Consider the following 71,758-nt stretch of genomic DNA (forward strand, 5'->3'; position numbering starts at 1 on the left):
TAAGTTTGCACAAATAAAGGAGAAGCATAAAATGAAGTTGGCGGCACTCCATTTGTTTGTACTTTCTCAAATCAGAAATCTCCATTCAGTGTTAAGGATAATTTTCAATTAAAACAAAATAAGTGGTCGACTTTAACAATCATATTACACGGAAAGTTCCTTCACTAACTACGGTTTCATTTAGAATTAATCGTGTACGGTAGTTGAAGAATACTATGACACTTGCCACTTACAAAATTAGAAAAACTTTAACTGAAACTGACTTATGAACAACCACGATCTGATCGAAAAAACTATATTATATATATATATAATATATATATATATATATATATATATATATATATGTTGTTTGAAGATTTTCAAGATTATAAGGTATAAGGCTATCAGCAAGCAACTATCAACACAGCGGATACCATGGCGTAACGTATGTTGGGTGTGTTACGTGAGAGAACAGCCAACAATGATTTTGTATAAAACGAACTTTAATGATGAAAACTTGTGTGTGTTGATGTAGTGGTATTATTACGCAAACGTGGCCGTCCTGAAACAACGTTGATGAAACCAGAATTTGCTTATGACTCACAAGAGGAAATCAGTGTTCCAAAATTTAACAACCTAATAGTAATGTGCAAGGATGGAACTATTCCTAAAGCCTACCATAATTTTTACAAGAACCTGAAGCCTGGAGAAGATGTTGAAGATAGACTACCTAAACCAGCTGCAGACGAAGACTCGGAAAGCGATGAAGATTAGTAGTTATACTGTCTCACCTTTGTAATACACAAAATTGTACTAATAAATCATTGATAAAAATCGAACGTGATTTTTTAATAAGGATTATTATGTGCCATATTTCACCAAACATACAACAGCAAAACAACCAATATTGGCCGTATATTTTGATTTTTTACAAAAATGCTTATTTGGTATTCCAAGAACTTTTAATGGAAGAACGTAACCCAAAGATTACGACTGTTAAGCATAACCTCTATTTATAGTGCGACAGCAAAAACATATTTGTTGGTTTTCTCAAAATGTACTTTTTGCACATAGGGGAGCACGTTGTACCTTGGACCAGTCTACCTATCTAGTATGTGCTGCAACCTGGCGGACTCCGAGTGAACATAGATCACCACTGTAGTCAAGCCAGTGCACATGTTGAGTTCTGCAGCTGTCAGTTTGTGTTTTTGGTTTTGCTTAGCAAAAGTGGTTTTTTGGTAGTGAAAGTAAAGCTTTCGTCTTTTGTTTGAGTGTCCGTACTTCCGGCTAGCAGTTCTAATAACTGGCTACGTTGGTAACCCATTGTTTGGTGAGTAAAATGCCCACTTTGTTTTGAAAATTGTTTAGGTATTTACTCGTAGGCGGCCATTTTTGTTTAAAACGAGACCATCGTGTACCTTGGATACAAACGTCATCCTGTACCTGACGTTGTAACACATGTGTTTTACTTGTGTTACAGGAGTATGGAGGGAAATGCCGCGAAGCAAAGAAGGAAAGAAAAGAGCTCCAATAGATGAAGTTTCATTGAAAAAGGCCATTGAGGCTGTAACCTCAAATGATCCACTTAAGAAAATGTCCTATAGAGAGGCAACAAAAGTGTTTGGTTATAAGTAAAACTACCCTACTAAGACATGTAAATAAATTTAAAAATGCCGATAATGCCGATGAATACCACTATTCACCTAACGTTGCAGTAAAGCAGGTATTTACAGAAGAAGAAGAAAAAGGCCTAGTAACCTATATTAAAAATGTTGCCCACATGCAGTACGGATTGACCAAAAAAGGTGTGAGGCTCCTAGCTTTCAAGTATGCCAGGGACAATGAGAAAAAAATGCCTACCACTTGGAATGAGGAAGAAATTGCTAGGGAAGAATGGATGCGAGGGTTTTTAAAGAGGCACAGCGATTTGTCAGTTCGTAAACCGGAGGCGACAAGCTTGAGTCGCATGACTAGTTTCAACAGGAGCAATGTTGGGCTTTTCTTTAATCATATTAAAGAAGTTCACAGAAAATATGGTCCTATCGCACCTGATAAAATTTGGAACTTAGACGAAACGGGTCTCAGCACAGTCCAAGGCCAATCTAAAATAATTGCCCCAAAGGGGGTAAAACAGATAGGAAGTGCTACGTCGGCTGAAAGAGGGTCTTTAGTAACAATGATCGCTGCTGTAAATGCAGTTGGCAATTCGTTGCCCCCTATGTTGATATTTCCCCGTGTACATTTCAAAGATAGGATGCTCTTTGGGGGACCAGCAGGATCTATTGGGGCCGCCAATCCTTCTGGATGGTCCAATGAAGCGACATTCATTAAATTTTTGGACCACTCTTTGAACACTGTCAAGAGCTCAAAGGATGATCGTGTCTTGCTCATTCTAGACAACCACGAAACCCACCTTTCTCCGGAGGTCCTTGACAAGGCATCTAATGCAGGCATTGTGGTGGTTACTTTCCCCCCGCATACTTCACACAGCTAGGCTACAGCCTTTAGACCTTTCTGTTTACGGACCACTTAAGACTTACTACAATCAAGCTGTTGAGGCCTGGCTGCTTAATAACAAGGGTAAGACCTTTGATATATATAGCGGAAGGCCTAGGCACAGATCCAAGAGCATTCACTCCAAGTAATGTGATGTCTGGATTCAAGAAATCTGGAATATATCCATTTGATGAAGCAGTTTTTACTGACGAAGATTTCCTGTGCTCTTATGTCACTGACAGACCTATGGATACTTCAAGCTCAGTCCCTGCGCTCTTTTTAAACGTTGAACCGTCAAACTCAGGAACTGCTTCTTGTTCAATCTTAGATCCTGGACCATCTACTTCATCAGCAATCGTTTCTTATCCTCCGCTATCAAGCACATCTTCAGTTACCGAGCCCTTTGATCCTAAGTCTTCATCTGAATCTGTAATTACAACACCAAATACGCCACGTAACACAGCACCAAAACCATGCTTTACCCCTGAAGAGGTTCAACCTTATCCCAAGGCTGAGCACCGTAAGAAGAAGAGACAAGGTAGACAACCAGGAAGAACCATGATTGCTACTGACACGCCTGAGAAGAACATAATTAAAGAACAAAAGACCAAAAGAGATAAGAAAAAAGGAACTGTGACCGAAAGAAAACCCTCTTCAAAAGACCTGGGAACTTTATTTGAGATAACAGAAAAAAATAAAACTGACAAACATAACAAGAAAAATCAAGGTAAGAAGATGAAGCTAATCAAACAGGATTCAAGTTCTTCCTCTGATTCAATATATATATATTATTATTATGGCCCTTAATACTTTTATCTTTATTTTCGGGTCTAAATTAACCTTGGGTCTCTTTGGGTTTTGTATCTGTGCACCTGTATCAGGGTCTATGTGCTTCGTGCTGACTTTCCTTTTCTGCGATGTTGAGGGTTGTTCTGTGTCCATGACGATGAGATTTAATAAGAGGTTTACAATTGTAACTTTGTGACCAAGAAATCTTTCTGAATCAAGGACTGGTTGATACTTGAATATACTTGATACCTTGTTTCCACTGATAATGAGGACAGCGATGAAGAAGAATGCCTGTATTGTTGTTCATCTAAGTTGAGCGATAGAGGTGGAGAGAAGTGGTGTGAATGCACTTCATGTGGCCGTTGGGTGCACTATTTGTGCGCCGGAATTGAAGGGAAAGAATGGAAAATGTATTTATGCGACTTTTGTGGAAAAAGGAAAAAATAGACTTTTATGTATCTGATTAATAAGCGATAAAACCATGTTTTCTGTATAATTACATAAATTTATTTTCTAGGAAATAAACAGGGTTACAGTTAAAAAGTTCATTTATTTACCCTTAGACTAAGAGTTTTGTATTAACCCCTTTATTTTACCTGGTCCAAGGTACAAAAGTTATACAAAATATATAGTTTAACGATATCTTATGTTGTTCTGGAAGGTTTAAAGTGTAGCTGGATACTGTTTAAGTATTATGATTTCTAAAAACTTTGGCGTATATATATATATATATTATATATATATATATATATATATATATATATATAATTTTCACTAGCGAGCTCAGACCGGTTTAATTTAAAGCAAAGAATTACGCAAACTTTCAGTTGTACAAAACTAACATTATAAACTTGACAATAAGAAAAAGAAACAAGACACAGACAAACTAAACAACTACTTACAGATACAAGGGTATTGTTGTTTTCGACATATGTTGATTTCTCATTTTTGTTTAACCGGTTCTGTCACAAAGCTTAAAGGTATCTGCCCACTACACCGTACCGTATCATGACCGTAATAGGAACGTATCAGGCACGGAAAATATACGGTCTAGGACATTTTGGCGCCGAGACACTTCGGCACAGGAACATCTTGGCGCCGAGCCGCTTTGTGAGGGAGACATTTAGGCGGCGTGAATGTTTAGCACTCGGTATTGCCCAGTGTGCACATGAAGATTATTCCTACGCTACTGGTTGAAAATGTACAAAACATTTTCCATTTGGACTTTCTTTTACTTTCATAATCATAGAACTAAAGGTACGGACACACATGCTCGAAAAAAGCATGCTTGTTAGCATGCCTGAAACAAGCGTGCTCTTCTGCTATTCACATTTGCTAGCAACAAACATGCTTGCTTTAAGCATACTTCCAAAAAGCGTGTTGAAAAGTAAACCACTAGCCACACCACACCTGCTAGTTGAAGCTGCTGAAGTTGACAATGCCCATTTCACCAAACTTAAAATTGTTGTAACCATATTTTTGTGCTATTTATTGCTGATAAACAAAAATTTTGTGCTTTTGAATTTACCGAGTTATTCGAAAAAACAGATGGGTACGGCCAACTTCACTAAGCGATACCCACGTAATAATTTCGAAAAACTTATACTAATTAATTTTGTGCTATTTATTGCCGATAAACAAAAATTTTGTGCTTTTGTTTACTGAGTTATTCGAAAAAACAGATAGGTACGGCCAACTTTACTTAGCGTTACCCAAGTAATGATTTGGTTATTTATTGGCGATTATTACATAATGTTCTGCTATAATCTTGGTTACAATACTGAGTGAGCAACTATTACTTGTATAATCAAGAAAGTACGAACGACTAGCCGCATGCTGCCATAACCAACGATTTGTTTTGGTTTGTGGTACCACATCATTTAGTAGTAGAGTACTTACATCTTCGTTAAAAAAAGATTTTTGGTTCCAAAAAAGTGGTGATAACGGATACAGATCTATGCGACGACAGAAAAAAATGCACAAAGAAACTGTAGTAAACGTTCAGGTGACAGCATATCCTAATCGAAAGTGTTTGTTGACAAGCTCATACAGATTAGATCTTTTATATGTGTACTACATCGTCATAGCTGTTTTTTCAACAACTTTACTATTCAACACTACGTCGATGTCATCGTCACGTCTTTATGTAGCACACATATTATCGGAAAGGGTTGAAGTTCGGAATTTGGTACAATGCTACAGGCCGTGTGCCGTTGAAGATTTTTCGTAATCCCATTGAAAATTTTTAATAGAGCTGGAAAAACGAGGAAACTATTACGAAATATCATATTCGTATATAAAATATTTATTCATAGGAAATAATTTCTCTTATAGATGATACCACAATTTATTAACTAAATTCCAGGTAAGTGAAGTTTTCTGTGACTAGTGGTTTTAGTTGATTACCATTTGTGGTTTAGTTGCTATACTTACTTCACAGTGTTAATTTGTCGTTTTCGGTTATATCATTATTCATCATTACTACTTGGATTCGCGTAATCCATATCGCTCTTTTCTAATTGTTTTTTAGAATGTTCGCGTAGTGCTATAGTATATAAAGATTTGGTTGAGCACTCCAACCCATACTCTTTTATTAGACGAACCCATTCCTTAGAAGATGGTGGCAATATTTTTCCAGATTTAAGAAGCAGGTTCATATTGCACTTCAGTGCTTCAAATATCTTCAACGTTTGTTGTTTTTGTGGTCGACCAGCCATTGTGAAACTCCCACTGAAATTGCAATATGTTTATTAAAGGAAGTATAGCACCGTGCAAAGAGCGGAGAGAAAATAGGGCGTTGTCATTCAAAAAAAATTAAGTTTCTGAATATTTGAGATAACGAATTTCACTGCCAATTTCTGAACACTCCGTAATAAGAGTTTTAACAAGTTCTTTAATATTTGATAAGCTATAGGTCTTTTAAATCCTCAATACAATTGGTCTTTTTCTTTGAAGAGTTGCTACTACTAAAAAACAAAAGCGCAGGATAATAGTATATTATATTATGAGGAGCTAAAGTGTTACTTTTTATGGCGAGTCAGTGTTTGATGGCCGAGCGAAGCGAGCCATAAGAAGTTACTTTAGCTCCGCATAATATATGCTATTTTTTCTTCAAACGTGAGAACAACGCCCAAATAATGATTTTCAAATCGGAAGAAATATTAACACGATCGTTATAGGTAGCCATGAGCGCGTCGGCCGTGGTGGCTATAACAATTGCAATAGTTAGCCATTATTAGTTTTGACGTTTTAATTGTGGACGAGTTTTTTTGTGGGTAAGTATCTTCAATTTTTAGAAAATTACGACCTTAGTAATTTCTGTAATTCCTTTAGAGATTATGGATTCATATTGCACGCCACCTGACGTGGAGGAAGTTGCTTTAGCGGCGGTCGAAAATTTACTTCCGACAAAGTCAAAGGACATCTACGATAAAGCTTGTAGGAAATTTATTGATTGGTGTAAGCAAAAAAACGCAAAAACCTACTCGGAACATGTGCTTCTGGCTTATTTCTCGGAACTGAAATCGAAAGAAAACAAGAAGTGCTCCACCCTATGGTCTACTTATTCGATGATTAAGAGTATACTCAATGTCAAACATGGGGTGGATATTAGCAAGTATTTAAAACTAAGAGCTTTCCTAAAGAGGCAAAATGAAGGACACATACCAAAAAAGTCAAAAGTTTTTACCAAAAATGAGTTCGATGTTTTTATTAACAATGCTCCCGATAACGACTACTTAGGAATGAAGGTGTGCAATGTGTTATAAGTTATGAATAATAGATGTTAATTTCGCTACATATTTTACAGATTGCATTGATAATAGGCATTGCTGGCGCGTGTAGGTGCGATGAAATAGTAAAAATGAAGACTGAAGACATCGAAGATTTGGGATCTCTTCTTCATATACAAATTCCGGATAGTAAAACTAACAAAACCCGGTCCTTTACAGTGATAGGAGCACACTATATCGGCATTTATAGAAAATATGTCAACGTTCGGCCAGCAAACATGAATAACTCGAGATTTTTTTTGAAATTTGCAAAGGGAAAATGTCATCGAGCTGTGATGGGAATTCACTTTATTGGAGAAATATGCAGAAAAGTGGCGTCGTACTTGAATTTGAAAAACCCCAAAGAATACACTGGGCATTGTATGAGAAGGACTTCAGCTACACTGCTGGTCGACGCAGGAGCCGATATTACTTGTTTAAAGAGACACGGTGGCTGGAAGTCTAATTGTGTAGCTGAAGGTTACATAGAAGACTCGATTTAAAATAAAAATGAAATTGCACAAAAAATACTTTCGACAACTTTAGAAAATCCAGGTTTATCAGATGAAATGACTTCAACTACTCCTCCATTTGAAGTGGAGACCAATCCAGTTCTTGAAAATACTTGTAGTTCATTGGAAATAAGACGAGCTAAACAAAACTTGACTCTTCAAAACTTGGATGCTGCAGGAACGAGCTCAGGGTTTAATTTCAATAATGGTAATATGACTAACTGCACTTTCAACATTAACTATTATTTAAATAAATAAATAGTTTCTTTGATTGACTATATTTTTATTTCTGTTAAAATCAGAAGGAAAGATCAACGCACTTGCTAGGTGAACGAAGAACCTAATGTAAATAACACCAAATTGTCAAAGCAAAACAATGTGACACTGGCACTGAAGCGTTTTAATGCCTAGGCACTAAAATACTTCACTGCCGCTTGTTCGATTGTTCTACAAAGTCAAACTTTAACTCAGAGTGCTGAGCTACGTAATGTCAATATTATATGACGTTTGAAGAAAAACATATTTTATGCTGTATCTATAGTTTCATTGGGCGTAAATTCCAAAGATTTGAATTTCCTAAGTATACCAATTTTCATAAAATCTTCTTTCTCATATACAGGGTGATTTATACCAGAATTTGTTGTTGCTGCTCGAAGGGGACGTTTCTGATACCCGATGACACCATCAGTGATAGAGAAGAATTTGATTTAGAACACACGACACAAGAGGAGGAGGTAACCAACGACTACAACGTTTTTGAGCAGAATAATTTATCTACTGAAATTGACAATCCTACTGATGACTCAGACAGTGAAGATAACGTACCACTGGCCCAACTTTTACCACAAGCTACATCACTACAGAAAAAGAAAAAACCCACCATCCTACTGAAATGGACAAGAACTGTGACGAAGCAAATTGATTCAACATGTAATGTATCTTTTTCTGAACCTGAAAAACATAGAAATTCTTCGACCAGAAATCATTAAAACTTATAATACGTATATGGGAGGAGTCGGCCCCCAATGATATGCTCGTTGCTTTATATAGGACAAAAATTGGTACATAACGTTTTTATTTTCGCAAATTTTATCATCTGTTGGACATCTGCATCGTGAACGCTTTATCGGCATCATTGTAACATAAAGAAATTAAAAATTTTAAGAAATTAATTGTGTTTAGGAGTGAAATTGGTCATGCATTTTTACAGTTTTGTATAGTTGAAAGAAAACGAGGAAGGCCCTCTTCAAGAGAAGGGACACCGCCCCAAAATTAGCAACCGCAGTTTAAAAAACGAGCTACAGTTGCCAGACCTATAGATGATGTCAGATATGATCAAAAACACCAATGGCCGGTACACATAGAACCGAAGGTAATGTGCGCCAGTGCACAATGTACACCAGGGTTGCGTGTGATAAGTGTAAAATGTCATTATGAATTACCAAAGACACAAATTGTTTTGTAAAATTTCATAAATCTGTTTGATGTAAGTTTGTAATGTATAAAAAACTGTATACCTCTGTTCACAACGACGCCAAATGGCATCATTTCAGGTATAAATAACTTCTTAGGTTTTTTATTTTTGCCTCGGTAAGGAGTCCATTTCATTTACAATTTCATTTCATAAAAAAATTGAACGATACTGCATCGGTAGAAAATAAAGAGAAAATAGTTGAAAGGGACGAAGGGAGACACAACATCGTTTATTAGTTATCGTTTATTATTCAAGTTGTTATTTCGTTGGAAATAAAAAAAAACTGATGCAAAATTTTAGTACCACAAAGTAGTCGCCGGAGATTTAAAAAGAAGTGTCGTTTAACCCTCCATTGTTACTATTCAAAACTTAGGGGTTGTTTTGACAATCTCTAGAGGCTGGAATCTATGGGGAAGGAAAAAGGAACAAAATTCTTTCCCGTCAATTTAAAAATTGAAATTTTTTTAGGGTTTGTTGTAAAACCGAAATTAATATTTTCGTTGGCCAACCCTGTAGTTGTAAACGTTCTAATGCATACAAATAAATATATTAAAGTATATCACCTTTTACTGTATGGAGTAGTTATCATAAATTATTAGCACTGTTGATAATCACGATCAGTAGATGTACGGCAGCTGCAGCGTAATAAAGGGTGTGGGTAAATCTCAGACCCGGACCCGGACTTGATGGGTAAAAACCGAACCCGCACCCGCAGAAAATTAATTGGTATACGTTTTTCAAAATTATTACTTGGGTATCGCTTAGTGAAGTTGGCCGTACCCATCTATTTTTTCGAATATCCCTGCAAATTCAAAAGCACAAAATTTGTATTTATCACCAATAAATTGCACAAAATTAATTAGTATTGGTTTTTCAAAATCATTACTTGGGTAAAGCTAAGTAAAGTTGGCCGTACCCATCTGTTTTTTCGAATAACTCGGTAAATTGAAAAGCACAAAATTTTTGTTTATCGGCAATAAATAGCACAAAATTAGCACAAAATTAATTGGTATAAGTTTTTCGAAATTACTACATGGGTTGGCCGTACCCATCTCTTTTTTCGAATAACTCGGTAAATTCCAAAGCACAAAATTTTTGGTTATCGGCAATAAATAGCACAAAATTATCACAAAATTGGTATAAGTTTTTCGAAATTACTACATGGGTATCGCTTAGTGAAGTTGGCCGTACCCATCTCTTTTTTCGAATAACTCTGTAAATTCCAAAGCATAAAATTTTTGTTTATCGGCAATAAATAGCACAAAATTAGCACAAAAATATGGTTACTACAATTTTAAGTTTGGTGAAATGGGCATTGCCAACTTCACGGACCTCCTTACAGTCTGAATTTTTCTTAATGCAACAATGAATTTCCAAATGCTCGGATGCTCCATTCCCAATTCGATTGTAAGTCTACGGTGCGCTGCTTCGGCGTAACACTCTTTGATACAGATTCCATGTATGTGGTCCGAAGAGTGCTGGACGCCTGTCAAGACCTCTACGATTTCTGCGACCGATGTAAGTGTCATCAAACCAATCTACTAAGGGTTGCAAATCATCGGGAAGATCTTCCGAAATAGCATCAAGCGCGTTTTCCAGAGCATTTATCGGAATGAAGGCCAACGCGGGTATCATTTTTGCTCGCAAGGAAAAATTAGCATCATTATTGTAATTTTGAATATATCCTAATTCGCAATTTTTTTTCTTTACGTTATGAGTTAGGTGGTAATAGCAACCGAATATATTTGCATCGGGAAAGCATCCTTGAAATACAGTAATGGCAGCTGCTTCAAAATCGCAGAAATACGATCGAGGTTGAAAAGTTGAACTCTAATTGCATTAATGCTTGAAACAATCTCAAGTACGTAGTGCCCTGTTTATTCGGCAAAAGCGCATATATGATGGGATGCTCTCCACCATGAAGTCGACCAAGTATCGTATAAATTTGCGAAAAAAAATGTGGAGCTGTTTTGAAGGTGGCATCGCCATAGAAGGTATCTCTACTACGTAAAATATGTAAATTCTGTCGACGACCAAATCAATATTCTCATTTCATCCGGTCCACTGTCATACACTCTTAAAAATGACATGGTATATGCAACAAACAATTATTGGTTAAAGAGATTTAGTTGCATCATGCAAAATGTTTAGTTACAATAACTCCAATCTGATTTCTTGGAATACATGATGTTGTTACTCCAGCTAAAAGGTTTTAGTTAATGGTGATTAGTTATACTAACAATTAATTAAGTTTCGTTTACGATAGAGTAGTACAAATAACAAATTGTTTTAGTTACACGATACATTCAAGTGCATACACAAATTTTAGTTACCATTACAAAACAAATTTGTTATTACAATTAAAGAGTTGGTAATGAATACTAAAATCTGAGTGGTTATTACAAACCCAAACAGTAAGCAGAAGCAGATTGGTTAGTAACAAAAACTAAAAAGTCAGCTATCATTACGTACACATATAGTTTTGCGGCGTACTGCATTTGCAGGTAATGGCCGTCGAAGACCCGCGAGTGCAGTTGTGTTGTGTTGCGTAGATATAGTGTGAATGCCTAACATTGCGCAATTTTGAATCATTTATAATATTAGTCCAGGCATTTATGTTTGTGCCCCTTGTCATTTGTGGTAAGTATGTTTTATTCCACCGTAACGAAAATTACTAATTCCACAGTGTAATTCTTTACATTACCTACATATAGACACGTTTTCTCTTTCATTCAGATTTTAGGTATTTTAAACGTATGAAATTTCGTACTTGGCGCACTGACCAGCATAGAGGGCATACGAAATCATAATTTCGTTTCCTAAGAGAAAAAAAACTGCAATTCTGCAGTATGTTACAGGTAAACATACTCGTACCTACATTTCTACGTATCTCTGTGGTGTCCACCCACACTTTCCTGGTTTTCAATAGCATGACACATATTTTTCTAAAAAATTAACTGTTGTTTGTCTTTGGTGTTCTGGATAATTAGATTACGTGGTGTAAAATATAGATCTAAAATATAAAAATTGACAACACAAATTAGAAAATTTGACCAAATCAAATTCGGCTTAAATTATTAGTGAGATTTTATACACCTCCCCCAACAAAAAGATAATTTACCTAACAATCCCATCTTGATGTTATTGCAGTTGATTGTAGTTTATTGTTTTACTTTAACTTTATAGATGGGGTCGCCACGTAATGTGAACGAACCATCGCCTGTTGAAAACATTTTGCAGGAATGGAATTTAGCCGAGTTAATCCCTGTTTTTAATGGTAAGCCAAAAATATATTTACATTTCTGGCACCCCGGGGAACATCTTAAGTATCTTTTTTGGTTATCAATATTATACAGGATGAGTTTCTGTTTACTTCCACTTTGGGGATCTCGTAAACCTCTTACGAGATACATCGGTTAAATTAAAAAAAAATTTAACTGCCAGAAAAAGGGCATGTGCAGGTGGATAGCCTAGTTTATAAAAACGTCAAGTTACAGTACCTAATTACTTTTCGATGGTTTGTATATAATTGTATACATTGTATATAATTATTGGTTCATGTGCACATTAATAGAAAATACCCCCTCCCCTCATACCTAAGAAAAAAAATTGTATATTCTCAATGCACACCTCGGTTTTATACTTACGCGTTAGAAACGTAAACTTTATCATTTTCAGAAAATTTTGTGGACTATGACGTGTTCTCCAAATTGAGCGAAGACCATATTAAGGAACTTGTGCCGAAAATTGGTCCCAGAATTCGCTTTTTGGCAAAGTATAAACATTGGTTTGACAACAAATCACAGCCCATTTTAATTGATGAAGATACGCCATGGACACTACACGATACATCACATACCCAAGTTCCGGTTATTGAAAGTCCGACAACTTCTGAACCATCATCTATTGCCGATTGTCAAACAATTGCAGGTAACTGGTCTGACGCAATTGTGGGACTTAATGATGTTGAAATTGTTAACACCCCGACTTACCAATATAAGGTTACATGTGCAAAAAACACGGGATTAGAAGATTTATTAAATTCAAGCACAAAAGGCCGGTTAATTCTTTATTCGTATAATAAAAATGGTAAATTGACGTCAGATGACAGAAATAAATTAGTAGAATTTATAATCGAATCGGAACTTGAGAATGATTTGAATAGATCAATAAGCTGTGTCAGGTTTGAAGAACTAGCGCATGCTATCGTTGGAATTTTCACAAAGGAGTGTAAAGTAAGTACCTAATAAGGAATAAGGTTTATTTTAATTTTTCTGTACCTATTATTTATTCTAGGAAGTTTATTTTATGAAAACAACTCACTTCAAAAACGGGAAAACTACTCAATCAGGAAGAGGAAAATTATTTTTCAAATACTATAACTTTAGAAAGCAGTTGAAATCAGCAGGTCTTATAAAGACAAACAATGCTACTATATTACAAAGTTCAGATGAAGAAGGTAGGTTTCATACAACTTGCTTTTGTTTGTAATAGCAACGACCATCATTAATAGGCACAGAAAATGACGAAGAAAAATTGAACCAACTTGAGTGGTTAAAGCAGTATAAGGAACCATTCCATAAGGTGCAAGATTACTGGGGTAATACCTTTAAAGCTCGACAGGCTTTACTTAAGGAAAAAAACATCTATGAGTATTGCAACACTTTCCCTATTTTACGGTCAAGTTGCGGATACATTTTGGTAAATTGTACATTGGTTCCATGTGTAAACATTTAATTTTTTTCTTTTAGTTAAATAACGATTTTAATCTGTTGTACCCCAAAGTAGATGACTTGTTTTATGTAAATTTTGCAAAGTTTTCTGAAAAAATATTATTATATACCGAAGGACAGAAGGACAAGATCCTTAGAAGAAAATTAAAGGAAATTGAAGATTGCAACACTGAGGGTAATCTAACATGTTATTATTTCCTTTGTGTTACCTTGTACCATTATTGTTGTAGATGGTAAAATTATAAGGATATTAAAACTACTGCCATATCTAGTAACGCCTGTAGCAGTGAATAAGAAATGGAAACCTTCAAAAACTGAAATTGATGAAGGATTTTTGATTCACATTAAGGTAATATTTGTGTATGATGTAACCCACAATAACAGATTTTTTTTAGAATTTGCAAGACTTAGATGAATCTATCAAAGCTCGTGAAGCAAAGCTGTTGAAATTCAAATTAACACTTCAACCAACACCGATTATTGTTGGAAACGATTTGGACCACATTGATGCTTGTTATGTTCGAGTAGATACAGTTTTATATCAAGTAGAATCTCCTCTAAAAGCAATAGAAGTGGCATTCAAGGCAATTCATTCTTTACATGCATTGTACCCAGTAGAAGCAGAGCAGGTGTGGTTACTTATTCAAAAGTGCATTTTCAATTTGACAACAAAGTTTGATAAACCTTATACGTCTGTTACAAGTTTGGTTCCTCAGTTAAAATGATTTATTGTATTTGATTTATCTTGCAATATTGTATGGCATTCGAGATGGCATTTCTTTTTCGTTTCGTTCTTGTATGTTTTAAGTAGGTTAGAATTGAAAATTGATACTTGTGTTGCTTAGATACATTTTATACTTTAGTTTAAAGATTTCCCATTGCTTAAAATAACGATGGATTGCGCTGAATGTGGAAATCAGTTTAAGTCTTTAAAAACTTTAATTCTTCATTTAAAAATTACACATAAATTTGAGGACGGTGTCAGTACGTATTGTTGCGTACAAAATGGTTGTAACAGAAATTTTAATACACTACATTCCTTTCGTGCCCATGTTAATAAATGTCATAAAAGTACTTTTGGGAGTGTTAACCATGTTCACGTTGAATCACAGAATGGTACCTCATTTTTAGTCGTTAATAACTCTGTCAACGCAGCTTCAGATGAATTAGTAGAAACTATTTGCAACATTCAAGAAACAACATCTAACTCTGACATTGATTTTTTCAATAAGCAAATATTAATTTTTATTTCTAAATTATATAATTCATCTTTATTACCCAGATCTTATGTTCAGTTGATTATCGATGATTTGTCTGAACTCTTTAGTTGTGGATTCATTAACATTCTGAAAGATATTGTTTTTGATAACTTGAAAGATAGTGCTCCAAAAAATCACATACACTCCTTATTCAAGATACTAGAAAATCCTTTTCAAGGTTTACATACAGAATATTTGCGATTCAAACAATTTGAAGCTAAAGAATTTTTAATTTTGCCAAAAGAATATACCATCGGAGAAACCATGACTGCAGTACAAAGCAAGAATATAACGACATACAAATCTGTCAAATCAATAGGACAATTTATTCCTCTTAGATTACAATTGAAAAAATTTTTAGAAAATGGAAACGTGCTAACCATTATTCAGGCGTATATAGAAACACTGAAGTTGGGTATTAATGAAAATTCCGTCTCCAATATTATGCAAAGTCCACTGTGGTGCAAGATTAAGCAAAACTTTCTGCCTGATCAATTTGTGCTTCCTCTATTTGTTTACTATGACGACTATGAAACTGGTAATCCCTTAGGATCACATGCAGGCATCCATAAATTGGGCGGAGTTTATGTTCATTTAGCATGTATCCCACAATCCTATTCATCCCGTTTAAATAATATATTTTTAGGCTGTTTGTTCCATTCAGATGACCGTAAAGCTTTTGGTAATTTGGCAACCTTTAAAATTTTAATTGATGAATTGCAATTTTTAGAACAAAATGGAATTGAAGTAAGTATTGGCAATCAAATACATAAAATCTACTTTGCAATGACCCTTATGTTAGGAGATAACTTAGGATTAAATGCCATATTGGGCTTTGGAGAATGTTTTAATGCAAACTTTTACTGTAGACTTTGTAAATGTGCTAAGAGGGACGCTGAAAAATTATGTGTTGAAGATACAAGTAAATTAAGAACAATACAAAATTATTCTAGTGATCTAAATTTATATAGTTTTGCTGCCAGTGGAATTAAAGAGGCATGTATCTTCCATTGTTTAGCTTCCTTTCATGTCACACAGAATCCATCTGTTGATTTAATGCATGACTTGTTGGAAGGTATTTGTCATTATGATTTTATTTTAATATTAAAAAATCTAATTTGTGATAAAAAACTTTTAACTCTAGACTCGTTCAACTTTAAACTTAGATCTATACAGTTAGATTCTAATGATTCCGACAACAGGCCTCTTCAATTGCAGCCAGATTTTTACAAAAAAAAAAAATTGAATATGTCTGCGTCAGAAATGCTCACATTTACCCGAATTTTTAATTTCTTACTTTGCGATTCGGTTCCAATAGAAGATGAATATTGGCACCTTTATTTACACTTACGCACTATTGTTGACATTTGCTTGAAAACTAGTATATCAATTCAGGATATAAATTTATTATCTTTTCACATAAATGAGCATAACAGCTTATATTTACATTTATCTAGGCAAACTTTAAAACCAAAATTCCATTTCCTTACCCATTACCCCATGATTATGCGAGAAATAGGTCCTATTGTTAATATTTGGTCAATGAGATTTGAATCAAAGCACCGAGAAGCTAAAATGACTGCCAATGTAGTATGCAACCGAAAAAACTTGTCCTATTCTCTTGCTCTAAAACATCAATTGAAAGTATGTTTCCGGCTCATGTCACAACGTGGATTTGAAGATATTATATTATATAATACAATAGATTTAATACCTAACGTTAACAAGTTTCTAAATTTTGTTGGACCCATTGATGAATTTTTATCAACTGATGAATGGTTTCATTGCAAATGGATAAAGATTAATGATACAAGGTATTATTTAAACACAAAGCTATTGGTAGATCATTTAAATTTAATGCCAATATTTGGTAATTTACTTTTTGTGTTAGTTAATAACTCCAATAAAATATACTTTGTGCTTGATCTTTATGAAACAGTTGCCTACAGTGAACATATTTATGCATATGAACTAGGCACTACAAATTCTAGTATATGTCTTGTTAGTTATGATCAGCTTCCAAATATTAGACCATGTTTATATAATTATTTTTCTGATGGGAGACAGTATATCGTTTGTAAGAGCTGAAATTATATTAGGTATGTGATTGTGATCTCCAGAATTCATTAATCTCCATTAATAAGTATTGAAATGTGCGCCATGTCCCGTTAAACCGTCGTCTAACGCTCTTCTACGTCACGCTATGTAAAATGTATCTAGGTATCTTAGCATTGTATTTTGTGTTATAGAAACTTATTCTTTTCTAATAAACAGGTTATTCTACATTTTTTTTTTATTTAAAATGTGTGGTGACCTAAATTATTGGAATGGACTAATATAATGTGTTTGTGCCAACCAACTTTATACTTTGTTGTGACAGTTGAAAAGTGTTACCTGGGAGGTGTGATTCATCTAAAAATCTAACTAAGATTAGTATTTCTTACAAATATGTGCCTGTAACCACAATGGAAACAATTTGTCGTCGTTACTAAAATAACCTGCTATAACAAATAAATATTATTGTAGCAATACAAATTTACATTCTTAGTTGCAACTTATCTGACAGTTGTAAGAACTAAGATATTTAGTGGCTAGTACAAATACACGTTTTAGTCATAACTAGAACAATATGTTGAATAAACTAAGGTGTTGGTGGCCACGACAACTTTGGGCCAGTAGTCTTAACCAAAAAAGACTGTTTTAAGTACCAAAAGCAACTAACCATTATTAAACAGTTTGGGGAACTAAATAATTAGTTATGCCTAATTTAACTATAAATTTAAGTTGTGGGAACTCAAATTTAGTTACCACTACCAAGTCATTTTTAAGAGTGTACATTGGCGCTAACAGGTTCATCATTATTTTATCTTTTTTTTGTTAATTTACGTCGATATATTGACAACGTTAAAAGTTCACGTTGGAAATCGTGACACCAATTATTTAACAAATCTATGACCTTTTTTGGTTCCCTTTCAGAATGTCACTGCACTCCAGGGCAACCAAAATTCTTAGTATGGTTGGCGTAGCCCGTCCAGACATCGCAAAAGAATCTCCAAAGTTTACCATTAATCCAATCGATGATGTAACAGCTAGTAAAGAAAATAATATACAGAATAACAGTTTCGACGCTTTGTTAGTGAACGCAGCTGATGATCAAATTAAAAAGCTAGAAAATATTATTCTCCACTGCCAAACTAATGTGCCTGATGTCACCCTTGATATAGACATAAATTTGAATAATACTGACGTGCGTGAAGAAAATACCTTTGAAGTTCAAGAGGAAGTGGATCAAGCTGGTTTTTTAGATGATCAAGCATTAATAAATACTTCAAATTTACAACATTTTGATTTGGAACAAAACGAAACTGTTGATCTTGAAATTGCACAATCTGATAGTGAAAATACTGAAAATCTTGTTATAAGGAGAAGAAGAAAAAGGAGACACGTAGATGAATCTTCATGGAAAAAGAATGACAATAAAAAAAACCGAGAGTTGGGCCATGAATACAATGGAAAACGACAAAAGGAAAAGAAGTGGGATTACTGCGTTACTAAAGCTGCGAGAAGAATAAAAGTAAGGTGCAACTGTAAGGCCAAAACTGCAACCAAGTGTTCCAAGGCGTCAGACGAAGCAAGGAACCAATTGTTTGAACAATTTTGGAAACTTACTTGGGGAGAAAAGAAAATTTATTTAACTACATTAATAGAAACATGTTCGACTAGAAGAGCAAGAAACAGAAAAGAAGAAGGTATATCCAAGAGCAAAGTCTTACACTTTTTACTTAGATTTACCTGCAGAAAAAATAAGGGTTTGCAACACGTTTTCCATATCTCCAAGAACGCTGGGACATTGGCTAAGTGAAAAAGGTGTCTTAGTGTCTAATGAATCTAACAGTAACAATATTCAAGCCACTAAAAAGAAGCAGACATTAGATTCCCGAAGAGATAAACTTTCTAAACAAAAAGAACTCTTGAGAAACTTCTTTGATGCTCTCCCCAAGCTTGAATCTCACTATTGCAGAAAATCGAGCACAAAACTTTACCTTAAACCAATTTGGATTTCCAAATCAGCACTTTTCAAATTATACAAAGATGATTGGTGCAAGAAAAATAATGCTTTGCCTTTGTCTATGGCGTCATTTGACAACATTTTTGACGATCTTAACTTGTCACTTTTTCTACCTAAAAAAGATGAGTGTGATGTGTGCGTAGCATACAAAACTAAAAATATAGATGAAGAGATTTACAGAGAACATCTGCAGAAGAAAGAAGAAGCACGTATGGAAAAGAACTCGGATAAATCTGCAGAAAATAAAAGAGTGTTTACAATGGATCTCCAATCTGTGCTGTTGTCTCCAAAATCAAATGTGTCCAGCCTATATTACAAGACCAAACTAATTGTCCACAACTTTACATTATTTGATTTAAAATCCAAGGACGGTTTCTGCTTCCTTTGGCATGAAGGTGATGGTGGACTGACTTCAAATGTTTTTGCTTCCATTATTTATAATTTTTTGCTCACTCATTGTTTTCAAGATGAAAATACTAGAGATACTGTAATACTCTACAGCGATGGATTTGGTTATCAAAATAGAAACACCGCCCTATCAAATGCACTATTAAACTGAAAAAGGACATACGCAGATGGAATGCGATGCAATGCATTCTACTATAGAAAGAAAATTAAAAAAGAAGATTATTAATGTCCCAGCAGACTATGTTGAAGTATGCCTAACAGCTCGCCAAAACCCTAGACCGTATTACGTAAAATACCTAGACTTTACCTTTTTTAAGAATTTTGACAAAGTGCAATTTGTTTCTTCCATTAGACCTGGACGCATGGCAGGAGATGCAACCGTAAGTGATATACGAGCCCTTCAATACAAGCCCGATGGAACTATTTCCTTTAAACTTCGTCATAATGAGGAGTGGAAACCATTACCAGTAAGACAGAAAAAAATGAAGTGTTCTGTCTCTACTTACACGGCTTTGCCAAATTTATATTTTGACCAGATTCCAATAAAACGCGAAAAATACGAACATCTAATGATTCTTAAGCGTTCATTAATAAAAGACTATCATGGATTCTATGATAATCTTAAACATTTGTAAGTGCATTAACCAAAACCGTTAGTCCATACCTACTCAATCAACATACCTAATTATAAGTTTAAATTTTAATTTTGTAAGAATTCTGATGAATAAAATTTCGTTATTTTCGTTTGGTATAATTCTGGTTTTATTAGTAAAAATAGTCCACAAAATAAAAATGTTTGAATGTTAGAAACTAGCCTAAGTCCGCTAGTTTTCCAAAAAACTTAATTTGAATACATTTTTTTAACTTTACTATATTGTGTATTCTTTCAAACTATACAGTTAAAATTAAGATCATTCAACAACGAAATTAGTCTGGTTATGCAGTTTTTTGAGTTTCCTGTAAAATTTCTTCAAAGTGACTTTGGCCATTTGCATATTAGGGCGACGATAAGCTAATGATGGAATGCCTTGAAATGGACGACGAGAATGCAACAGAAGAGGAACTCGACGGCTATGATGACGACGGCGAAGAGGATATATTGGAAACGCAAGAGCTAGATTCTGATACGGAACAAGAAATATCCGATACTGAAGAGGAGGCGTCAGATTTACCATTTTTCATAGGAAAAGATAAATTGACCAAGTGGTCAAAGATTGCTCCACCGTCATCTAGAACTAGAGCAGAAAACATAATGACACATCTACCAGGACCCAAAACGGCTGTAAAAGAATTAAAAGGCGCTTTGGAGATTTGGAAACATTTTTTTACCCCACAATATGTCGGACGGCCGTAACCACGTTATCAAAATTTTCGGGGTGTAATAAATCTTTAAAGGAAGTTTCTGCCCCCTTATTAAGAATTCTTCGATAAGAAATCAATAATCGTGCAAGTTCTCGCATTCTGTTACTACATGAAATCGCCATCCTCTCTCTTTTGTGTTTCATAAGGTAAGAGTTTCCAAAATGCACGATAAGGAGGTCTCTTTTCGCTTCGAAAGCGATGTCATCTCCTTTCATAAGATTGAAGACCTATCAAATAGGGTAATTACTTAAAGTATTATTAATTAATTAAATTTAACATTAATAATAATCTAAAAGTATTAATTATTCCAGTATTGATCATAATTAATTTTTCAAAAATGTAAAAATATAGTACCGTGCATTAAGATAGAAACACCAAAATAAAAAACTTAAAGAAACGGTACGCGCTTCGATAGCAAAGTTCTCATCAGCAGCGACCAACTGCTGATGATAACACCGTTGCTGTCGAAACGTGTACCTACTTTTTATAAAAGTTCTTTTTTTGTAGTTTTTAGATATGGGTCAGATTGTGTCACATAATAAAATATTATTATTTTTTACTTACTTGCTCCTTCACATTTAACCGGGAAATAACGTTAGTTGGCTCCATTGCACATGCAGTAATAGTCATCGAATGAGATATGTGGTTTATTCTCCTTTCACTCGAACCAGTAGCAATATCCTGGGATTTATATGACTTTGCGTGCCATTTTAAGTAGCTTTTCAAAAATAACCCCTTACAATATACGCATGGATAATATTGTGCTTTTCCTGTTGACCTTTTGGGATCAGTACGGTTAGGGCGAGTGGTTCCATTTACAAATAACTCAAGTTCGTATTGTTTCTAAGTAAATGAAGAGCAATGCGCCTTTGTTTACTTTTTGTAGGTAACGCTAACATATCTCTAACATCTTTTTCTGAATAATGATGTCTCTCTAAATGACGGACAAAATGTTTTATTAATACGTCATTATCGCAATAGTTGCAACGATTAATTTTTCGATGTGGCAAGCGGTTTTTCTGAAATAAATGTATAGTTTGTAATTGTAGATAAGTACGTTGTGTTCGTTAAAATGTCACCCCGAGTGACAATGCATAGCGTCTGTAGTAGTTTAGATGCATCTTTCAAGATTTTGTGCTGTTCGGTAATGTAAATAATTAATTATTATATACGTTCTATTCACAAAACCGGACGAGATGCATAAACAATAAACATAATTATACTATACAGGGTGGACGACCCAAATGGAATAAATTCATTATTTCGGTTGCTTATAGAAAATTCTTCAACGTGAAAATGTTATCCCTACATTTAACTTCCTTCGAGGGATAGCTAAAACCCCAAGCTTTTTAATTGCTCTGAACTACTCTTCATCCTCTATCCATAAATGAAATTGCTTTCAAATTTATTGCAAAAATTCACATAAAAGAATAAAATCATCCGATACCGGAATTCAGTAATATATATTTTTTACGTGAGCAATACGTTAGAAAAAACTAACATTTTTTGATAGAGAATGAAGTGAGCTTTCAAACGGTATATAACAAGCCCATACTTCACCTTTATACAATTGGGGTTTGTATCTGTCATTCGAAGGGGGTTGAAGGTAGGGATAATATTTTCACGCTGAAGAAAGTCAATTTATAATTTAAATTAGACGTGTTTTGAGATTTTCTTGAATTAACCGAAATAATGAATTTATTGCATTTGGCTTGTCGACCCTGTATACTATAATTATGTCCATTGATTTGAAATCTCGGTCGGTTTTATGTATAGAACGTATGTATTAATTAATTATTTACATTACCGAACAGCACAAAATCTTGAAAAATGCAACCGACCTACTGCAGACGTTACATTACGCATTTCCACTTCGGGTGCAAAATTTGTGTGTATGTAATTAAAGGAATGAGAGTTGCAAGTATTCTAAATAAAAGTAACTTGAGTAGGAAATTAGAGATACCTTGATGATTATTAATATGTACCTACCTTTACAAATACCGTTTCTGATAATGGCTGGTCAATGTTTTTGTTACTAGATGTGGTTTTGGGTTTACGAACTTCAGTTTTGATATCGATGGCATCAGATGATACAGTAGATGTAGAAGTAGTGTCTGAGGCTGGGTCACTGATTTGGTAATCTCTGTCTCTGCTGTCATCATTATCAGAACTTTCTGCCTCTATTCTATTTTGGCTAAACTCATTACAGGAATTATGTGGACCACCCGTAAAACTTTCACTGGTCGATGGCTTTGGGTCAAGAATCTCAATGTTTTCTTCTAAAACACCTTTTTCTTCATGTGATATCTAAAATTTAGTGATGTTATACAATTACATATCTATTAATTTGAAAGAAGTGCGAGTGTGACCCCCGAAGTTCCCATCTTAGGTTTTTTATTAATACATTTTTTGATCTTTGATTTTGGCATCAATTTTTGCTTTGATTTTTTAAAAATACCCTGTGTTTGTTTGGAATGTTATTCACGACAAGAGTTTGCATAATTTTGTTTTTTTAATTTCAATTATGTTTGTTTTTCCATTGTTTCTTAACATGTAAAACTGCTTACAAGGTCTAATAAATATATTCTTTTGATTATAATTGTTCATATTGCCCGGACTCTCAGTCCGCCGCCAGTATTCTTGCTCAAAATAAGACCGCCACCCACATAGCACAGAACATCTAATGGATATTGAATGGAAGCACCAGTTATCCACTGGTAATCCAGACTATTATTGATATCTAATAAACGTCCATTGGATCTTAAAAAGTAGCCATCGGTACAAAATTTATAAACAGTTAATTATGAACCCTATTTGGTATTTTGATATTACTTAAAGGTGCTGCTCACTGTATAATACCTAGTAATGATTTTTATTTTTCTACCGCCTATAATACTCTGATATCCATTAGATGTACATTAGATATCCATAATCATTATTTTTTAAACATTGGAGATAAATCCTTATATTATTATACGTTAGTTATAGTGACAGATTGAATTCAGGTAGTTAGTTTATAAAATATTAATCAGTTCAGTCAGTGAAGAGTTGCGTCATAGGTTACATGTTGTGATTAGTAAGTTAATGGTTCGGCAGTTGGTTATAAGCAGTAACATTAGTTGGCATCACTGCTGTGGCGAATACACTTAACCTCGCTTTGTTTTTTTCGTTAGTGATTTACGTGGTGTTTCCGATTGAAAATAGTAGGCATAGAGAATTATTCTCGTTCATAGTATGTCCGATTTTCGCTGTGCACTCTTCAGAGCCGTTCTAAAAATTCAAGAGGTATGTACCTATACTTTCTTTAAATTAGCATGAGAAAACCGACTGTTGCTTCTTTTTGGCGCGAAATGCATTATATCAAATACCTTAGGTATTTGTAAGGTATTTGATTATATTCAGATAGTTTGTGTGATTTTGATTGAGGATTTATTAAATTAAGTGAAATGAATATGTCAAAACGCTTGAAAAGGAAATCTTTATTTGATGTTTCCGAACGACATTTACGTCGCTTAGTCAGAAACTCAATCTTCTGCAGTAATGACAGCAATAATATAAATTCAGCTAGCCAAAATGTGGTTGAAAATGTAGCTTCGAATAATGTTAGTACGGAGGTTAATATCCCCGGTAACGAACCTCCTTTATTTCAAACATCGGTAGAGTTAATAGACAAAAATGTCAATGAAGACGTACCCAATGTGCAACAAAATCGATTATCCAGCCTTCAAAATCATGAGATGCTTGATGAAAATGTGTGGGGAAATTCATCAGACGATAATGAAAGTCATGAATCCATCGAGGAATCTACAAACAAATCGGACTGTGTTCAATGTACTCCCGTTGCTCCAAGATTCGAAACAGAAATTAATCAAAATGCTTATAAAGAAAAAATTGCATCATGGGCGACAAAACATAAGATCTCGCATACTGCTTTAACAGACTTGCTGGGAATAGTGAGAAACATGGCAGGTATGGAAAACCTACCGAAGGACGCTAGAACCTTGTTGAAGACCCCTAGGAGTACTATACTTCGCACTGTAAACCCAGGAAATTATTGCCATTTTGGTATCGAAGATGGTATATTACGTATACTACAGTTAGATTACAGTATTTTTAAATTTTCTTCTATCCAGTTACAAATTGGTATAGATGGTTTACCTCTCTCAGAGTCGAATAATAGCCAATTGTAGCCAATTTTAGGATGTATTTATCCATCAACTCGAGTGTTCTTGATTGGTGCATACCATGGGCATGCAAAACCAAACGATGCTAATGAATACCTCCTTGATTTTGTATCTGAAATAAATGATTTGATTGAGAAGGGAATCACCTTTGATAATGCACATTTTAGTGTATCTTTACATTCGTTAATTTGTGATGCCCCTGCAAAATCCTTTGTAGCTAAAATAAAGGGTCACACAGGTTACTTTAGCTGCACTGCACAAAGTGTGTGCAAGAGGGTACCTATATTGAAAACCGAATGTGTTTTCCAGAAACAGTATTCACGAAACGAACACATGATGGGTTTCTGTCTGAGCAACAAGAGGAACATCACGTGGGAACAACAATATTAACACATATAAAAAATTTTGATCTAATCACCAATGTACCTCTGGAGTACATGCACTTAGTATGTAAAGAAAATTGTTAGCTTGTGGTTAAGTGGGCCTTTAAATGTGCGTCTTCGCCATGCAAAAGTTCATTCGATATCAAATGTTTTGCTTTCTTTGAGACCCTCTGTTACAAAAGAATTTGCAAGGAGACCACAAGAAATACAAAATATCAGTAAGTGGAAGGCTACAGAACTACGTCAATTTTTATTATACACTTGTCCTGTAGTTTTGGAAAAAGGAGTACATAAACAAGTGTATGATCATTTTATATCACTGCATGTAGCTATGCGAATTCTCTGTAAAGATTTTGAAATAAATGCAGTGGGTTATGCAAAAGAACTTTTAAAACACTTTGTGGAAACATTTATTATAATTTATGGTGTAGAATATGTATCCCACAACGTTCACGGTTTACTGCATCTTACAGATGATGTTCAGTATTTGGGACCTCTCGATTCATTCAGTGCCTTTCGTTTTGAAAATTTTATGAGGATATTAAAAGGTTTTTTAAGAAAACATGACAAACCACTTCAACAACTACATAGGAGATATAAAGAAGGCGAATTTGTAAATAAGCAAGAACATTCAGTGGTAGGGCACAACAGCTGTGGCCAAGAAGAAGCATTGCAGAAACAAGTTACGCAATTACAATTTAAGAATTCTTGTCTCAAAAAAAATTTCCAGATAATTGTTGCATCACAAAAGAGAAAGAAGTAATTCTGATTGAGGATATCTGTACTGATGTAAATGCGAGCTGCCCATTATTGGTTGTGAAGAAGTTTCTAAATTTAAGTGATATTTACACTACACCATGTCCATCAAGCTATGTTGATTGTTTTTTTGCTACAGAGTTATCTGAAGCTACATATATGATTCCTGTTAAACATCTCTATGCAAAATGTGTTAGATTTCCCTTTAAGAATGGATTTGCTGTCTTTCCTCTCTATAGTTTAACATTGTAAATATGTATATTTATAATATTTAAGATTTAGTATTTTCTTTAAAACGATTTCGTATGGTACAATTTTGCAGATTTCTCAGATTTAGTCTGTTTAAAAAAATTGATTTACTTCCCAACATATCTTTGGAAATGGATACTAGTCGTTGGAGTGTTGTTGAGTTCGATGATGGAGTTCAGCTAATTCCAAATAATTGGATACATGGGAATAAGAGCTATTGGCCCACATTTAAAAGTAATATACGATTTGAAAAAGCAGTATCTTCGTGTGAGAAACCTGTAGAAACATGGCCTTCATACGACATGCGTGTTTTGGGAGCATATGGTATGTAAGTTTTGTATCATTTAAGTTCTAAAAATTTCCATTTACAGATACATATGAAAAGGCAAAATCTAAATTGAAGTTGGCAGAAGTGCAATCTGACCTCGGCACGGAGAATGAAGAAATGGAAAAGGCAAATCGAAAGATTCGAAAACGGAAAGTCATTGAGTCATCCCCTGAAAAAAGTGAGGAAGAAAGTGACGACTTGGACCATTTAATAAGCGGCATAAAACCATTTCCACAGATGAAACAGATATTGCAATGCAGTCAAAGCGCTCCCACACCACCATCTGCATCTCGATGTGCACCATCTCGTTCCAGATCGTCTACACCAGCTTGTTCTCGATCATCCACACCTCCTAGTTCCATATCTTCTACGCTGATCCATTCCACACAATCTCGTTCTTCACCTTTTGCACAATCGCGCGTACCGTTAAGGTGCACTGCATCTCAAGAGATGGAAGACATATCGGAGCAACTTTCACATGAGACGTTGAGATCGCAGAATATTCATTCATTTGCGGATGATGGTATGAGCATGGTATTGCTTGTAAGCATTGACGTAACAATTTTTTTGCAGAATTTAAAACCAAAGTGCTATCAGAATTATCCTTTATTAAATTAAAACTTTCCAAAATCCAAAAATTCATGGTAATTCAAAAGCAAAACACAACAGAAAACGATAGCAACGAAAATAATGAAGTAGACTTGGACGTAAACAATTTCCCTTTATCAACCGATGAAGACCTAAACAAAATTGAAGAAAAACTGGATAACGAAGAGTATAACAAAAAACTAGTAAGGTGACATTACCTCTTACAAACATTTTTTATGCTTTGTTTATTTCCAGATTGAATACCTCGGCAGAATAGGTGGATATACCTAAGTTAGATGAAATAACCAAACTTATTTTACGACGATTATTTTCGAATGAATTAGCAGCAAAATATAGTTGGTTGGGGGCAAAACAAAAAAAGGCCATGCCAAATCTAAAATTGGCTGCTATTATTTTAAGTAAGACTTCAAGCATATCAGGTCACAGCGGCGGCTCGTAAGCTGCGTAGAAGCTAGTGCCAAATTGTGTCCCCCTCCCCATTATTTTAATAGTTACAAATTTTTATTTTCATATTATTCCAGTTATTTAGATTTTGAGTATAATTCGAATATTTATAATGCAAGTGACAGAAACAAATCTAGCCCTTTAATTTCTTTGGAGACTTGTTTCATAAGTATACTTCAAGTATGCATTCCAGTAATTCATTTTGTGTTGTTTTAGATGAGAATTAGCGGATTTTTTTTGACAAAAAATCGTATGGAAAGTGTTACTTTTTTCACGATTTGTACTATCCGTTTCCATGGCGTTTAGTCCGATCTATAAACAATAGCAACATTTTATTTGCAGTTTTATTAAAGAGGCCGAAGTGTCATTTTCAACAATGAATACCTACTCCTTTATTTTCGGATTTATCGCTATTGTCGTGTCCTCTTAAAGAAGATTCAGACACATTTCGTTTTCTAACAATATTTAAGTCCGGTAACGGCCTGCTTAATTGCTTTATTTAAAGTCTATCTTCCAGAGAATGCATGGAAAAAGGTTTATTTAAATGATTTTTTAATTTGTGTATTTTACGAAACAATTAATCCGGGAAGTGTAATGTTACACAGAAGTAAAAAAATTGTTTGACTTATCACGACTGAAACAAAGAACACGGCGCAAAGCATAGTAATACAAGTACACGATATTCAATTATGCTTATGAGCCAAACTTCTGATGGCTCAAGTTGTACGTTAAACGCTACTTCGGTTTCGCTCCTCCCACCCCTCTACTCCCCGCGGAAGTCCACACTTATAGGAAAATACGAGCCAGTTTCAGTTTGGCACGGCTCGACCGTATTTGACGTCTACGGATAAGCACGAATGAATTCTTCTTGGTACCTAATTTATCAAATCATTTACTTTTTTGGTTTTAAGTTTTAGTGAGCACAATTAATAGTAGTTAATTATATTTTAAGAATTGATAATTAGCAGGTTCTTTGAGGTAGTGCCATGGCTCCTTGGCTCTTTATAGAGAGCCGCCCCTGTCAGGTCATTTTTTAAATCTGTTATTGTTTAAGGTTCTGTTAGAAGAAACAATATTGTAAAAAATGCCAGTGATAAGGATATAATAGAATGTATAAAAAATTGGCTTCGTCATGCCAATACTAGGAGTAGCAATCAGTAAGTTAAATTTTTATTTACCACGGGTGTGAAATATACTCTCAGCCTTATTTTTTGCACTTCCGATTAGGTAAGCTGTACTAGTCAGTTCATACTACCTATTCAGTTGTGACTAGAGCAAAGAGAGTTAACTTACTTCTCCAAGTTGTGAAATTTTATTTTGGAATCTCAGTAAATGCATACGTTTGGCAATTTACCGTATTAAACAAAAGAACTGCAACCCGGGAAATATCGTAGCTTATAACTCCTGTCACACACCTTGGCAATAGAATTTCAGTTTATATAATATAACCTCAATTAGAGCTATATTTTATATTATTATATTTTATAGGTAAATTAATACACATTTTTGTTTTAGGCAGAAGAAAGAAGCAAAATAGATCCTGTGAGGTCGTTTTTCTCATTTATTTTATATATTATTTTCATTATTATAAGTATTTCAGTTAATGTAATAAAGCACTTAGGTATACACTTATAAGAATAGTATTATTAATTACCTCTTCTGGATTTCTTTTTTAAGACTAATGGATATCCACTTAAAATCTAATGGATGTCCATAAAATACTGGATATTGGTCGGACATATGGATATCCACTGAATCTCCATTAAATATCCACAAACATCTAATGTATATCATGGATATCTATAAAAAATATCCACTGGAAGTGCACTAGACGTTTGTGTGCTATGTGGGCAGTAATGGAAGGTTAAAGATGTTAACATTTCCTTCCATATTCATTCTAAATTGCATACTTGATGTACAAGAAAATAGGTCGCTATTTCGTACTAACAATTCGTTTCATAACTATCACACTAGACATGGAAATGACATTGTTATACCCTATCACAGGCTCAAAACCACACAACAACCAACAACCCATCTTGCAATTAAACTTTTTAACAAACTGACATGGGACAGCAAACACTTACCTAATAAAAGATTAAAATTGGAACTAAAGAATTTCTTAATTATAAAGGAAATTCACTAATTAGTCTAACATAAAATCGATCTAAATAAATTATAAAGTTTGTACATAAAGGCCGTCTGACACGATGCTAAATTTTTGGTAAAATTTGTGAATAGAATTTTATCATAAAAAATTTACTTCCATAATTTATTTAACAAAATTATATTGTCTGACACTGTACAAAATTTATCATAAAAATTAGTAAGTGCGTCTGCGCTTTGCATTTTTTTTCTAGGGAATATGGGTTTTTAAGTCAATAAATCTGGTAGTGGTACACCTACACATATAAATAACAAAAATAACATAACCTCTTCTAGTATTTACTTTTTTGATTTTTCATTATTTCATATTATTATCTATTGTGCTACTACTGGTAATTGTAATGAACCGAAATCTAATCGCTAGCTCGGCACTTGCCGCAAGTGTCATTGTCATTATGTCTTGTCTTCTAACAAAAAGGCGTAATAAACGTACTCGAATTTGGAGCAGGAACTGGCTGCAAAGGCGAAACGAGGGTCGTGATGTTTTAAACATGCTAAATACAGAACTTTTACCCGAGGATCCAAATGCATATACAAACTTTCTGAGATTAACTAACGATCAGTTCGAATATTTGCTGTCGTTGATATCAAATGAAATATGCAAACAAGATACACTAATGCGAGAATGCATCCCTTCCAGAAGCAAGTAGGTGATTAAAAAATTAATCATAGGCACTCACTTGTGCTATCATTTTAGATTAGAAGTTACCTTGCGATTCCTAGCAACAGGCGAGACATACCGATCCCTTATGTACACCACTAGGATACATGAAACTACGATAAGCCGCTTTATACCTGAAGTGTGCCAAGCCATAGTCTTGAAATTAAAACCAATCTATTTAAAAGTAAGTTATAGTCCGTATATTATACTGTCAATTTTTACGATATGAAACCTGGTATAGGCACCAAGAACAGCAGAAGAATGGAAAAAAATTTCTCAAGATTTTGATCAATTATGGCAATTTCCTCATTGCGTGGGAGCTCTTGATGGTCGCCACATCACTTTTAGGGCACCCATATCTGCTGGCTCGTATTATTACAACTACAAAGGTGCAAATAGCATTGTGTTAGCATTAGCCGCTGCCAACTACAAGTTCATTTACGCAAATATAGGTGTCAATGGACGAATTAGTGATGGGGGTGTTTTTCAGAATAGTAGCTTGTCAAGGGCACTACAAGACAATTCTTTGAGTCTACCAGCCCCAGAGGTATTACCAGGAATGACAGAAGCTTTACCGTATGTTATTGTTGCCGATGATGCCTTTCCGCTGTCAAAGAACCTATTGAAACCCTATCCAGATCGTGGACTCGGCAATGATAGCAGAATTTTTAATTATCGGTTATCCCGTGCTCGGAGAATAATAGAGAATTCCTTTGGAATTCTTGCAAACCGATTTCGTCTTCTGTTAAATCCAATTAATTTAGATGCAGAAAAAGTAGAGTTGATTACACTCACTTGTGTAGTGTTACACAATTTTCTCGCAACAGACAATGCACAATCATATATTGAACTTGAAGAATTTAATGAAAACTTGCCGAAAATAAATCGACAGTGTGGTAACCGGACATCTATTGCAGCAAGAGATATTCGTGATCATTTTAGAAGTTATTTTAATTCTTCACAAGGTTCGGTGCCCTGGCAACAAAATGCAATAAACAATTTTAATTTGTGAAATTCGTTTTTATTTTACATATGCCTATTATTAACAATAAATACTACAAATTGTTACATTTTTTTAGGGCATCAAACAGTGTGTGTACAATTTTTTCTTCTGTCTGCAAACGAATGGATGTATCAGTAATTCGTTTTAACTTCGACACTATAAATTGAGCCAATGCCTCATCTTCATCTACGTTTTGTACAAAACTTTGCTGCATTGTTGATGAAATTGATGCTAAGGCACTAGATGCTTCACGCATTACATTATCTTCAATTGTTTCTCGTTTTCTTTTCTTTTGAAATTGCAGTCGTTTTGATGGAGTAGCACCATCTACGTCTTTTACCGGTGAAATAGGACGAGAAAGATTTGGTGAATTCAATTGGGAGTCGCGAACTTGACTCGATCCCGTGTCCAATGTATTAGTAATATCGTTGAGACTACCATCTTCTGTCACATAGTACTCTGATGTTACTATCTCCTCGTCGCCTACCTGCGGTGTGTCATCTTCTGCGATTAAGCTATCCACGGCCTGCCGCACTTCGACATGTTCTAACAAAAAGAACATTCGGTTGAAATACCAAATTGTTGGTTTGTAAATCTGCAGGAAAAATGTATAGTTAGTCAATAAATTAGATAATATTGAAGGTTTTGCTTACCCCGTCACCATCTTCATCACCTGCTCCACTACGGCGGCTGCGATTCCACTTCTTGTATTCTGTGAGAAAATTATTCTTCAGTCCGTTAAATTTTAACTTGATATCGTTGATGGTAACAGACGGCTTAAGGGGTTGCAAGACTGCTTGAATTTGCTGTAAAGCATTCTGTCTAGAATGTTTATTTTTATACTGTGCAGATTTTACTGCATATAAACAGGAATGTCTTTGATATTCATCTATCAGCACTTCACATTGCTCCCGCGACCATGACATTGTGCAAATTCGTAATTTAGCACTAAATAAACCGCTCTCGTTCTTTCGCAAAAACGCCCAAAATGAGAATAATTGAAATTAAATTAGATAGGTTATGTGATATGTCACCTACGAAACGCCGAACCGCGTGCGCATCACGTACGCGCACATTTTATAACAAATTTATGCATTTTTTAGAACAGGATCTAAAAAATTTTATACAAACAAATTTTGTAACAAATTTTTGTACAAAATACGTATGACACTATGCAAAATTTTGTATGAAAATTAATCTGCAAAATTTTGTACAAAATTTAGCATAGTGTCAGACGGCCTTAAGGTTTCACAATGGATACAATTTTATAAATCAAGTAATAAAAATTAGGTTTTTTGACGTGCTAAAACAATTCCCGTGTATGAAAGTCAATAAATTATTATTATTATTTAACAGAATCACAACAAATTATGCACAGATTGAGAAGGAGGCTTTGGCAATTGTATTTGGATGCCACTAAGTTTAAGTTAAATGGCTAAACATGCAAAGTAGGCGCAAGTTACATACACTCTTTATACCACCAAATTATTATACACAAAAACGCAGTTACTGGCACGAAAGGATTAGATATTGTACAGATATTCATAATAGGGAATAGGGGAATAAAAGGGAAACATAGACCAACACAAGATACGAAGAATCGTATACGATTTTCAGTAGGGGAATTTCTTGTCAGTCAGCTCACAGTCGGAAACCAGACTTTTTAATCCAGCTCATATTCAATAGCGCTGATTGTTGAACTCGTAGAAATCAATGGAGAAAGTTTGACATCGCTGTCTCTTGTCGTTCTCGAGTTAGGCGAGGAACAGACGGACAAAACCTTCAGATAAGGCGAATTTTTTTGCTTTCGAAAAATTCCCCTAAAACGAATGGGTAATAAATAACTATACAACATGACTTCAACATGGTTTGTGTAGTCTTGTATTTGCGGTCTTTCTTATCTAGCATACTTTTCAAGGCCATGTCGATGGTAAACGGATACATACCCGACAGTTTTAGTGGTTCGAAAAAAATAAAGCCGTTCTTTACCACCTGCATATCTTCGCGTTGCAGCCAAATATAACTGTCGAGATCAAGTTCCAACAATTTCAATTTGATTTGAATTGGTTCGTTTCGAGAATTCTCCCAATATTAAACACATGCAATCATGATGGACAACAGCATATATTGTTGCAGTTGAAATACGGTAACGTGATTTGCGGCATCACTGTCTAGATCCGAAAATGTTTCGGTATCATCAATCACTATTAGGGTTGCCACCTTTGATTTAGCCACGACCTGCAGTAAAATGTGAAAGCAAAATTTTCAGTGAAAGATTGAGGCGTATAAGATTGATAAGATTAAAGTTTGTTTATTTAGCATTATTTACATTATTATGCAGGAACATTACTTTTTATAGAACTTAAGGGTGTATTCCACTTAAAATTTATTTTTGATTGACGTATGATGGGTTGCATAATACTTACTTGTAATGAAATCGAAACGAATAAACAAAGATTGAAGAATTTACCTGCCCATCAACAAGTATTTACGCTAATTTACCTAGGTCATTAGCCATTGTGAGGAATATGCATATATAATTAAACATCGATTAGAAAACGCAAATCATTGTCACAGCGGCTAATCCTCAATAATTTCACTTTTCCAAGTTATTCATAAGACGTATATATTTTTTTAAACCCAGTATAGTTACTTCATGATCATGAACTATATTGACTCTCCCTATCTGGAAAATAACGCATGTAAGCGAATAAGTACCTACAATTAGATATATTTAAAAAATGCATATCCAAATCCCAAACATTTATTAGTAGGGGGTTTTCAAAATTTCGTCTAATTCGGGAACAACACAAAATAAATGAGGACTAACGCTTTTTTCGCAAACTATGTCTCTTTCCGAAGGATGCTACAGGGAAATAATCTCAAATTTGTATCAAACTAAAATTTTAGGGGTGTTTCAAAATTTCGTCTAATTCGGGAACAACACAAAATAAATGAGAACTAACGCTTTTTTCGCAAACTATATCTTTTTCCGAAAGATGCTACATGAGAATAATCTCAAATTTTGATCACACTAAAATATTAGGGGTGTTACAAAAAAACGCCAGAAAAGACGTAAACTTTTAATTCACCCAAAAATAAATCACATTTTCCGTGTGAATTCTATTACCCAGTATATTATGGAATTATAATACGTTCTAATGAATCCGGTTTCTATTTGTAAATCAGTCCCGATAAACGCAACAATGCCGCTATAATGAAGTCAGGTCTGCCGTATGATGTGTTGCCTATTGTACATTTATAAATGGTGAATGACTTCACTAAACGCTACAAGTTTTCGTAAAAAATTTCGAATGAATATTTCGTCTAAAATTTTTTGTAATTTATTTGAAAGTCTGGTCGATGGCTCTATGGTTTGCTAATGTTTTTTCTGAGTATGCTACAGGGAGATTTTTAAAATAATTTGTGTTGACGCCATTTTACCTATAAAAGTTCACTTTTTATTGGCAGTGCTCTAAAAAATTGTTTTTTCTTAAATATTAAAATTTTGTTCTGTAGCATACTTTTTAAATGTATAATTTACACGAAAAAAATTAGCCCCGTCTTTCATCTCATGTTTTACAGAATTGAGACGAAATATAAATCGCACTATTTTCGCATAAATGTTGTAGTACTGGATTACACCCTTAAATCTACATTTATTATTGCCTTGACACGCATCCAGTAGTGCATTTTGCTCTTTTTTTCCAAAAATTCGGCAAATTGTTGACGAGATATACTAAAATTCAATTTTACACACAATTCTGCCTTAACTAACTCCACTCTCATTCTGTTTCTTTCATTTGTCCAGAGATTACCCATCAAAGAGAAGATTTTTTCAGGAAATGCGTTGCTCACAGGGATGGATAAAATTTTACCGACTATTTTCAGCAGATTGGGCAGATTGGATGTTTCCTGATATTTCCTTTATTTCTTTTTCAGATTCAGACAATCAAAGTACTGGAAGGGGCTATTTTGGAAATCATAATACTTATCCAAATAATCAAGGAGTTTCTTGTAAACCAAATTCGCCTCCTTCATAAAAATCTGTTTCTGGTTCGCTGGGAGATATTTCAAAGCATATGACACTTTACCCCAAAGAATTGATCATTTTGTTTTTGGATTATTTGTTCCTTCAGATCGGACATAATTTCATGCAGTCGGTGCTGGTTAATCTATTACTCTCCAGTTTAACTATATGCGTATTCAAAATATTAATATAGTGATGTGATGGACGAAATAAATGTAACTCTGAAAGTGGGATTTCGGATCTTAAATCGTCTTCCAATTCATGCTCTTGGCTTTTAATGAATTTCCAGACATTTTTGTCACAGTTGTCTTCACCAAGATCAAGAAATTTCTTGACGGCTGGCCAACATCGCAGAAGTCGATCAAGAGATGAATATAGGGAGAGCCACCTTGTAGTTACATGTCTCAACATTTTTTGATAGTGAATTTCTAGATATTCAAAGCAAGTGTTGGTGCTGGTGGAAGTGTCATGATGGGTCCAAATTCAGTATCCTCAACCTTCCATTCCATCCATATTCGTTTGGATATAGTACATCAGGATTGGGAACAGTTTCATTATTCCAAACCCAACATTGATGGTGTGCGCGTAAAATGCCTTGTGTGAGTGCTCCTTTTGATGGTGCTGGCAAATTGGCAGCCTTTCTTATTGGACATCCGCCACCGGAGTTCGGAAACAGAATTTGCTTTTGACAAAGGAGAGTACGGTTTACAAACGAACTTTTCTAGAGCAATAACAACTGATTCGAGAAGATGAATAGTCGTACCTAACTCAGACAATGCTGCCAGTGTTTCAGTGTGGGCGATTTCAAATGATTTCCAACAAGTTAACTTGCCTTTTCCGACAAATCCTCCAGTGTTGTCTGCTCCAGTAAATGCATGAGAAGAGTAGCCTTGTCAGAACCAACAGCTTTATGTAGGATGCCAACATCAATAGTACTGCATTTATTTCGTCTTCTAGCGACGAAAAACGTTCTTGGGCACAGTCTAGGGGTCTAGGTTGTTGAATCATACAGGTGGGCCAAAAGAAGTCATCCGATGTTGTTTGGCTCTCATTTTCTGTTTCTAAATGAAAAACTTCGATTCTGTGTTTTGATTATGTTTATTTGAACCTTTAGAATTTTATTGGTCAAGTCGAGAAGATGATATCGGTCAAATGGGCGCCGTCACAATTGATTGCTATAAGGCTCGTTTTATGGCATTTTTCATCACTTCGGCGAGAACTTCGGACGACAGGTTCTCGCACTCGTGTCGAATGTTGTCCTTGGGGGCTTCCAGGGTCTCTGGATTGTTCATGTAAACACGGGACTTCAAAAAACCCCACAAAAAAAGTCTGGAACGGTTAAATCGGTCGATCTTGCGGGCCAGTGTACGGAATTCGCGCTGCGCCAACACCACAGACGAATTGTTACGCAAAAAAATAGACACGATTATTCCGCGTTCTTATATTATTATATTTATACGTAAATTAGCAAATTATTTAAACACACTTTATTTACTCTACACTGATTCGAAGCACTTTTAAAGTTAATTTATATAAGAACATAATATATAATATATTTTATGTCTTACTAACATATAATAGCACATTTTATATCTGTGCTACGCGGGCATAAAGTACCACTTTATGCCCTAGGGCATTAAGTATCACCATAGTAACTCATTTATACCTAATGACAAAACAGAAACGTCAATTAGTAAATGTCAATACCTACTAACTGTCACAAGTGCGAGCCGTAGGGATCTCCGTGCGAAAGATTCCTTACAGATAAAATACATGTCACTTCTTAAAGAAAAACGCAACAAGGGAACAAACTTTATTAACATTTCATAAATAAGTAGTATAGGGGCCACCTGAGCCAGACAATCACATGCCGCGCCAGGCGAAGGTGAGGTTTGCGCGCACGTGTACGAGACGTATAATAGCTATTTTTAGCTTTTAGTTGGTGAGATTTGGTATCGCTATTTTGGACATCTAACCTCGCGCAGTTTGGCTGTAGGGAATTTTGATGGCTTTTAGGCAGTAGATAGAGGGTCACTTGTGCCAGACAGTCACGTGACGCGCCAGACAGCGAGGTTATCGCGCATGTGCGCTTTAGGTATCTGCGACGTCTTGTTGTCTGACCTTCGGCCAGTTCGAGTGAAGGTATTTTGCTAGTTGGCCAGGGGTGCGAATCATATTTTGGGGGTTGTTTTGGGCGCTTAGAGCAGACACTCAGATTTCCGTGGTTATATTGGAACGCTGTCTCGTTATACCTGGTTTACATGTTTCATGTTAATCGCCTCCATAGTTCATGTATTTTGGCAAGTAGGGGGCTAATCTCGTACGGTGTCAGCGGGGGACATTTTAGGGGTTGTTGCCAGAGCGCGTCGAAATTTGAAGTTGATCCTATTATGGAAATCACCTGCAGAGGAATGCATTTATTTATAGAATATAAAAATGACATTGCATCATCTTCTTGTGACAGCTGTAATAAAATTGCATTTATCCTACTACGTCAATCAGTATCCGCTTGAACGTTAGTGGAGGTGGTTCTTCTGTTTCTTTGTTAACGTCTCCGTACGAGTAGCGTAAAATTACAGATTAGAAGGTGTGCATTGTCTTCCATCAATTGCCTAGCCAATTTTGATTTTCATTGAAATTTAAAGTCTTGTCGAAGTAGTATCGACTTTAATCCAATCACGTGATTATTCGGTTTCTATAAAAGCTCGACGTTTTCACAACTCCAGACAGTTTCATACCAAGCTCAAGTGAGTGACGAATGTTACTTTTACACCTCCCAGCTGCATAAGTGCATTTAGTCGACGATCAAGTGTAGTAACAAATTTATAATTGGCTTACTCTTACTACCCTGAACGGCTGTAATTAAAAATTCAATCAAATCAATTACTATTACGAAAAATTGAACAATCGAGTTATTGCGTCAGTTTTTACAATCTGAAACGTCGCATTCCCTTTAGTACGCAAGTGCAGCTTAACTGCAAGGTGTTGCCGTGTTTTGTTTCAGCTATCGGCGTTCTATTACAAATTATTCTTCGGATCACAGGGCTTATACGGCCTACCTCTAGTTAACTCTTAGTGTGTAAGGAATTACTAAAAATCAATTTCTCACAGTAGCTTATTGCACCTGGAAGTGTTTATGACTAATTAATCAAATCTTATCATTAAGCAAAATTGCATAACGTGTATAAATTATATTGCATCACTTTTTACAACTCTGGAAAACTTCGCATTCCGTTTTAGTTTTAGTACGCATCTACAGCTCAAGGAGCCTGGTTTTGTTAAAAACTGAGATTGCTTGTACCATTCAAAGTATTTGGTAGATCACGGGGGCATATGCATCCTGGTTAATCGTAGTGCGTGTGGAATTATTCAAAACTAAGAAACCTATATCTCGAATAAGCCATACACGTTTTACTTATAAATTATACGAAATTATTCGGCAGTGCCTACGAACACGTGATTTTTCAGTATAAAATCCAATTTGTCAACATTTTCATTCAGTAGTCGATTGAATCCCGCGGGTGAATGACTGACTTGACGATATAATAGGCATTTTACAATACTGATTAATAAATTTACTCATCAAGGAACTCCATCGTGAAAACCCCATTGGTGGGAAATTGCATAATATATCTTTCCCAGAACGAAATACATCTTCACCCATCAAGCGATACCTTATTAGTTTGTTTCTGTTCTTCCGTGTTAAAATTATTTTGGCGTAAGGTACCTAGTATCGGTGAAAAACAAGATCACTTAGGTACACACTCTACCAGAAATAGTCCTCTGCTACATTACTTCCAAAAATAATCTAATTATGCGCAAGTTTGTAATTGAGAGTGAGTTTGAAAAGAACGTCAAACGATTTGGTTTAAAAGGACGATCTATTCAGTTTAGGTTAAAACAAATACCATCACCTAACGAAAATAGCATATTATGGATTAAGAACGCGATCAAGCAAATAATCACGTATGCATGTAATAAGGTTTCGGCTGAAGATATGGTAGGATTTACTTTTTGTTCTAAAAAATTTTCGCGCGGAGGGGGTTATTTGAAGTTCCAACGTGCTGATTCAGTATATTTTGAAGACATATGGGAGCTAATTTCGCCTATATATCAATCAAATTCGGACGGATTGAGCACAGAAACTTTTTGTTTGGAGGCGACCATTGTCCGTCCCCCATTAGGCAGGGGGAGATCAGCTTGTAGCAAATACATTGGTTTCGAGGAAGAGTGTAAAGCAAGGCGAGCAATTGTTTACATAAAAAATGTAGATAATTTATGTTTACCTCGAGCTAGAAAGGCGAGATATTGTAACTGAACTACGCTCCATCGTTTGACTAAATTAATGTCATCATCATCCACTCCTACTATACTCTTAACTGACACTGTTTTCGGCAATCGAATACTACGCTCCCACAGATTGGTTGAGTTTGACGATAAAAACATTAAAAATCAAGATTTTTATACAGTAATTTCATTCTAGATAGCTTGTTAAATAGTACTCAAAGTAGTTTCAAAATAAAACCGCAGGTACGTTTTGATGCCGCGATCTGTGCTCGTCATACGGAAGCAGTTCTTTTGATACGACTAGCACTAGCACTACACGATGGCTCTAATCGGGGGAAAATCAGGAATTGTTTCATAATGCGATATGCGTTCCTCCTTCATTAGACCTTTTTCAACACATTTATTGAAATACTTGTCCTTAGAGTATTTTTACCGTGGCTGCTGATTTTAAAGATCGTTTCCAAAGCCTCTCAGCGAATATAATCTACCGATTCCATTGCATAAAAAATTACCCACTTAACGTACAGAAGGTCATTTATCTCGAGCTTAATGCCTTCTCACTCGATTGGTATGATGGTAACTAACTGTAATCTATATTGAAGGTCTCTAACGCGAAGGGCTCGTTCCTTTACTTGACGAATGGATCAGTCATCCCTGTAGTAAACGTACCGCTGGTTTACCATGCCCTGTTCATAAGTTAAATCAGTCCATAACAAGTCGGGTTCCATTCCCTATGCAAAACATTCACTGTCAAACTGGTTAAAATCTCCTCGAATTGACTCATTTTTACGCTTGATTAATTAACCTCTACAACGAGTGTTTGATATTCATGGGCGATACTAAAATTGCCAAATTTTACGACGAAGCAGGTTAAATCAAATTTGGCTATAATAGGCGAACATACGCTCGTTGATCTACACACCTAAATAGTAACTATATTCTGCGTGTATCGCAACAGGCCATCCGTCTGATTTAAAGTGAGGTGTTTCTGTTTAAACCCAACTGTGCGAGGAAATAGATCAGTTGTCATGGAATACTCGACCTTTAAATCCGAACGCACACGCTTAATTAAATGCGATCCCAGTAACCTGAACACAAATCCAACACGATTGGACCCACAGCCCAAGGCTAATTGCGAACTCCACAAATGCGAATCGTACTCAAACTCGAACCGACCCCGAGTAACTTCGATGCGGTTTGAGATCCATCGCGTTCATGGATGCCCGTATGAACGGGGCGGATAATGATTGACAATGGAAATAGCTCCATTGAACGGGGCCCTTCTTTTTTTTTTAGTAAACAGAAGGTTATTCCTCTAATGGTGACTGAGCGTCATTGACCTGTGTTAATGATTGATTATAGATTTCGAGGGACACAGAACATCAAACGTATACACTGATAAACAGATAAACAGGTAAACAGATAAACAGGTAAACAGATAAACAGGTAAACAGATCAACAGGTAAACAGATCAACAGGGAAACCTTATTACATGCATAGGTACGTGATTATTTGCTTGATCGCGTTCTTAATCCATAATATGCTATTTTCGTTAGGTGATGGTATTTGTTTTAACCTAAACTGAATAGATCGTCCTTTTAAACCAAATCGTTTGACGTTCTTTTCAAACTCACTCTCAATTACAAACTTGCGCATAATTAGATTATTTTTGGAAGTAATGTAGCAGAGGACTATTTCTGGTAGAGTGTGTACCTAAGTGATCTTGTTTTTCACCGATACTAGGTACCTTACGCCAAAATAATTTTAACACGGAAGAACAGAAACAAACTAATAAGGTATCGCTTGATGGGTGAAGATGTATTTCGTTCTGGGAAAGATATATTATGCAATTTCCCACCAATGGGGTTTTCACGATGGAGTTCCTTGATGAGTAAATTTATTAATCAGTATTGTAAAATGCCTATTATATCGTCAAGTCAGTCATTCACCCGCGGGATTCAATCGACTACTGAATGAAAATGTTGACAAATTGGATTTTATACTGAAAAATCACGTGTTCGTAGGCACTGCCGAATAATTTCGTATAATTTATAAGTAAAACGTGTATGGCTTATTCGAGATATAGGTTTCTTAGTTTTGAATAATTCCACACGCACTACGATTAACCAGGATGCATATGCCCCCGTGATCTACCAAATACTTTGAATGGTACAAGCAATCTCAGTTTTTAACAAAACCAGGCTCCTTGAGCTGTAGATGCGTACTAAAACTAAAACGGAATGCGAAGTTTCCCAGAGTTGTAAAAAGTGATGCAATATAATTTATACACGTTATGCAATTTTGCTTAATGATAAGATTTGATTAATTAGTCATAAACACTTCCAGGTGCAATAAGCTACTGTGAGAAATTGATTTTTAGTAATTCCTTACACACTAAGAGTTAACTAGAGGTAGGCCGTATAAGCCCTGTGATCCGAAGAATAATTTGTAATAGAACGCCGATAGCTGAAACAAAACACGGCAACACCTTGCAGTTAAGCTGCACTTGCGTACTAAAGGGAATGCGACGTTTCAGATTGTAAAAACTGACGCAATAACTCGATTGTTCAATTTTTCGTAATAGTAATTGATTTGATTGAATTTTTAATTACAGCCGTTCAGGGTAGTAAGAGTAAGCCAATTATAAATTTGTTACTACACTTGATCGTCGACTAAATGCACTTATGCAGCTGGGAGGTGTAAAAGTAACATTCGTCACTCACTTGAGCTTGGTATGAAACTGTCTGGAGTTGTGAAAACGTCGAGCTTTTATAGAAACCGAATAATCACGTGATTGGATTAAAGTCGATACTACTTCGACAAGACTTTAAATTTCAATGAAAATCAAAATTGGCTAGGCAATTGATGGAAGACAATGCACACCTTCTAATCTGTAATTTTACGCTACTCGTACGGAGACGTTAACAAAGAAACAGAAGAACCACCTCCACTAACGTTCAAGCGGATACTGATTGACGTAGTAGGATAAATGCAATTTTATTACAGCTGTCACAAGAAGATGATGCAATGTCATTTTTATATTCTATAAATAAATGCATTCCTCTGCAGGTGATTTCCATAATAGGATCAACTTCAAATTTCGACGCGCTCTGGCAACAACCCCTAAAATGTCCCCCGCTGACACCGTACGAGATTAGCCCCCTACTTGCCAAAATACATGAACTATGGAGGCGATTAACATGAAACATGTAAACCAGGTATAACGAGACAGCGTTCCAATATAACCACGGAAATCTGAGTGTCTGCTCTAAGCGCCCAAAACAACCCCCAAAATATGATTCGCACCCCTGGCCAACTAGCAAAATACCTTCACTCGAACTGGCCGAAGGTCAGACAACAAGACGTCGCAGATACCTAAAGCGCACATGCGCGATAACCTCGCTGTCTGGCGCGTCACGTGACTGTCTGGCACAAGTGACCCTCTATCTACTGCCTAAAAGCCATCAAAATTCCCTACAGCCAAACTGCGCGAGGTTAGATGTCCAAAATAGCGATACCAAATCTCACCAACTAAAAGCTAAAAATAGCTATACGTCTCGTACACGTGCGCGCAAACCTCACCTTCGCCTGGCGCGGCATGTGATTGTCTGGCTCAGGTGGCCCCTATACTACTTAAATACGTCCTGAAAAATAGCAGTTTTTATTTTTTTTTCATTAATATTAAAGGTGCAATTACTGAAAGATCCCGAAAAGATAGCATTGCCACCGTTTAAACTATTTGTATTTGCCAGATGATTTGACGCTGTAATAATATTTAGCGATTCTCCCGCAATTAGCTTAGCTACCTTGTTCTTGCTTGTTAAACTGTCTTCAATATACCCTTCTACTACAGTTGTACTCTTCCATCCCCCATGTCTCTTTAGTGTACTCATGCTAGCACCGGCATCCGCGAGTAACGTAGCAGAATTTCTACGCATGCAATGACCTGTATAACATAGTAACTTGCAATTGTAGAGGGGATTTTCCCAAACGTGTTCTTCCCAACAGGTTGAGCAATGCAATGCCCTTTCCTGTAGCCTAAAAACAACCGCTTCAAGTTGCAGTGCTGCGGACGCAGTGCTAAATACTTTTTTACGGTTTGGATGGCTTCCATTTCCGTCTCATTAATAATGGAAAATATTCGCTGCTTATCAGTTTTTGTTTGAGGAATTGTAACCACAATAACTTCACCTCTATCTTCTACATCACTAATAAGCATGTCGCATAGTTCTTGCCTTCTGCATCCGCCGTAGATCCCAAATATTAGTGCCACTTTCACTAACAAATATTCGTGGTTAGGTGCTTGCCGCAAAAACTTTAAAATATCCTCGCGCGTTAACACGCTTGATTTCTTGGGCACGTGACCTTTGGAGACGTTTTTTAAAAATTGCGTCAATTTTGCATAATTTCCAATATTAACATTTTTGTTCAAAAGCAGCGTTTTTTTAATCATAGAAAATTTAGTCCATAAAGACGTTGGTTGAAACACTTCAGACTATAACACACAGCCATTAAACAAATCAAAAGAAATGAAAATACTAAACTCACCAATTCCTGAAAGTACGTTAAGAGTACTACTTCATTAATAATTCCTGTACCGTTGTTGGCTAACCATTTAACAAACTTTGAATATTCCAGATTATATAAACTTTTAGACTTATGTGGAATTAATTGGTCCGCTGCAAGATTGGCCTTATTTTGAATACTTTCTGGAACTTCAGCCATGATGAATTGAGTAAACGTTTGACGCATTGACGTTTGGATGGTTTCAATAGTAACTATAGTTTCATTCAATCACATTAACAAATTCGAACCACTCATACTTGATCAAACATAAAGCCTGCTACACACATGCAAGCAAGTCGTACAACTTGGCTTGAACAGACCAAATCGTACAACTTGCAAGTGTGTGTGTAGAGCAAGTCGGAGCTTGAGTTGGGCTAGAAGTTGGGCATGCGTGAAATCGGACAAAACCGATTGCGTACAGTTAAATCGTACTGCAAGTCGAGACGTGTGTATGCGAACACGGCAGAATCGGCGAACTTGAGTAAAACAGAGCGTTCACTGCAACAACATGGCCGATCTAAGAAGTCTATCCCGAGATTTCCTAACGGAATTTATCGAGATGTACCGGGAAAACCCGTGCCTGTGGCAAATAAAAAGTAAGGACTACAGTAATAAACAGAAGAAGAATGCTGCGTATGCAAAATTAGTAAAAAAACTTGAAGAAGTGGAAAAAAATGCAACCAAAGAAAGCGCCGTGAAGAAAATTAATTCGTTGAGGACGTGTTTTCGGAAGGAGTATCGCAAGGTTTTGGCATCTGAGAGATCTGGGGTCGGCACAGATGAATTATATATACCAACTTTGTGGTATTATGAATTACTTACGTTTTTGTTGGAACAGGAAGAACCTAAACCTTCAAGAAGTACAATTTCTGATGATGAGGGTGATGATGTGCAGGAGGTAAGTAAATAAACATTTATATTATTTCGAAATCTGTTTTATTCGCGTTGTACTATCATACGGTCTTGCCATTCTACAGCACCAACACCATTGAAATACTCTAAATACTGCTGTCTCGTTTGTTTTGCATTTGCGGAAATATTGGTTGGTGTTCTTTGTAATTCATCGAAAACCCCATGAGATGCCAATCCCGGTGTAACGGTCGCATTGCCAATGTCTTCTTGGTCGGTACTTTCTGGTGGAATATAATGATTTGAACTCTTGATGCATAAAAAATTGTGGAGAATGCAACAGCACAAAGTAACAATCTCTGTTGTTTCTAATTTTAAGTTAATGTCAGTATGGAAAATTCTAAACCGGGCTACCAATATTCCGAAAACGTTTTCTATAATTCTTCTGGCCCTACTTAACCTGTAGTTAAAAATTCTACGCTCGTAATTCAACTGTTTTTGACTGAAAGGATTTAGCATATCCGGGCGAAGAGTAAACGCTTCATCAGCAACAAACACGTACGGCAAAGCACCGTTACCAACTTTCGGAATTTTTAATTTATTTGCCACAAGTAGTTCATAAAATGTAGTGTTTCGTATCACTCCACCATCCGAAACTCTTCCATTAGTGCCGATGTCACACATAATGAACTCATAGTTGGCGTTGCTAATTGCCATCAGTACAATACTGTTCCGTTTCTTATAATTAAAATAGTAGGAGCCACTTCCTTTTGGTGCAACGATATGGATATGTTTCCCATCTACTGCGCCGATGCAAGTGGGAAACTGCCATTCGGAATTAAATTCTTTTGCTATTTTTTTCCAATCGTTTTCTGTCTTAGGTAGCTGAAATTAAGTAAAAAATTAATGAATGTATACTTTTTAAGGAACAAAACACACAATCACTTGGTCCGGAAGCGGAAACGCAACAGTCGAATGAAGAGACAAATGAAACGCAACGTTCCGATTATGAAAGTGACCCACTATCCCCTACTGTGGATAGATCAAGAACTCCATCATCTACGACAGTAGTGGCTCACCGTTCTAGATCAGGATCTAGGGCACCATCTTCTAATGGAGGAAAAAGAATGAAGAAGGCAGACGCCGTGCTGGATATTGTAGCTCAAAAGTTGCAAGCACCAAATCCAATTAGGGAATTTGATAACTTTGCACACCATGTTGCTGAGCAACTCAGGGAGGTGCCGAAACAACAAGCAATTTATCTTACAAAAATTATTAACGATGGTATCTTTGAAGCCCAGTGTGGAACCCTAACGCGAAACTCTCGCATTGTGTCTCAACCTGCTGAGTTACCTGCACCTGAAGGGTATTATGTTGCTCCTTTAGCCCCAGCCCAAAATACGCACCATACACAAAATAGAGTTAGTCAAGCGAGCATATATCCGGATCACTGCCAACACCAGGCGCCAATCTCGGAGGCACTGGCAAACTATTTTAGCAATGTCGCACCATAACAATGTGTGTTTGATTCCTATGTAATAATTATAAAATATTTCTTACGTGGTTTCTTACCTTCATGTATTTATCTTTTAGAACGGTTATTATTGCTTTGCATGTTTCGGGGATTATCTGCGACAATGCTTGGGGTGATATAATTACGGAAAACTTCAAGTCTTCGAAAGTTCGACCTGTTGCTAGAAATCGCAGCGTTGCAGTTAATCTTTCGTGAGGAGTAATTGCAGCTCTCATTACAGTGTCTTTCTTTCTAATTAATGGAGCAACACTACACAGTAATTCCTCATAAGTACCGGTATCCATTCTAAGGTAGTTTAACCAATCGCGAGGTTCTAGTCTCAATTCATCTAATAAGTTGGTATGAGAATATTTGCGTCTTTTTGTTAACCAATGCTTAGTCCAGCGTGAGCGTTTTTTTGATTTTGATTTCACGTACAGTGCAACTGCTGTGGCAATAAGTATATCATCCGAAGCCATTGTTCAAACTAACTAGATAGACACCTACCTACTTGTTGTTCCATAAGTCGCGAATTAAGTCTGTGCGCGTGGAAGCTCAAAACCACAATCGACTTTTCAGTCAACTTAGCTTGACAAGCCAAATTGTACGACTTGCTTGCATGTGTGTAGCAGGCTTTATGAATTGTTTTGTAAACGAATATTCACTTTGACGAAGGAAACTATCTGTAAGACATAAAATTTTGTATGTACCACGGGCATAAACTGATGATTATACTCTCGGGCGACTAAAAAGCTCTCGGGCCTATAAATTTTATCCGACGTTACATAATAGTGAAATTGATAGCAAGACTTACCTATCCTTGTTGAATGAAGTTTTAAAATACTAAAGGGATTTTTATCTCGGTGACCATGGAAATTTTAGTTTTTGATGACCTCGTCAGAAAGTATGTGTTTTAAAATTCGGTTTGTTATAGAGACTGATCTTTGCCTCCCAAACTAGTGAGAAAGGAAACCTGGAATATTAAATATGCTGTAAATAAAATGTTATATCAAAAGAGCAACACACAAAGTATGAATAGTTTTATAAGCAAATATCTTTTTTCTTACCGTAATACTCCTCATTGCTCAATGGGTCAATCCTCTTCCAAATTAATGTTTTCGAGGAAAGTGAAAACACGTTTGGATTTTTTAACGACTTCCGATGTCATTAAGGACAGGGAGAGACAAATTAAGTACCATCATGGCAAACGTATGTTGCAGTTTGAGGTGGGGGAGACGGTTTACATTAAAGACTACCGTACTGTGAAACCGGGGTGGTCAAAATGTTTACGATTTAAAACGGAAAATGGAAATAATAAAACTATTATTTCGAAAAAGTGGCCCACGTCTTGTGTTTAAAAAGTACTACAAGGAAAAATATGATTTTAATAAACCCGCTTTATCAAATTATACAATACCTGACCCAACTCAAAGTTTGGTACGAAAATTTTAGCACTATTTCTTTTATTATATTATGTAGGATCTAACAGTTGAGTGAAATAAAACGAGGATAGAAAACGGCCGGAGCTAACACACACTCAGGTCACATTTTCGTTTTTTTTTTCGGTTTCAGTGTTTGAACAAATGTTTGTTTTGGTCTCATCTATCGTTCAATTTGTCTTTGGCCCAAGTCAACAGTTACACCCTATAACTTATTAAGTATTATTGTATTCTATTTTCAATTTATATTTTTAGTTGGAATCTGTCTACAATGGCATGCATGAAGACACAGTTGACATTATTGTGAACTACAATGAAATTATTAGTTTAGTGTTGTTAGTAGTTAGGAAGTTGGCAGCAGTTAGCCAGTAACATTACCATAGAATATAGTGTGTCAAGAATGTAAAAGTTTATTTTTTGTTTAATTAAGTATTCACTCATTATTATTCATTATACGTGTGTGGTGATCGCCCTTTTTTCAATTGGATTTCACAGGTTATGGGCCCAGACAGGCTATATTTATCGTTGTTTTAAGAAGAAAGTGTAATAACATAACCCCAAATTCACGTCAGCCAGTTGCGGGACGTTTTTGGCGGGAGAGACATCGATAAATTAGAAAAAACGGAAACACACACGGTTGGGATGGAGAAAGATACAGGTGCATCAAGTTCACCGGGGAAAATTGGACTATATGGAAGTTTCAAACGACCATCATGTTAAAGTCAAAGGGACTGCATGATATCGCAACGGGAAGTACTCCGAAACCTGAAGCAGATAATAACAATGAGTGGAGTAAGAAAGACGCCAAGGCGCAGGAAATTTTGGTAGTTCGGATGGAAGAGAAACCTCTAACCCACATTTTATCGTGTGCAACAGCTGCCCAGATGTGGGAGAAATTACAATCTGTATATGAACACAAGTCACAAGTTAGCGTACATTTACTTCAACAAAAGTTTTTTGCGTTAACGTATAAGGAAGGTAATGTGGCAGAATTCGTGTCTCAGTTAGAAGAGATTAAAGGAAATTTAAAACAGCTCGGTGAAGAACTAAGTGACAAGATGATAACGACATTGATGGGGATCTCGGACTTTGCAACTCAAGACTGGTGTTTAGATAGTGGCGCGAGTGATCACATATGTTTTGACAAAAATCAATTTGTGAGCTTGGACACATCGGTAAGAAAACTTGTGGAAATGGGTGACAGTTCGGTAGTGCAAAGTGTAGGAACTGGAAAGGTTGAACAAAAGCGTTTACAGGAAAAGAATGGCTAAAAACGGAAATTCATGATGTGGTATTTCTTCCAGACTTTAAAATAAATCTGTTTTCTCTTGTGAAGGTGCTGGATAAAGGATTTACTTCGAAATCCGACAAGAATAAATGTGAAATAATGGACCGTAGTGGAGCGATTCGAGTAATTGCCTCTCGCAGGGGTAAGTTTTTTAAAATGCATTTTAAACCTCGACACAATTACGATTACTCTAGTTGTAATGTGGCCGTTAGCTTAAATGAGTGGCATACACGTTTTTCACATTTAAATTTTGACCAAGTTCAAAATACTTTGAAAAGGTATAATATAGATCATTCGCAGACTGGTAAACCGTTTTGTGAGTTATGCTTACTGGGTAAGCAGCACCGTCTGTCATTTAATAGAAGTGAATCCAGAGCAACTAAGACAGGAGAGTTAATACATGCCGATTTATGTGGTCCATTTGAAGTTCCCTCCATAGGAGGATCTAACTATTTTTTACTCATCAAGGATGATTTTTCAAATCAAAGGAGTGTGTATTTCCAAAAGAACAAATATGAGTCTACAGGAAATTTGGATAAGTACATAAAAATGCTAGAAACGCAGACAGGTCAAAAGGTAAAAAGTTTACGAACAGACAACGGGTTAGAGTTCGTAAACAAAGAAGTACAGAAGCTAGTCGAAAGATCAGGTATAAAGCATGAGAGGACTTGCGTTTATACCCCTGAGCAGAATGGACGGGCCGAACGAGACAACCGAACCCTGGTGGAAGCAGCACGAACAATGTTATGCGGCAAGGGTTTGGATAAGAGGTATTGGGCCGAAGCCATCCACACAGCCGCGTTTGTGCTGAACAGAGTAGTAATCAATAAACGTACAGGCCACACAGCATACAGTATGTGGAATAGAAAAGATTACGATATATCTCTCTTGAGAGAGTTTGGGTCGAAAGTGTCTGTACACATACCAAAACAGAAACGATGCAAACTCGATCCAAAGTAGAAAAGGGTTGCTGGTGGGGTACTCTGATGAAGTGAAAGGGTATAGAATTTATTTCCCAGAATCCAATAAAGTCGAAATACACAGATATGTTGTAATAATACCTGAAGATCGGAATTCACAGGAGAAGCAGGTAAAACTTCAAAATTCTAGACAATGGAGTTTTGATGTTGGTGAATCTGAGGTTGAATCGGGAGAAGAAAATCTAGATGAGTCACCGATTGACGATGAAAATGAACAACAAAATGAACCGGAGCTCACTGAGGAGCTAAGCAATGAGGATCAGCAGAGAGGAAGGACTAGACAGCGACCACGATGGATGGAAGATTATGAAATGAGTTTTTTTAGTGCGTCAGAAGAGCAGATGAGAGAAGAAGACATTACTATTCAGGAAGACCGTCGAAAATGGGACGAAGCTATGGAAAAGGAACTAAGTGCATTAAAGTTAAATAATGTGTTTAGTGAAGTGTCATGGCCATTTGATAAAAAAGTTTTAGAAAGTAGGTGGGTTTTTAAAATTAAAAATGATGGTGAATATAAAGCCCTGACTAGTGGCCCGCGGTTTTCAACAGGAAAATAGGGACGATTTATATGACATTTATTCTCCAGTAGCCAAATTGTGCACGTTTAGAATTTTGTTAGTATTAGCAAACCATTGGTATGGATGTTCATAGCGCTTTCTTATATGGTGACATTACTGAGGAGGTGTACATGTCACTTCCAGGTAAGAGTAGGAATAATACTAGTACTGTTTGGAAATTGAACAAGTCAATTTATGGTCTGAAAATATCACCAAAATGTTGGATCACAAAATTTGATATGTTGATGAAAAATGGTTTACTAGATCAGAAAATGATTTTTGTTTATATATAAAAATTACCGATGATAAAACACCACTTGATACAAATTTTGATTTTAATACCTTAAAAGGTGAAATTGATGAAAAATTGATTTAAAAATGTCGTCAAATAATTGTAAGCCTTATGTATGCTGTAATGGCCACTAGGCCGGATTTATGTAACAGCGTAACGATGCTGAGTAGGTTCCAAGATAAGGCAAACGAACATTTATATAAAGCTTTGAAAAGAGTGCTTCGGTATGTTAAGCAAACTTTGAATCTAAAATTAATTTTCAAAACTAGTAACAATGTTGATACTTTGTGTAGTTATGCTGATGCAAACTGGGGTGCAGATGTTTTGGACAGAAAATCAACTTCAGGTTATCTTGTTAAACTTTATGGTTGTAGTATCGCTTGGGCTAGTAAAAAACAACAGTCAGTGGCCATATCGTCAACAGAATCCGAACTTGTTGCGCTTACTTTAGCTGTTAGTGAAGTCTGTTGGGTGAGAAAAATTTTATCCGACTATCTATTTGTTTATCAAATGAGGCAACTACAATCTTTGAGGACAACCAGTCAGCTATAAAGATTGCAATGAACCCAGAAAACAACAAAAGGCTTAAGCATATCGAAATAAAATATTGCTTCATTAAAGAGAAAACTGACAATGGTTTAATTAAAATAGTTTACATTAAAACTGAAAAGCAACTGGCTGATGGTTTTACAAAGCCTTTATCAAAAATTAAAATGTTAGAATTTGTAAAAAATTAGGACTTAATATTTAGTCTTGTTTTTTTTTGTATTTAATGATTTCTTAGAATATCAAATAATTTCATTGAAGGGGTGTATGAAATACAATGAAATTATTAGTTTAGTGTTGTTAGTAGTTAGGAAGTTGGCAGCAGTTAGCCAGTAACATTACCATAGAATATAGTGTGTCAAGAATGTAAAAGTTTATTTTTTGTTTAATTAAATATTCACTCATTATTATTCATTATACGTGTGTGGTGATCGCCCTTTTTCTCAATTGGATTTCACGATTATCTATAGCGATGCTTCAGAGGAGTATGGACAACTTCTCACAACGTCTACAGGAGTGTATGGACTAAAACGGACAGCATTTAACAGATGTTATTTTTCGTACGTAATTAATGTTTTAATTTTTTCCTCTTTAATTTTTATAATGGCAACATTTAAGGTACACATTAAAAAAATAAATTTTGAGTTTCGTTTAAAAATTAGTGTGTAACTGTTATTTCAAATCATCCATACCTCCCTGCCCAACCCTGTATTTGTTCCAATATGCCTATACCTAGTGTGAGAACATTATACTTTAATTTTTATGTGAATTTCCTTTTATAATATGTCTTTTCGTTTTTTTATAAGATTGTGTACTGTATATGTATTTTTTTAAATAGATCGTTATTCTAAATTTTGCAATGTGTTTGTATGTATAGGTACATATATATTTATACCCTTTTTAACTATGATCTGAAAAGTCACAAATATTAAAATTAAACAAATGTATTAGTGCAGATGAATATTTTAATTGGTGCATTTCCACATATTTAGCTAACAGTGAAATTATTATAATGTCGGAGTTAGTGCTATGACATACTATGCTGAAAACCGCATGCGGGAAACCGCATGCCAGAAAATAAAAAACCGCGCCATGTATAATTAAATGCATAAAGACATACTACGTGCGTTTTGCGGTCACCGCATATAAGCATTTAATTATACATGTCGCGGTTTTTTATTTTCCAGCATGCGGTTTTCATCATAGTATGTCATAGCACTTAAACGGTGTTACTTTTATACCTCAACATTTTAACTAGGCTAGATAATTCATGATGGCTAATAGTGAAATTATTTTGATATGCTATACCAACTATAGTTAAACAGATTTACGTTATAATTGAACATTATATCTAAGCCAAGTAAACTAGTGAACAGCATCTATAAAAAAAATGAGTCATGGTAATACAAAAAATAAATGATCACAGCCAAAGATGTAATATGAAACATTTTAATAAACACAACTAATCATTTTATGATGAAAAAATTAGTTCTCATAATTAAACCATTTTAAGAAAATCACTTCAACTGCACTTGCTTAATTGTATAACTGTCCCAAATAGAGTTATATTTTTTTATTACTGTTGTTAAATATTTTTCGTCATCCCATACTGTTATTTCAATTTAACTCATCTCATTTGACAAGTGAAATGTCATTCGTAACGGACGGCGTCCGTTAAAAAATAACGGATGCGTATGCGGCCGTTAAGGAACAATGCTTTATTGAAATATAAACAACTAGGTAGGTACTTATTATAATGGATATATGAAAATTAAAGTGTAAACAGAACGGGGTTCTGCCTTCAGGTAGCTCCAGCCGGCTGGCCAGAGATCGAAATTCGTATTGATTGAAATTGTTTAATTAATAAAATAAAATAAATAAAAAAATTCAAATATTCAAATCCCGATGTTGGGTACGGGGACACCTCCACCGTCTATCAAATCCTCGGTTGACCTTGGACTCTGGTACGGCGTTTTCTTTTCCCCAACTGGAAACGTGCGGTGGATGTGGCAAGTGCTACTAGTTCGCTGTTAATGATAAGAGTTATTACCACATAAGCCCGGATGCTTATCAAGGCTCGAGGAGGTATCAGTAAAGGAAGTATAGGAAGCTTTCTCCAGCAATTATATTTTAGGTGCTCTTCAGCAAAGAAATAATAGCTCTCTAATAAGGTCGGCAAGGATTTACCTGGCGACGGCCCTTACAGAGGAACTTCCACCCGGTTCCAACAACCTCTACTCAAAGTCGGTGGAATCAGACGGCAAACACGGAAGGGAAGATCTTTGGATTAGAGTCCGATCGACCGACCGAAGGCAAGAATACAAAGAACTAGTTCTGTGTCCGGTTTTATAAGCCCGCAGGGATTTACTCTACCAGGATTATCTTCCCGGGAACAGGTGAGTAAAACGGCAAAACTAAAAGTAATTATCAAATTAATAAATAGGTCTGGGAAAATAATGAAACTAAAACGAAAAGCTCTGGTGGAATTAAAACGGAAAATAAAATAAATTAAACGGATCTCAGGTTTTCGAAACGGGCAGGAATCTGGTCTGGTTCTGGTTCAGGGGATGATTTTAACAAGGAACGGAATTAATCGGAAGTGCTCTCTGTACTTTACAAACACCTTTTATAGGACGCACAACAAGATGGGAGATGTAGAAGGGATTGCAAATAAAGGATGGGGACGACAACAGGCGACATCTAACGAGGGGATTTTACAAACATAGTACAGGATGTTTCACAAATAAAATTCCAACGTTATCAATTTGATGTTTTCTTACAAAAGTGACAGTTATTGCTAGAAATCTGTAGACCATCGTAAGAAACTTGAAGACCACTAGCACCTGTGGATATTACCTACACTTGATGAAGAAGCTGTGGCTATGGATGTTGTATTTTCAGCGTTTCCATCGGAACTTTGAAATATTTGTTTGATGATTTTTAATCGCTTCGAAACTTTTGTCCATAATGAATTGGGCGAGTACATTTCCGATTTTCCCTTTACGTACGCTAATCTCTTAATCTTAAGCCATTCCTTGAAATCTTCGTATTGTTTATGATATCGCTCCCTGTTTTTTCTGGTAGCAAACCGACACTTGCAGCCATGGAATCTGCTAATACGTCTGGAGGAATATTGTATGTTATTAATTTTCGTGCATATTTTTGGAAAAACGTACAGCTTCTCAGCACGCGTTTTTAACGAATTGTTTATTTTAAGTAGTTGCGTCCATGACAACCGCTAACATGTGACCATGAGCATACCATGATCAAGATAATTATTATACTTAACTATTGCGAAAAGATGAATCTTTATGAAGTCAAAATATATAATTTCCAGATGATGGGATGACGAAAAATCTTGAACGACACACGGCCGATACGCAAATAACGGACTTCGTTGAATATAAACCTCGGCTGACGCCTCGGTTTACAAACTTCAACCACGTCCGTTATTTGCTACATATCGGCCTTATGACGTTAATAACTATAATGGCGTTTATGAAAAAATTTTTGTGTGCCTCCCTGCTTCAAAGCTTTGTTTTCTGTAGCCAAATTAGTCCAGAAAATTATGATTTGCTGGCCTAGGCCGGCAAAAATATCACTAAAAATTGGTTGGTGGAACTGATTTAATTTGCAATGACAGTTCTAAATTTAAATTAAATTGTTAGAATGATAGGCATATTTTTTGTGCAAATTTCATTTTAAGCGCTTTATGGCTTGGTAACATAGTAATACGTATATGTAAATGCGGTAGGTAAGTACCTACCCTAATCAAGAATTGTAAGTTTCACTTACAAGTTTTCGTTTAGTGCGGTTATAACACTTGTACATGTTTACCGATGGTAAACTTACGGTTTATGGCAAAAAACAGAGAGCTAATTGAAAGTATAGGAAATCGAACTTCCACACTCGATGCCAGGAATGCCAACAAATGGTTTCGCATGTAAATTAACGCAGTCAAAAAACACAACACTAAACGGATGAAGAGTAACGACACTATATGATTTGTAATTATTATTATTTCTGCCATTGTTAACATTAAACTGTATACATTATTCCATAAAATATATATATCTACAAGCAAGTATATTTCTCTGAAGATGACAGTTTCCGAAAAGGAGGTGTACGCATATGAAAACGGTTTCTTGACGATATCTATGCTCATATCTATGATGAAAATTTCCGATATCAGTTACTTCCGTGTAGTAAGACCATAATAATCAAACGACACTGCATACACCAAATTGTAGATTTGCACGAAGCAATCATCGGCCCTCTTGCCGCTCTCCTCGTAATCGACAGCCAACGAGAAGTAGATATCCAAACAAACTTGTTATCATTCTTATATGCAATGGAATTAATATGATAAATCAATTTGCAAATGAAAACATTGCAACCCAATAGGGTCTTCCTGAAAAAAAAAAATTGTAACTTTTTTGTGTCTTACTGTAAAGTTTATAACTTGTAATCAAACATCTCATATACAAAACTTTTTTTCTAATTGCAACATGTCAGGAAACAACATACAATATCGTAAAACTTTCAAATTTTGTCATGCGCCCGACGACATGCCGATATTGGCCGAGCGTCGCTTACGTCACTACGCAAGTTGCCGATCGGGAGTTATATTAGTGCATGACACTGAAAGGAGTTCGATTCGACTTATTATGGCAATCTGCCATAAACTGAGTTCTGACTGGCTCGTAAAGGGGCAGTTAGATAGTCTACCAAAGGTTGAAGTGTTAATGGTCGCCGCCTTTTTCTCGAAAAGTGAGTTTTTCCATGCCACTCGTTTGAGTGGAGTCAAAGCCCAGAAGCAAATCTGTTATGGTTCATAGGAAGTATAACACCAAGTTTTGTGTGTATAGTGCAAGGTATAGTGTAGGTACCTAATAAAGTATGCACCTTACGGGTTTCAACGAGAAAATTAGGGTGTTGGATATGTGGAAGTGAAAATAGAGAAAAATGTGTGCGCTCAGCGCTGTAAGGGCACAGATATGCCCAGAACAGAGTTCGAAGTAAATCATATTCTGAATTGCAATTACAATATTACATATCGATGGATTTTCGTCGATAACTGACTGAAAGTAAATCGACATTATGTACTTTAATTAATTAGAATCGTCTTCACAACAATACAAGTGGGACGTCAAAAAGTCACTCGCGGTATCACGTCGAACTTTTTTCGTATATTAGGTTCGCGATGACTTCTGCTATCACACCCAGGCACAAATGCAATAATTATTCGACGCCTTTTTCCGTTAAAACGACGTTTTCTTTCTCTGAAGCGATTGTAAGTAATGCTACGGCTGAGCGCCAACGTGCGTTGTGACGTCACAGCAACGTGGCGGTCATTCGAAACTTTTCAAACGCCGTTCATTTTAGAATCGTGATTGCTAATCACAGTGATTTCTCTTGACAAAAAAATGAGTACCACTAATTTTTTTAATGTGCTTGGAGTTCATTTTCAAAGTTTTTGAAAAAACGCGGAAAACCCAATTCCCAAAATAGGTGTAAGCCGTAAGCACTAGCTGAAATTGAAATAAATTTCAAGGTTATGTTTTCCATTGAAATCAACTTACTACTTATTAGTTTTAGCGCAGCTTCTTTTGAATGTTATGAACTTCTTAAGACTGCGCTAGGCGTTTTAGAAATTTGTAATAATAATTAAATTAACGTAAATGCTTTGTTTATTCATTTAATCACAATTAATGAATAAACACTGGTAAATATCGGTTGTGAATTGACATGCTTGTGCTACCAACTGCCAACTGTCTGTGCTAGCTACCAACATAACATCGAAATATTGGAAATTTGAATGCAAGTATGACGGCTTATAATTATACGAGGTAGAAATATAAATTTTAAAATGAACGTTGTTTCCTCAAATTTTTTACTTCGACACAAAAAATCTTGTGTATTACACGTCCATAAAAATGTTTTGCGAGTATTCGTATTGCAGGCCTCAGCTCCGCTTCGGCCTGCAACCTTACTCACACTCGCAAACATCCATTTTCTGGACTTTTGATACAAATAACTATTTCAGTGTAGTGTTAGCGAACTGCCGGCGACGAGTGCAGTTAACGTAGATCAAAATGGAAATATGCAAGACGATGTGTTAGAACCTAAAGTTAGTTGTTCTGGGATTAATGATAGGCCACGTAGGATAATAAGACCTCCTAACCGTTTAAACCTGTAGAATTTTTACGTTATAATTTGGTGCGGAGGGATGTGGCATCTCTGTGTACTTAATCTAGGGGAATTAAATAAGTTGTATGCAATGTCAAATAGTAAAAGACGACATGGCTGGCGTTATTATTTGAGTTGTGTTTAATAAATTAATAATTAGCAAATAGTATATTGAAAGACAAGTGTTACAATGCGACCTATTGTAATACGACTATCTTGTGGCACGAGTGGCGACGCGAAGCGTAGCCACGAGTGTCCGCAAGATAGGAGTATTACAATAAAGCATTGTAACACGCGTTTTTCATACTATTTTTTCTATTTCGGTGGTTTAATTTAAAAAAAATCATTATCAGAAACTATAGGGAACATTAGAACTAACAAGTTTTATGTTGGGAACACTTTTTATGCCGTTAAGTTTTAGGTTGGCAGCGTAGTAAGACTGACATTTTGAAGTTCAAACAATGAAGTACCCAACGAAGTACCTACTTGTACTAACTAGCAACTGCCAACTTAAGAGATGAGTTACCAAAAAAAACGACTATAATCACTGTCTTTGTACAACTGTTTTCGGCCGAAAACAGTTGTACAAAATCATCATTGTGACACCGAAATAGAAAAAAGATTTTGTTTCATTTGTTGTTTCACGCAAGGTGCGTGCAAGTATACGGCATACATTACAGGTGGCATGGGACCTCCTCCACTTTCGGAAGGGTCAATTGAATGAGGGGAAGAAATATTTGGTTCTAACCCCAAAATTTCGTCCATTTGTTTAAAAAATAAAAAGCGTGTTGATTTTCAAGTCCTTGTAATTTTTATACGTTTTAACAAGATTGAGCCACTTTTTTTTTACAAACGTCTGCAGAATATTCAATTTGTTGACTTAACAAATCGTGGCTGATGTCCCAGTCCCACACAAGCTTGCGGTTCTTGACGTGGTGCAAATGATCTTTATAAACTTCAACACTTGCTATAAGAGCACGTGTTTCCTCGTAGGTCCAGGTTCGTCTTTTTGCATTATTTACGGCACCTACAGTTGCATCATCATGTTCTGGGATCGACTGAAAATATATATGGTGGATTACCTGCTGCATAGGGACCTAATAACCTCATTTTGTGAAGTGCTACCGCTATTAGTAAGTGTTGCTGTCTGGTCCAAAAACTTCGTAAACCACATGCTGTGGGATGTACATTAATTGTTCATCTACTCAAATGATTTTGATGTAAAAATAATAAAAATTAACGATGACTAACCTTCAATGCGTTGCATTAAGGTATCGGTTTTATTTCTTGTGTACATACATATTATTAATATCGTACACAACGTTAGAAGAATGGCTTGATACGTTAATTTCTGCCATATTTACAAAACCTTTTTAACCACTAAACATTCACACATAAACAAAGATTTTAACCTCGAAGGTAAAATTCCAAACTGGCTCAATTTAAACCAAAACAAACAGCAAGCTTAGTTGAATCTCACTTCAGTCTTAGTTTGTCTCACTTGTCCGAAATAAAAAAAAATAACTTTTCTCAGTTCACAGCTGAGATTCTCACTTAACTTTGATAAAACGAATGCTATTGTATTTATTGGCCGCTGTCCTCCATAAACCCATACATATAATAAAACTGCGAGTCTTGCTCCGATGGCACACTGTGCGTTGTTGATCGTGATGAAGCATAGGACTGTGGTGTGGAAGGATTGCACGGGTAGTAATGGCTGAGTTATAAGCAAATTACTTGGGTACGCAAATTCATGCAACGTATGCCTACACTGCCGTCCTAAGACAAGTTTATGCAAAGTTTTGAGATAATTGAGGATTTGTTAAAATTTGTAGAATGCTTTCCAAGCGTGGAAAACACGTCACCGCAAGTTTATTGATGCAGGGAGAGCATAGTTTGGGGAATTTTAAGCATTTGTACCGGTACGATCAATAAAACTATTTTTCCCAGAATATGCTCATAATGGACCCTGTATCTTTCCTGAAAGATACGACTGTTTGTCTTTGTAGTCAGTTGGTTAGGATATTTTAACTTAGTAATACGGATATTACACATGTTAAATAAGCGAATATAAAAAAAAGATTATATTATGAACTGAACAAAAAAAAAACACAAACCCTGGATATTATGATTAAACTTAATATATTAAGTGTCGATATCGGCCTCAACTGCTGCCTCTACTACTACTACTAATTGTACTTTTTGGTAATGACAGCTCTGTTAGTTTTTTTTATTAGATTTTGTTTTCTATTTTTGTCAATTCCCCTTGGTGCTGTTTTTTTTACCGGCTCTGGTATTCCTTCTTCGCACGCCTTCACGGTAAGAAAACACAATTCTGTATATGCATCTTTGAAATTGGACTTGTAAAAGAGTTTATTAGATCCTCTAACAAATTTCACCTCACAGAAATTTGATAAGTAAGGTTTTGGAGAGGTTTTCTGTATTTTAAACCTCGATGAAAAGTCTTTAATTTCCAAAAAATCCTCAATTTTCATCTCTACGCAGGTTGTTCTGCCATTGTTTGATGCTTGTACGCAATTCTTGTAGTCGTCAAAATCTAAGACCTTCTTTTTCTGTGTTAAAGATTTTTCAACCTGATGGTGGAAGGAATCCGCTGCAACGCCAACTCGGCTTCACGCCTAGCAGAATATTAACAATGATACTGTGCAATAGTATTCAACCTTCCTTAGCGCTATCACCCTACCTCACAATTCCCTCGTTGTCTGTCGCCTACCTATTATGGTGTCAGCAGCGCACCCTCCTCTAGCTCAGTGAAGATGGGTCGGGTTCCTTGTGGGCTAGAACCTAGAATACCTAACAGGAAAAACAAAATCCAAAGAAAAGTCAAAGACCGGAAATGTGGGCGCCACCAGCTTCAATTGCACACCGCTGCTGAAAATCGACGTAGCTGGACCGTAGGTGTTACAAGAACGGCATCCAGCGACAACTCAGTCCTCTAAAGGAAACGCGCACGGCAACTAAGGCCAAAATAAACACACTCATTCAATGGACAACCATTTACTCACAACTCTCCCTCCCGCAAGCAAGAATCTGGGTTACACAACTAGAGATATATATATATATATATATGAAGAGTACCGGGAAAAAACGTGCCAAGTCATTTTTCTATCAAAAATGAGTTACATATGCCATCTGGTAGCTAATTGAATGCACTATAATATACAGTCTTCGCACAGGGAATGAATGCTCTGTGCCATAAGCAATTTAATATTTTAGTATTCATGTGCTGGAAAAAAACGTGCAGAGTCAGTATGTTACCGGAATAAAACGTGTTAACTCAATGTAGTCATTATTTAATATTGCTAACCTAAAAATGAGTTAAGTGCAAGTGCTGTTAATGCCATTTCAAGAAATAAAAACATGGCTAGTGCAAGTGATACAAGTTGTGAAAGTGTGAACCTTAAGTCAAATGATTTATCAAAAAAACGAAAAACAACTGGTCGCATGTCAGAAGTTGCAAAAAAGCTTCGATTGCAGTCTCATGAAATGGGGTTAGACTGTAATTGTGTCCGATTTAAATGTTTTCAAAATATCTTGCTGGGTGAAAGAATCAAAATACTTAAAGATTTCAATAGTCTAAGTTCCTGGAACGAACAAAGTGCCTATCTTTGTGGACTTATTGGTTTAAGTCCTGTTATTCAAAGAAGAAACCGGCGTCCCGAAGAAGATAGCAACTTTCGAGAAGCATCGTATTCCTACAAAGTACGAGTGTTCAGGGATGGTAGGACCATAGACGTCCCAGTTTGTTTAAAAGGTTTTTGCTCCATGCATGGCGTCACAAGAAGGAGAATTCAAACTATTCATCAAGCGCTTAAGCTTAAGGGAACGGCACCTCAAGACAACAGAGGAAAACATTCCTCTAAACATCGAAAACTTAAAAAAGACTTTGCCGATTGCGTTGAGGCCCATATTAAATCATTTAAAGGTAGATCAAGCCACTATAGCTCCACTAAAACTAAAAAGTTGTATTTACCCGAAGAACTAAACATTAAAAAAATGCATGCACTATATCTCTTGAAATATCCACAAAAAACGGTATCCTACGAAACATATCGTACAATTTTTTCAACAAAATTTAACATTAGTTTTGGGTTTCCACGTTCGGACACATGCAGTACATGTGATGAATATATTGCCAAAATTAAACCATTGAATACCAAACTCTTGGAAAAGAATATTACTAATGAAGAGAAGGAACAGATAAACCGTGAAATACATGACATTACGCTGAAGAACACAATTCACAAGAAAAAAGCTGAAACATTTTACACCAGAAAAAAAGACGCTCGCATTCGTAGTAGAAAATTGTTGGATACAGAGGCGATAGCAATGGACTACCAAAGAAATCTACCAACACCCAATATCTCAACAAATGACGTTTATTATAAACGTCAATTGTCTTTTTATTCCTTCAACATTCATAGACTATCTGATGCCGACTCTGTGTTTTACACGTATCCACAAGAAATTGCAAAGAAAGGATCAAACGAGGTATGTTCCTTTGTGCAAGACTATGTTACTCATCATTAGTGATGGGATTTTAAGGAAACTTGCCTACGGCGTATTTTAAAGGCAGGAATGCACGGTTTAAATGGAACTACGAATTGATGCGTATTTTTGATATAAACCTAATTTTATTTTGCCTAAAGTGCCTTTTTTGACTACTTAATGCCTAAATTTACATTTCGCGAAATTTTTGCTTATTTTGGGCAAATCATGACTTTTGTCGGCCTTTTTTGAGCGCGAAATATCGAAGGACGCGCCAATAACTGGTTGACTAATGAAATGACTAATGAATGAGGCAGCGAGAGGTTATTTTTAGGTGCGTTAACCGTTAGTCGGGTTTCGTTTCCGGTAGTTTCAGTTTTGTGTTCAAGTTTAGTTCTAAAATCACAACTTTGCGGAACGTGGTACACGTGATATTACTATCATCATTCATTATTGTGTATTAATAAAATGCCAAAAAACATCGAAACTTCAATACGTATTTGGCTTAAAGATAATCCCCATCTTAAGCTTCATGAGGGGGACAAAATATTTTGTCGTATATGCAATAAAATTGTAAGTATTGGTTTATGTACCCATATGTATCCCTTTAATATTATGCTTTTGTAGTTTTCATGTAAAAAAAAATTTCACATCATTCAACATGAAAACACCAATGCACATAAAAGATTCGTAGCCAAGGGAGCTGTAGTGCAACCACAAATATCAGAGTCGCTTACAAATGTACCTGCTAGGAGCACTTTTTTCATGGACTTGTGCACAGCAATGGTAGCCGCAAATATACCATGGTTTAAGATAGATTGTCCCCCCTTTAGAAACTTTTTGGAAAAGTACACGGAAACAAAAATTCCTAATCGTACGACACTAAGCAAACTTTATTTACCGAAGTGCTACCAGAATGTAAGTACGATACAATAGTTTTGAATTTTCGTAAAATTTTTTCACATATTTTAGGCAATAAATATAATACAAGCAGATATAGGTCAACACGATATTTGGATTTGTGTCGACGAAACCACAGACCGAATGGGGCGTTTCATAGCAAACTTAATCGTAGGAAAGCTTTCAGAAGATAGTGCGGCTACGCCTTATCTTTTGTCTTCTAAAGTTTTAGAGCGAACAAACCATTGCACTGTAGCAAGATTTGTAAATGAAAGTCTAGGTACGTATATAAATCAACTTAGTTACAAAAGAATTAATAAAAGATTTATAGCAATACTTTGGCCAAATGCCATTCAACATGCAAAAGTAAAAATTATGTATTCGGATGCCGCTCCCTACATGCTGAAAACTGCAACAAGTTTAAAGGTTTTTTATCCAAATTTAATCCACTTTACCTGTATAGCACATGGTTTAAATCTTGTTGCTGAGGTAATTCGCGAGCAATATCCAAATGTGAATGGTATAATATCGACTACCAAAAAAATTTTTCTAAAAGCTCCATTAAGAGTACAAATCTATAAAGAAATGCTTCCGAATACGCCTTTACCTCCTGAACCTGTTCTAACGAGGTGGGGAACCTGGTTAAATGCCGCTTTTTTCTATAATACACATTTTGAAAAAATCAAAGAGGTAAAACATGTATCTTCACACAATATTCATACTGACAAACTTTTTACAGGTTGTTGCTCAATTTGATTCTAATTCCGCTGCGTCAATAAAAAATGCCCAAAACTTTTTTAATTCGCCGGGAATTAAAAATGAGCTTACATATATACACACACACTTCAAAATCATACCCGAAACGATTAAGAAAATTGAAGCAAGAGGAATGCCATTGACGGAATCACTTGGATTAGTGGAAACAGTATCAGACTCCTTACGTTCTGCACCTGGTCGTGTAGCCAAAGTTGCATTTAATAAACTATCAAATTGTCTATTAAAAAACCCAAGCTATGAAACGCTATGGGCTATTAAAAAAATTTTTTGTGGCGATGAGGCAGAACTGCCATTCAACTTTGTTACAGATAACATCCAAGCTTTCAAATTTGCTCCTATCACTTCGTGTGAAGTGGAGCGCTCATTCTCTATGTATAAAAATATTTTAACGGATAAAAGACATAATCTTTCTGAGAAAAATGTTGAAATGTTAATCGTAGCTCATAGTTTAACAAAATTTGATAAAAATGATATTGATAACGATAAAGATAACGATTTTGAATAGTTGCTTGTACCTGATGTTGATGTAATAAAAGTAGGCCTATACTTTAGGCCATCATGCCTAAAACTTTTTTTTGTGCCTATTTCACTATTTTTGTGTGCCTTTTGCCTTGCCTATTTTTTAATTTTTCCTTGCCTACAAATCCCATCCCTACTCATCATCTTCCACAAAACATCAAACATTTAAATATTTTTTGCGATTCTTGTGGTGGACAAAATAAGAATTTTACAACTTTTCGATATTTCCATTACTTGGTTCACCGTTCAAACAGATTTGAGAGTATTAGAGTTACGTTTCCAGTTAGAGGACATTCTTACATGGAATGCGATAAGAATATGGGATTAATCAATACAAAAACTAGAGTTGAATTACCTAAAGATTGGGTACAGGTCTTCAAGACAGCTCGAGTTAAACCATCCCCTTTCAAAATCGAAGAAGTGGAGAATCATGATGTAAGAGACTGGAGTGCATTTCTAAATCCACTGTACGTTAAAAAATGCCCATTCCAATCCAGACCAATTAAAGAGTTAGAAATCAGGAAAGAACATCCAAGAATGCTCTTTTATAGAGAAACGTACAATGGAATGTGGATTTCTTCTATTATTACCCAGACAAGACGAAAACAGCTTCGTGGACCTCCACTGGCAGACAATGAATTTTATTATCCACCAAGAGCATATCTTGGTAAGCATTAAATTTTTTTTTGTTTATTTTTTTAATGCATGTTTTCAGAAAAAATACCGCTTACAAGAGATAAATACGATAATTTGCAAGAATTGAAAAGGTTTTGTGATGTAAGCACTTTTTCTTACTACGAAAATCTTCCGAAATTGCCAAAAACAAAGAAGAAAAACAATAAGAAATAATGAGTCTTGTATCTTTATACGAAACTAATGACTTATATCATTTTTTCCCTGTTTATGTTATAGTTACAGTTTTGTGATGCAATATCTGCCAACAATATAAGTATTATTGTTTAAACGAGTTTTTATTTAAAAAACAGCATTTAAATACAACGTTTATACATATAAACAAAGGTATCCGCGGAAAAATAAACACATTATAGCGTTTTCAACTTAAAAATGAGTATATTGATGATTTACTCAAAATATATATATATATATATATATCTAACAACAAAATTATACGATCAAACGAACTTACCTGTTGTGAAGTTCGATCGTAATTATATGAAAGCCTCGTTCTTCGAGATTACACATACGTAGTACCATGTTTTCGTACATCAAGCCACTAGTTCAAAGCATGCTTAAAAGTTTTCAACCTCCCGCTCTCCTCACACCCGCCGACGGCCCGATCGGTCTCGTTTCCCCTAACCTTCATATAGTTCTAAGCTGTTGCAGACAAAAGAAAATTTGTCCCAGGGTTAAAAATAAGGGGTGGGGGGGTTGTAATCATCTCGAACGAGGCTTTCATATAATTACGATCGAACTTCACAACAGGTAAGTTCGTTTGATCGTATAATTATATTTCAAGCCTCGTTCTTCGAGATTACACATACGTAGATCTTTAGAGCTAAATTTTTTTTTTTTTTTTTTTTGTATGCAAACAACATTTATGGCTATGAACTTATTTTATTCTAACTACAGGATATAAATACATACATGCTAAAGAAATAACTCTAATCACATTTTCAACTTAAACAATTCTATTCTAAGAAATCTATAAAAAGCTTTTCACACTCGGTTAAAGACCTTGCAAAGCATTTTAATGCAAGAAAAACAGCTAAAAGCTCTAAGTAATTGATGTGATATTTCCGTTCATCTTCATTCCAGAAGCCCGAAGATCTTTGACTACTACAAAATATACCCCACCCTGATAATGACGCGTCTGAGAAAATTTCTCTTTTAAATGTAAATTTCTTGATGGGGTTACAAGCTAAGGGTAAATTCTTTAACCACCACAGAAATTCTGGTGTCAAGTTTTTTGTGATCTTCATCGTTGCATTATAATCTCCATTGTTTAACGTTAAGGCAAGGAACTTTTCTCTCTCAAAATATTTACAATAGATCCAACCATCTGCAACCCCCGGACAAACGGCTACCAGTGAACCAAGTAAACTAGCAAATTCCCTAATGGTGGATGATTTTTTATGACAAAATTTCTTTAAAGTTATACTCAACTTTGCTATCTTTTTCTTGGGCACGCTTAAACAAAATTTTTCGCTATCAATGAGAAACCCCAAAAATTGACATTGCTTTTTAGGTATTAAATTGCTTTTTTGGTAGTTAATTATAAAACCTAAACTTAAAAAGATAGACACTGAGGCTTCTAGATTTTGTAAACATTTGATAAAAGAATTTCCAAAACATAACAGGTCGTCCAGATAAATTGTGGAGATATATCCATCTGTTCTCAACTTAGTGACTATGGGCTTTACTATTTTTGTGAATACATAGGGGCTGGTGGCTAGCCCAAAAGGTAGGCAACAAAACTGATAAAGATTCCCCGAAACACTAAACCTTAAATATTTTCTGCTATCTAAATGTATTGGTACCATATAATATGCATCTTGTAAGTCAATAGAACCTAGAAAATCACCCGGGGATAGTAATTTTGATACAGTACGAATGTCCTCCATTTTAAAATGATCTGTATCAATGAAAGTATTTAGTTGTTTTAAATTTAGTATAAAGCGTTTGCTGCCGTCTGGTTTTGGTACTAAAAAATAACTGGAAATAAATTGATCCCTCTCGGTTTTGCAAGGTTCTATTGCCACACAATCTAATAATTTTCTAACACTTAACATTATATTTGCATAGTCGGTTGTTGACCATTTAGGTTCAACAGGAGACGCTAATTGATTTGCAGGTCTCGCAAAAGGAATTCTATAACCCGAAATACAGGAGATTACAAAATCATCGGAAGTTAATTTTTTCCATTGGGTTATAAAATTCTTTAGGTTTCCTGCTATTTTCGTTACCTTCAACGACGATATTGACGGTGTGTCCTTTTTTCTACCTGGTAACGCACGTGGTTGCTTTTGGGATACGGCATGGTCTTTGTTCTCGATGGATAAGGGAAGCTTGCGTTGTTCTTGTAGGTCTGTGTCTTGAAGCCCACCTGACTGTCCCTTGATTGATTGTTGCGTCGAACAGGTGGGCTTTTCCAGTTTAAATTTTTGCTAATTCGTTGTTGGGGATTCTTTTTATTGTTAATAAAGAGCAAACTATTCTTCTGAATAGCTTTTGCTTCATCAACTTTTTGGGATAAGTTGCTCCCAAACAAAAAGTCGTCTATTTTGTTTCTTTCCAAGATTGGTTTAATGTTTCTTTCTAGTCCTGGAGAGATGAACGCCCTACGGGCTAACGATTGGTTGTGGTGAACCTCAGCCATCAATTTGCCAGTATCACAAAGGGTTTCCAGTAGCTGGAGCCTGTCCACTCCCTCCTCTTTGTTTTTAAACAATATTGTGATCGCGGAGCCTAATGCCGCCATTGCTTTGCCAATGAGATTTTGGGTGTCCACGAAGTGAACGTCTCTTCTTTTTGCAGATTCTGCAAGATGCGTTTCCAATTCGGCATTTAGCTTAGGGGAACTTAATTTACAGTTTCCTTTGACGCTGTACTTTCCTATTAGTTCTTTTTTGGATTCTTCTGGGATGCCCTCCGATAACCAAATATTCCAGCGAGCTGCCAATTCCGGATGTAAAGCATGTTCTACGGCGCTTGTATTTTTAGGGTCTTTGCCAAGACAAAAAAGGATTTCATCATCCGAATCGACATCTTGGTCAATGAGTACCACGATTTCGCTTTGTCGTTCGGAACTTGATTCGAGATTCAAATTTCTCTCTGCCGGCTCTGTAGTTAGAGAAAGGCATATTACTATGATACACAGGTATGAGAAATTGGGAAAGCAAATTTGCATTTGGTACCTATCTGACCCCTCGTGTCAGCTTTATGGCCCAATAAAAAACAGTATTTTTCCCATTGCCTTGTCAAGGTATGTCTTATCTAATGAATAAGCTCACCTTGTAAATAATTGTTTATGTTTCTTCTTAAGCAAGAACTCAAACAATACAATATCACTAGCTAAATACGTAATAAATTTCAAATCGTGCTTTCCTTTTCATCTATACATCAGGTAGCTAAGTAAAAATAAATACAACTAACCTGTAAAGTTTTCTAGATGCCAACGACTATGTGTTGACGGCTCGTCACGTAACGAAGGGGAAATAGTTGGTCCGCTGTACTCTTCATTCTCTGACTCAGAGCTGGAGGATAACGGTCGCACCACACGTGGACGCTTTTTCGCACGTCGATTAAAACACTTATCTTCTAATCTTTTTAATCGATCTAATAACTCCGTATCCTTCAAACTACTCATATTTATCAACAAAAAAAAGGTTTAATCGTAATATAACAACACCGATATAGCTTGACGCGCACTAAAAACAAGTATGAAGGTTAGGGGAAACGAGACCGATCGGGCCGTCGGCGGGTGCGAGGAGAGCGGGAGGTTGAAAACTTTTAAGCATGCTTTGAACTAGTGGCTTGATGTACGAAAACATGGTACTACGTATGTGTAATCTCGAAGAACGAGGCTTGAAATATAATTATCACAACTTTACTATAACTAATCCAGCGCAATAACACACTTAATAAATGAGTCGCCGAATCAAGCAGACAACACCTCCCCCTTCCCCTTAATAATACTAATCATGCAAGGTTTAACTGTAGGAAAATAGTTCCACCTTAACTCCTATGACTTCGAACAACAATAACTTACCGGGTAGCAGGGCTATAACCTGCCACAAATGCGTACCAGGACAACGCACGCAATACGAATTAGATTAACAAAACCTACAGTGCTTGTGCTACTAAATGAAAACTCGCTAGTGTTGCGCAACTCTACCGGTACCACTTCGGCTTAACTTGCCGTATCAACAATATCTAATAAATAACAACCACAAATATATATATATATATATATATATCACCCGATCCGAAATCACAGAAAGCTAATATCATTTACTACCAAGCATGCACAAAAAAAATTATTAGTTTCAATAAACAACCCCCATTTAAGTAACAACAGTTTAAAATCTCCCAAGCATGGGCACTCTCCCACGAGCTAAATGAAATTAAGGTAAACACACACGGTATCGAAATGACCCACTTGATCGTCGAGACTTGTTATTCTTGAGCTTATAATCTGAGTAGGGAAAGAATGGGGGTGCGCAGATCCTCTTTGACCTTGGATTCCGCGCATATGGCCTCTATATGCATGGGGATGCGCAGATCCTTGATCAGAATCCTATGGGGATTCAATGAATCCTCTGACCTACTTTTAAAATGCGAGTGGGGTCTCGGAGAATCCTCGATGGCCTAGTTACAACCCATTGGGGTCTCAAATGATCCTTCCTTAACGTACGGGGATTCATTTGAGCCGTCCTTGATCTTATCTTAATTGATGGGGTCACAAATGAGCAGTGTTTGCTTAGTTAGGTAAACGGATCCTCTGTGACTTACGGGTGTCCATTTAGGCCGTCCGTGATTTCGTCTTTAGTCGTAAACTCATAACGCAAAAAAGAAACATTTTACTTAACTAATTATCAAGACGCAAAGAGCCTGAAAGATCTCATAAACTATCCTCGAGCTGCACAACCAGTAAACACATTTCCAACTCGATGGCTTTCATTCCACTGCATGCATGTGAAGTATCAACGTACATAAATAAATTAACCAACGTCCATTCTACTTTGATGACATCCCCGTAAGGTTAATTAAAGTATGTAACTATGTCGTAGCACCACTCCTGGCAGACCTAATCAATCACTCGGTTGAAGAAGGTGAATTTCCGGACGTATTAAAGCAAGCTTTAGTAACCCCGATTCTCAAAAAAAATCCCCCTGAAGACATTCACAATTACCGGCCAATATCCGTACTTAGCATTTTTTCAAAAAGATTTGAAACCATAATGGCTGACAGAATTAACATCTTTTGTGAACAGTACAACATCCTCTCTCAAGCTCAACATGGGTTCAGAAAAGGACGAAGCACACAGACGGCATCAGCAGAATACGTTCAGTATATTTTAAAGAAAATGGATAGCGGCCACATAACAGTCTCCATATTCTTCGATCTCTCTCGTGCGTTTGACACCCTAGACGTATCCTTTGTATCACAAAAACTTGAAACTCTAGGTTTCAGAGGAAATATCAATAAATGGATGGTTTCCTTCCTAACAAACCGAAATATGCGAGTGAAGCTGGAGAACCACAAATCAGACATATCGTACTTGAAACAAGGGAGCATAATTGGCCCCTTGATTTTTTTACTGTACGTTAATGATCTCCCACATCATCTACATGAAGGGAAGGTATTTATGTATGCAGATGACACTACCATAGTGATCAGTGGCGAGAGCATTGGAGGAGTTGAATCTAAAGTAAAGCGGACGCTAAGAGATTTCGACGAGTGGTGTTATAAAAACAGACTCATCATTAACTACCATAAGACTGTTATTATTGAACATCATACGAAGCATCGCCAAAGCAATAACTTTATTTTCAAGTTCAACAAGGTAAACCTAAGCACCTCCACATCATCTAAGTGTCTAGGTATAATTATCGACAACCATATGTTATTTGTGGATCACATTAACTTAATATGTACTAAACTTAACAAGGCGTTTTTTATGCTACTAAACCTAAAAAACACACTTAACGTCGTGTATTACGCGAACGTGCACTCGGTCATCAATTATAACATAATAGTGTGGGGCCAATCATCTCAAGTTAACAGGGTTCTTATCGCACAAAAAAGAATTTTAAGACTAATGTACAATATTCCTTACCGTCAATCCTGTAAAACAGTGTTTAAAACAAAAAAAATCCTTACAGTGACAAGTATATACATTTTACAGCTACTAGTGCAC

The 71,758-nt window shown here is 35.8% G+C and overlaps 8 protein-coding genes across 11 annotated transcripts; 5 read left to right on the top strand and 3 right to left on the bottom strand.

Annotated features, from left to right (window-relative positions):
* Positions 1-1,834: 1,834 nt before the first annotated feature.
* LOC116164360 lies at positions 1,835-2,476 on the top strand. Its single transcript, XM_031478531.1, has one exon. The coding sequence runs from the start codon at positions 1,835-1,837 to the stop codon at positions 2,474-2,476; it is 642 nt and encodes a 213-aa protein (XP_031334391.1).
* A 7,912-nt stretch (positions 2,477-10,388) lies between these two features.
* On the top strand, positions 10,389-14,029 carry LOC116164370. The gene is made up of 7 exons (XM_031478541.1): positions 10,389-10,430; positions 10,476-10,541; positions 12,210-12,300; positions 12,702-13,258; positions 13,320-13,482; positions 13,537-13,724; positions 13,775-14,029. Exons 1-7 carry the CDS (start codon positions 10,389-10,391, stop codon positions 13,991-13,993), a joined length of 1,326 nt encoding a protein of 441 aa, XP_031334401.1. The 3' UTR covers positions 13,994-14,029.
* Positions 14,030-26,796: 12,767 nt separating this feature from the next.
* On the top strand, positions 26,797-27,874 carry LOC116167772. 2 transcript variants are annotated; one of them, XM_031483289.1, is made up of 4 exons: positions 26,797-26,932; positions 26,992-27,277; positions 27,328-27,545; positions 27,598-27,874. In XM_031483289.1, the coding sequence occupies exons 1-4, from the start codon at positions 26,864-26,866 to the stop codon at positions 27,631-27,633; spliced, it is 609 nt and encodes a 202-aa protein (XP_031339149.1). In that variant the 5' UTR covers positions 26,797-26,863; the 3' UTR covers positions 27,634-27,874. The 2 variants fall into 2 exon arrangements, with proteins under 2 accessions (XP_031339149.1, XP_031339138.1); XM_031483278.1 differs by having other exon boundaries at positions 26,865-27,277.
* A 2,233-nt stretch (positions 27,875-30,107) lies between these two features.
* Positions 30,108-31,335, top strand: LOC116164380. The gene is made up of 4 exons (XM_031478554.1): positions 30,108-30,619; positions 30,671-30,818; positions 30,876-31,181; positions 31,273-31,335. The coding sequence occupies exons 1-4, from the start codon at positions 30,315-30,317 to the stop codon at positions 31,333-31,335; spliced, it is 822 nt and encodes a 273-aa protein (XP_031334414.1). The 5' UTR covers positions 30,108-30,314.
* Positions 31,336-31,674: 339 nt separating this feature from the next.
* On the bottom strand, positions 31,675-32,783 carry LOC116159493. Its single transcript, XM_031472472.1, has 2 exons — positions 32,291-32,783; positions 31,675-32,232 (listed from the first exon to the last, which is right to left on the bottom strand). Exons 1-2 carry the CDS (start codon positions 32,561-32,563, stop codon positions 31,690-31,692), a joined length of 816 nt encoding a protein of 271 aa, XP_031328332.1. The 5' UTR covers positions 32,564-32,783; the 3' UTR covers positions 31,675-31,689.
* A 10,926-nt stretch (positions 32,784-43,709) lies between these two features.
* On the bottom strand, positions 43,710-44,782 carry LOC116159730. Its single transcript, XM_031472797.1, has 2 exons — positions 44,503-44,782; positions 43,710-44,449 (listed from the first exon to the last, which is right to left on the bottom strand). Exons 1-2 carry the CDS (start codon positions 44,704-44,706, stop codon positions 43,844-43,846), a joined length of 810 nt encoding a protein of 269 aa, XP_031328657.1. The 5' UTR covers positions 44,707-44,782; the 3' UTR covers positions 43,710-43,843.
* Positions 44,769-47,250, top strand: LOC116159729. 3 transcript variants are annotated; one of them, XM_031472794.1, is made up of 3 exons: positions 44,769-45,418; positions 46,296-46,904; positions 46,963-47,250. In XM_031472794.1, exons 1-2 carry the CDS (start codon positions 45,029-45,031, stop codon positions 46,881-46,883), a joined length of 978 nt encoding a protein of 325 aa, XP_031328654.1. In that variant the 5' UTR covers positions 44,769-45,028; the 3' UTR covers positions 46,884-46,904; positions 46,963-47,250. The 3 variants fall into 3 exon arrangements, with proteins under 3 accessions (XP_031328654.1, XP_031328655.1, XP_031328653.1); XM_031472795.1 differs by having other exon boundaries at positions 46,296-46,607; positions 46,666-47,250; XM_031472793.1 differs by having other exon boundaries at positions 46,296-47,250.
* A 19,240-nt stretch (positions 47,251-66,490) lies between these two features.
* On the bottom strand, positions 66,491-69,205 carry LOC116164387. The gene is made up of 2 exons (XM_031478564.1): positions 68,992-69,205; positions 66,491-68,679 (listed from the first exon to the last, which is right to left on the bottom strand). Exons 1-2 carry the CDS (start codon positions 69,203-69,205, stop codon positions 67,805-67,807), a joined length of 1,089 nt encoding a protein of 362 aa, XP_031334424.1. The 3' UTR covers positions 66,491-67,804.
* Positions 69,206-71,758: the final 2,553 nt, after the last annotated feature.

This window comes from Photinus pyralis, unplaced genomic scaffold, assembly GCF_008802855.1.
Source record: "Photinus pyralis isolate 1611_PpyrPB1 unplaced genomic scaffold, Ppyr1.3 Ppyr1.4_LG1, whole genome shotgun sequence".
NCBI classification, from domain to species: Eukaryota; Metazoa; Arthropoda; class Insecta; order Coleoptera; family Lampyridae; genus Photinus; species Photinus pyralis.

Coding starts and splice junctions, on each gene's coding strand:
- LOC116164360 (XM_031478531.1), top strand. CDS start 1,835: ATGCCTACCACTTGGAATGAGGAAGAAATTGCTAGGGAAGAATGGATG.
- LOC116164370 (XM_031478541.1), top strand. CDS start 10,389: ATGAATTTCCAAATGCTCGGATGCTCCATTCCCAATTCGATT. Junction 13,259..13,319: donor TTTTCACAAAGGAGTGTAAA/GTAAGTACCTAA, acceptor TATTTATTCTAG/GAAGTTTATTTTATGAAAAC. Junction 13,483..13,536: donor ACAAAGTTCAGATGAAGAAG/GTAGGTTTCATA, acceptor CATCATTAATAG/GCACAGAAAATGACGAAGAA.
- LOC116167772 (XM_031483278.1), top strand. CDS start 26,872: ATGGAAAAGGCAAATCGAAAGATTCGAAAACGGAAAGTCATTGAGTCA. Junction 27,278..27,327: donor TCATTCATTTGCGGATGATG/GTATGAGCATGG, acceptor ATTTTTTTGCAG/AATTTAAAACCAAAGTGCTA. Junction 27,546..27,597: donor AAGAGTATAACAAAAAACTA/GTAAGGTGACAT, acceptor GTTTATTTCCAG/ATTGAATACCTCGGCAGAAT.
- LOC116164380 (XM_031478554.1), top strand. CDS start 30,315: ATGAACCGAAATCTAATCGCTAGCTCGGCACTTGCCGCAAGTGTCATT. Junction 30,620..30,670: donor TGCATCCCTTCCAGAAGCAA/GTAGGTGATTAA, acceptor CTATCATTTTAG/ATTAGAAGTTACCTTGCGAT. Junction 31,182..31,272: donor TGAGTCTACCAGCCCCAGAG/GTATTACCAGGA, acceptor AACCCTATCCAG/ATCGTGGACTCGGCAATGAT.
- LOC116159493 (XM_031472472.1), bottom strand. CDS start 32,563: ATGTCATGGTCGCGGGAGCAATGTGAAGTGCTGATAGATGAATATCAA. Junction 32,233..32,290: donor GTGATGAAGATGGTGACGGG/GTAAGCAAAACC, acceptor TTTTTCCTGCAG/ATTTACAAACCAACAATTTG.
- LOC116159730 (XM_031472797.1), bottom strand. CDS start 44,706: ATGCGTCAAACGTTTACTCAATTCATCATGGCTGAAGTTCCAGAAAGT. Junction 44,450..44,502: donor TAACGTACTTTCAGGAATTG/GTGAGTTTAGTA, acceptor TGTGTGTTATAG/TCTGAAGTGTTTCAACCAAC.
- LOC116159729 (XM_031472793.1), top strand. CDS start 45,029: ATGGCCGATCTAAGAAGTCTATCCCGAGATTTCCTAACGGAATTTATC. Junction 45,419..46,295: donor AGGGTGATGATGTGCAGGAG/GTAAGTAAATAA, acceptor ATACTTTTTAAG/GAACAAAACACACAATCACT.
- LOC116164387 (XM_031478564.1), bottom strand. CDS start 69,205: ATGAGTAGTTTGAAGGATACGGAGTTATTAGATCGATTAAAAAGATTA. Junction 68,680..68,991: donor GCATCTAGAAAACTTTACAG/GTTAGTTGTATT, acceptor CTCTAACTACAG/AGCCGGCAGAGAGAAATTTG.